Here is a 60,948-nt window from a genome sequence, read left to right as displayed (position 1 = left end):
TGTCCTCCCACAAACCGAAAATATTAAATATCTTGGTATATACTTCGACCGTTATTTAAAATGGGTCAGACATATAGAGTCGGTTAAAGGAAAGCTAAACAAGTTGATTTACTTTTTCAAAAACGTGAGAAATATACTAAACATATTTGATATAAAGAATATATACCTCGCAATAGCACAATCCATAATGGAATACGGCATTATTGCCTGGGGCTATGCCAGTAAAAATTACATAGACACACTGTATAAAGCTCAAAAAACCTTAATAAAAGTAATACTTAAAGTACCTATACTAACACCCGCTTCAACCATATTCAAAAAATTCCGAGTGTTGAAAATTCAAAAATTATATTCAAAACAAATACTAAGGACGGGTTGTTTCGGAGAATATGAACAATTCATCAAACTTCAACGTTCATTGACGGGTTCTGTGAATGTCCTATACAAGTTCTGTTATTATATCAGTATAGGCTAGTTGCTTGACAGAACTGAAATAAAAACAGAACTTGAAAAAATCTTACACAGAACTTGAAAATTAACTTTGATATTTGAAGAATTGTTCAAATTCTCCGAAACAACCCGTCCTTACTTTCCTTTACAAGAAACCTAAACACATTTAAAACTTGACAAATTTCTCGCAATACTAGAACAAGACATACACACCAACTACTTATAAGTACCAAAAACCAACACATCCTTTGGACGAAAACACTACAGATTCCAGGCTATAAAACTAGACAATTTACTTCCAACACAATATAAAACATCTAATCTTACAGAATACAAAAACACATATGGAACTGGCTACAATCCTTTTAATATTTAATTTTTTTATATTTCACATTTTTTGTTTTGTTATAAATATGGAAAAATCGATTTTATATTTTAATTTTTTATTGTTTCTCTGTGTAACTAACTCCACTGTATTGTTTTAGTATTATATAACTTTACAATTGAAAAAGTCCTCCACAACACAGGTGAACTCCTAGCGTTGAGGACAATATACTATACCTTTGTAATACAAATATATTTTTATAAAAAAATAAAAATACAGCGCACCTGAGGTTTTTACTAGCGCCAGGCACCGTTTGGCTCAGAGCCGGCCCTAGATACCAGTACCTACAACTGCAAATGGATTCAGTGTTGAACATTAAAATTTATCAAAACGTTATTTTATAATTACACCTCCCTCGACGGCACGATCTGTTTGGGATTCCCCGAATAAAACCCAAACAAAACAAAAAACACCCACAAATACAAAAACCAAACAAAGAACGCTCGAATATGAGTAAAATAATCAATGTTCTGTGGGTCAATGTGCTAACGTATGTAGGTACCTAAAATGCATTATACCTATCTACTTTCTTTGTATCGTAGGTGTTTATTTATATAATATCCGAATTGAAATGATAAGAATTCATAGAATAAAGGAGAAATAATAGAATTAGTTTGTGTTATTGTAAACACTAATATAATAAAATTATTAATAAATATAACCTTTAGAATCATTCTGATTCAACAGATAAGTTAATGCGGTTGGTTTCGTTTCGTATTACGTTTATTACTATATTATTGAGTTGTGGTTGCATTGACATTTTAGTTAAACGATGTTCATGTGACATTGTGTCACTGCATTATTGTTGTCTCGTTAATGTATGCGCATTGTGTGAGTCCGGTTTTACCTACCTTTTCATGTGGTACCCACACACGATGTGTTTATAATAGGTATAACACATTTGAATTTTCTCGAGGCGTCTTTGAGCGTACGCCTTCCTTACGTCATAATTTCCATCGCTTTTGTTGTTGTCGGTCTGCCTCTACGTTTGTTGCTAGTCCACTATAATTCTGTCAGGTCTCTGCGCTGGTCGATTCGGTGTTCATTTGTTAGTAGTCATTCGAAGAGGAAGCGTTGCGGTGTATGACCGTTTCGAAGCGCGCCTTCACACACAATAATATACGTCAATAATTTTATTTGTGAGCAGTTTGAAGGTGCTGTTTCAAAAGTCATCTAGAGTTCGATAAAGACAAGTGAAATATAATCAGAGCTCACAGCGCTCGCTGATAACAGCAGCAACGCGATAAGAGATAAGGATAGGTGTTCAGTGTAATGTGATCTTGTGTGTTAGTGTGCCAATAGGGAGGACACCCAGTGAAGGTACTCTGTGACACCCTGTGAAGTACTTGACATTTGACAAAGCAGGTGGGACTGAAGATGGCCACCTTGGGAAGAGAATCGCGAGACAGAATCAGTATATACAACTACCCCGAACATCTCAACCCCTTCAACGATGATGATAATGTGGGGAAGTTGCACTTCTACAACCCTGTTCCTGAGGTAAAGAAGAAGACCCGCAGCAACAGCTTCAGCTTGACTGGCTTCAAGGACTTGAGGAGTACTTGGTAATTATTATTCATTTACACCTGTTACGTAGGATTATTTTGCATCAGTAAGTACTACTCATAATGTGTTCTAGAATTATTTACCTCGAGATTATTCGATGGCGCTATTAAACATTGCTGAAATGTTTTCACACTAATTTATTTTGTTCTTGGAGTTTCGTAATATGAAAATTACTGCAGTTTACAAAACTGGTAAAAATCGAACGGAGTTGGCACAATTGCACAATCTCAATATCATCAAAGCCATATAGGTATATGTATATTAAATTTCATTTGAATAGCTTCCGCTAAGCGTCGAACTGTCAAAGTGGCGTTTTCGAGATTAGCGTTTCCTCGGTTTCGAATGATGAAAGTGCTCGTGCATTATCGCTGCTTGAACGGAAAACTCTGTAAATAATTATAATTACTGGACAAGTTTTAAATGTGATTCATCGGTTTGAATCGTTTATTTATTTATTGATTATAATTTGAAATATTAGTCTTCATTATTTGGTTTGCAATGTGTACACTAGGTCAATCGCCAGCCGCAGTGGTGGCTCGTGACTTTGGGTGTTCTAGAGTGCTAATATTATAAAAATTTAATTATTGATGTTGTTGTCGAAAATTAGATTTTTTGTATAGATAAACATTTTCAGGAAATCCGGCTAAACTGGAATTTCCTGAAAATCTTCAAACAAAAATCGAATTTTTGTTAAAAATTAAAAAATCGTTTTCAGCTACAACAACATCAATAATGCCATTTTTTATAATATTAGCACTCTAGAACACCCAAAAGTCACGAGCCGCCACTGCCGCTAGGACTAGGTTAGGTTAGGTTAGGTTAAGTTCTAAAGTGAACATTTGATGTCATAATATCTGCCCAAAGGGACAAATTTTATCGGTAAAATTTTTTCACATCGTCAATCAGTTGCAAAAAATACGATAATTGAATTTATAGTGAATAGTCCACCTATGCGTCTTAGGATTGTGCGACATTTACATGTCAGGTGTTATTATTATTATTAGGTTCAAGACCAGTTATTATTGTAGGTGAAGACAACTTTAATTGGAGCAATCCGCTCCAAGGCGCCAAGGCATAAAACCTTACACCTAGCAGTCCTAACACATCGCCCTTGAGAATATTATTCATAAAAACGGCGCTCCACAAATATACAAATCATAGGCGTCTCTTTGTTTTGACAAGGGGCGTCAAAATTTTTCTTTTCGCTCAGGGCAGGCCCAGCATGTACTGAGTACATATTTTATGTATTAGTAGATATATTTTTACAATACAAATATTTTCAAATATGCCAAAAGCTGCCGCCGCATCTAAAAATATAAAAAAAACATTATTTCAATTAAATAATTACGTGGAATACATTTTAATACAATTTTTATAATTAGTGTAAAATTCTATAAACTTGACTTGAAACGACTTTAGCTATGTTCAGTGACCAGATCTGAGTTTGGTTCTTACCCAACTTCACCGTACAATATTCCCCAAATGGGGTTGCCATCTTGGCTCTGCAGCAAAACATGAAACATTGACATCGTACATTATTAATTTATCTTTGCAGAAAAAAAACACTCTACAACGTTTCAAGTGGGTTTCAAAGATATCTATAAAAGCGAGCGTGCTGGACTTTGACTTAGTATATATAATTTAACCTATCGGAAAGCCAATGATTATACGATAAATATTGAAATATTGATGAATAAATAAGCTGAATAAATTAAGGTGGGTAAGAAGTAATTCGTCATATTAAAGCGAAGCTTAATGCTAAACAGGGATTTTCGATTATTCTTTATAACGAATTTGTTTACATTACGAATACCAAAAATGTGCTTTAGATAAATTGAAGTTTTTCCTATCGTTTCCCTTGATTAGAATACAAATTAAAAATTAATATACTCAGTATAAAATATAAATGTAAACTACTAAAAATCTATTTATTCAACAGAAATGTATGAACGCATAAATGAAAAAACTTTAAAAAATACAATATTATGGCTATAATTATTTATGACAGTCTGAAATTGTTTACAACTTCAATAAAAATCACTTATGCGCTTGGAATGGAGCGTTTCTTGTTTCCGTTTGCCCAGCGATTTTAATGCCTATTACCTATAATTGTGACGAAAGGCATACCAAGAATAAACACATTTTTGGCTTGTAGCTTCCTCTTAAGAGGAATGCATACAAAAATTATATTTGAATTTGAGGCCAACATACTTAACCAAACGGAACCATTTTCTTTTTAATCAGAATATATAGCAAATATCTAGTACGAATATTTATTATTTTGGGTTTTAAATTATAAAAATAATTAAATAAAGAATTCAATCATTTAAGATTTTAGAGGCAACTTTCACAGTTTTTTGTGACTTAATAGTAATTATTAAAAAATGATCTAACCCAATAATAATAGTAAAATACAAATTTAATGAAATATTAAATGAAAAAAAAAACTAAAATTAAAATTTTTAAATTTCTGTAAATTTATATTCCAAAGTAAATCTGTCGTTTGTAATTTAAATTTAAGCCAATCAAAATGCTTTTTCAGTGAGTGAATCACTATAGTAGGGTAGAGTATGTATTAGGATTGACGCTAAGAATCACAAATTGTTTTAAAAGTACAGAATTAACTTTAACATTATATAAATCAATTGTGCGAAGTATTCTGGAATACGCATCAACAATTTGGTCTCCTAATTCATGATTATAGGATTGAATCCATACAAAGGAAACTAATCCGTGTAATTGCTTATCGTGAAGGTTTATTTGGTCAATTTGGAACATATTATAATGACCGAATTTTGCACTATAAACTACACTCACAGCCAGACGTAAACTTTCTGGTGTAGGTACTGCTTCTACACAAAATTATACGTGCATCAGTTGATACACCAAACATTGTATCCCAAATTAACATCAATATACCATCAAGAAAATCAACAAGGAGGATGAAAGACATTTTCTATATCAAAGCCTACTACACAAATACAAGATATTTCTCCCCTGTACCGCGAACATTAAGAAATGATAACATTATACATGGCTCTAATAATGAAATAGACATTTTCAATGACCAATTTAAACACTTCAAAAAGTATTACCATTAATCATATCAAGCTATATTGTTATGAAGCCCTTTATTTAAAGAGAAGCAACATTGTACCTACATAATCAGTGTCTCACCAGTACAGGTGTGACAATAACAAATCGTTTATGAACATATTTGTATTTACCTTTTACCCATTCTTATTTGTCATTTACTTCTGCATATTTAACTTATTCATTTTGTTACTATTTTTGTAATTACTTTATTATTATTTAAACATCCATGTATGTACATTTTTGGGAACCATGTCTATTTTATGTACTTAAACAAAATAAAATATATAAAGTAATTTTTTAAATTTCATATTTAAATATATCTTAAATATATCATACATATATAAAATATATCGTGAAAATTCGATTTCTATAATGGCCTATATTCTAAATAGTCTGTGCGCTTAGCTCTTATTCACTGAAGTTTGATGGGTTTTTTACTATCATTTAGAGAATTTCTTCCGGAAGGTTTATATATATATATATATATTACATGGATATTATAGTTACTTGAAGTAGAGAAAAGTCAAGCAACGCCAGGTAGACGTCAGCTAGTATTCTATAACCTGATATACAAACAAATAAAGTGTATCATACACCTTATGATAAAAAAAATTAATAAGTATTTTGTATTAAAAATTCCGCGCAGTCGTTCCTCTTAAGGCGATGCCATACGTAGTAATGCAAAATCATGTGTTTTTGGTTTGAAAATTTGGTCGCCTAGAAATGTTTCAGGTGCTTTAATTAAATACTGCGAGTAGAATATATCTTGGCCTTTAAAATATTCAAGTATTTTTTAGATAAGTCTTTTTATAAGCCCAGAAAAAAATAATGTATAAGGACTATGAAAACTGCTTAAAGTTCAAAATCTCCTACTTACGAACCCATTTTCGGTTATTATTTTATTGTATAATGTGGCAAATTAAGTTATTTATAAAATGATTGAAAAAAAATAATATTTATGCCTGAACATCCACAAAATAAAATAAAAGGCACTTTTTGGTCATGTTTTTTTCTTACATAAATCAAAACAGGCGGAAGGGGTTAAGCGGGAATTTAAACCTTATCGCCATCTATGTAAGGGTTATTATTGATAGCGGCTCAATTTAAAATATTACACGACGTAGTGCATCGCCTTAACGCTTTAAAATAACGATCGTTCCGTTTCTTTTTGCAGTATTTGCACGCACGTTGTTTGCATAAAGCCAGTAGAAAGCGGCAATGACTTCATAATATTATTTTTACTAGCACACTTCGAAACATTGGCAAAAACTTGTGCCGTTTTTATAATATTATTGTAGATATGCGGATAAATCGTGCAATGACATCACCAAAATTTAAATAAAATCCTTATATACACATAATTATTTAAGAATTATGAAGACTGAATGCTGTAGAATTGAGATCCCTGAGGAGTGGTAAAACCGTGTATGATCGTGTGAGAATGTTTAGATGGTTTGGGCATATAGAGTGAATGCGTCAAGAAAGGAGTGTAAGTAGAATATATGACGCACATGTGAATGGTAGCTGAAGTTGGGGACTCCCGAGGAATCAGATACTTGAGTCGGGCCATGTCAGAATAATATAAGAGTATGTACGAATGTTAATGAGGAAAGGAGTGAATATTTAACCTTTATCGGTTGAATAGAGTGTTGGTACATTTTTCACAATATCGGCAAGGTGACAGCAACAAACCAGAAAACGTTTATGCCCACAAACATTCATATTTAATACGCTGAAGTATGCTGCTGTTGTTATAAGCCATGTACGTCCAACCTGTTGGTTCATACTGGTTTAGTAATTTATTGACATGCCTTTTTGAGAGAACAAACCTTTATACTTATATAAACTTATTTATTTTGACCGGACCGGTTTCACCTTGCACCAGACATCTTCAGACTGCTAAAATTTGTGAAAAAAATTGTAATGTAAGCAATCGACGTAAACAGAGTACTGTTAGACCCTGCGCGGAAAACTAAGTTCTATAGTACCTAAGGTAATGGTCTGCAGCGCAGTTCAGCGTGGAATTTTCTGCACAGGATCTTACAGCATTTGGTTCGATTGCTTCATTCGATTGCTTACCAACCCGTGGGACGACGGGCATAATATTTTGGATTATTTCTGATAGGAACGACTTACTTTAGGTTATTCCTTCGGTTGGACATATGATATATATGACAAATGGATTTTATTGAGTTGAGTTGACATCTATTGTTTTTTTAAATACACTGTATCTGTACAATATATCTGTATACAGGGTGTATCGGCACGTACCCGACAAACTTTAACCAGCTATTCCTTAGCACATTTGGAGTAAAAAATCTTATGTGCACTTTTCTGTTCGATAACGTTTTTTTTTAATAAAAAATTTACTATCATATTTTCACCACATGTCACCACTGTGTTATCCTTTGTCAAAGTTTGAAAACCCATCTGGCAAAATTTTATTCGAATTCCGTTGAATAATGTACGTGTGTACCTATATTGGCGCGCTTTTACAATCACAACGAAATGGCACGGCACCATTCGTCTCATTTTTAACTATTATTATTTAGTGTGTGCGAAAGAGCGAAGACGCTTTTCGACATACTTGCTTATAACAGCTGTTGAACACGAAACGCAATGCCAATGACAGTGATGGAGTGTGGAAATTTTTAATTTTTTGTTTTTAATTGAAAAAAAATGCTACCGGACAGCAAAGTGCCCATAACATTTTTTACTCCAAATGTGCTAAGGAATAGCTGGTTAAAGTTTGTCGGGTTAGTGCCGATACACCCTGTATATAAAATATCTCTTGTGGTCAGCGTTTTTTTTTTAAATTTGGTATTATCTGGTTTTACCAATGGTTACTAAATGCATTTTATAATATTATTATCCTGTATCTGGAATCTGCTTTCATCTGCTCTACTCTGGAACCCCATCCTTGACCCTCCTCACAACGTTGCCCAGCTGGGTGGCGATATACTTCCCCTGTCTTTATACCGTACAAACAGAGGCAATTTTGTAAGCAATCGCATAAAAAATATGTTTACAATATTATTTTCAACTTGCACCTACTGGCACGAATAAGCATATCGACCGACTGAAAACAAAAATAGTGGAATCAAGTTTTTTTTTTACCTTATCTGCAGAGATTATATAAAAATTTATATCTTCTGCTACTTAATTTAATCTTCAATGATTTAAATGTCTTTCCGAACCGCAAAATATAATCGCCCGGTGTTATCTTGTGCAAATGTTTAACTAATTCATGTTATTACTTGGCTGTTTATTTTAAATTACGTCATTCTTGGCAATCACAATCGTTGTGCATGAGTTGTTAGTGTAATAATAATTATTCAAGGAAATTCACATTATCCAACAGTTGCACTCAATCTAGGGAAACTTAATATTTACCTAAACAAGGCGAGGAAAATACCATTTAATTTGTTCAATTATCTGTGGCAATCATTTTTAACGGTTAGAAGGCAATAAACATTGGTTTTAAAACTTAATTTCTTTTGCCTGCTATTTTTATCTGTGATGCCTAAGCTTATTTTTAAGAGGAAGCTACAAGCCAAAAATGTGTATATTCTTGGTATACCTTATATCGTAGGTAATAGGCATTAAAATCGCTTGACAAAAGGAGTCTAGAAACATTCGATTTCAAGCGAAAAACTGTTTTTTTATTTATTTTGTAAATAATTTCAGAAAGAAAGCAAAAAAGTTAATCAAGTGAAACATTCACAGATAATCTTGTCTATAATACTGTATTTTTTAAAAGTTGTCTCCTTTGCGCGTTCATACATTTATATTGAAAAAAAATTTTTAGTAGTGTGCATTTATATTTTTTATTGAGTAATTTATTTTTTATTTGTATTCTACTCAAGCGAAGCGATAGAAAAAACTTCAATTTATCCAAAGCATACTTTTTGGTATTCATAATGTTCACAAATTCGTTGTAATGATTAATCAAAATAGTGAGTTGGCATTAAGCTTCGCCAGCGTTTTATCACATTTTCCCGTCCTACAGTTTGAGTTACATCTGTCCCACAGCTGGGAGTAGAACACAAGGATAACGCACAGATAATTTCGGGGAACTCCCAAAAATCATGGTCATGATTAATGTAGTTGCTTTTATGATCTTGATGCAATTGTTTAAAAAAGCATCAAGGGACTGTTTCCACTTTGCTTCAGTGTAGCCATACAGAAAAAAGTATGACAATAAAGTCATTGAGGTAAATGCATTATAAATAGGGTTAAGTTCGTAATTGTAAAGGAAAAACAACAGACTGAATTTAAGGCAGGCAGGAAAATATATTTTATCATTATTCTTAGGTTATCACTGTATGAATCGTATCTGGTTATCACTGGTGCAAGCTGGAAACTGCTGAATCTACATAACATTCGGAGTATTTTGTGATAATTTTTTTTTAATTTGAGATTTCGTTTTCGATTAAATGTAGTCCGAATTTGGTATTTTAAGGTCAAATTTTAAAAATTCGGTTGCTAGTGGTCAATATCAGATGTTTGCTATCTTTCAAAATGTGTTAAATCATAGACCCGGTTCCAAAAGTTTATTCTACCCTCAATGTTTTTTAATTAATCGAAATGCTCAGATCGAAAAAAATATTTCTTTGGGTTCTCTCTATGTGATGTGTTTTCACCAGTTTCAGTACTTTCCGGACACCGTGTATATTAGAGTATATTTTGTATTCTAATATTATTGATTCGTTACCTACGTATTTTCCCTTTTCAAATTTGTTCGTATAATCGTACCGCCATAGTCAAATGAAAGCTTATAAACAAAGGTTATTATTACATATCTTTGACCCTATTATAATTGACCTATTCGATCGATTTTATTACGCATTCAAGTAAACATTACTCATACTTCATAGTGATTAATAATATTAATATAAACTATTACACACGATGGTTTAGGGGGCAAATATTCCAAACATGGAAAAAATCAATTTTCTAGACTTGCGTTATTACTTGGTCTTCATACCTTGATTGCTTGACGAGGTTATTATACATTAACCTCGGAATTTCTGTGCATAATAAGGCAGATTAAAACACGCTAAGCGAATAAATTGATTGACTCATTATAAGGTGTAAACCAAGAGATTGGCTTAGAGAACGCACGGGGAGGAAGATGTGTTCGCCTCGAAAATACACATTACGAAATAATCCAATTTCCGAAATGCAAAGAATTATAATACTATCCTCGTTACTCGAAAACTAAATCGGTTCTTTTTTAAAAGAACAGAGGGCGCCACTTCCGTTTACAACAATCCTTAACTGTTCATTTATTATGATAATAATACTGTCAGATATCAATTAACCTTATCGATTGACAATAAATTTAGTGGTTTAATATTGGTGCTATTTTGACTCTTGTGCTTGAATGCAGGTGGAGGTTTTCTCTTTTACTCGCTTGATTCAAAACCACGCTTTATTTATATCAGATCGTACTTTTATTTTTAACATAATCCAATTTTTTGTTGCACAATCCACAAATGTTGTTATTTATATTTGAACACTATTATATTGAACACACAAAACTCTTTTGTTTTGTGGAATGGAATTTGAATATTAATTGAAAAATTATAGTGCAAACTTAATAGTGCATACCTATAAATAATATTATCAATTTTAACCAGATTTCATAAGAGTTCCATTCCAGTAGGTACGGTATTTTATGGGGCTGAGGAACGTATGGAAGTGAAGGAGATAAAGAAGAAGAAGGTTGAGGAGCACATAAGTCATTACGCCATTTCAAGCAACGTTTTGTTTCTTGTTAGTGGTATTTCACCAACGTGGAACTGATGCTGAGAGCATCTACGACTCTCAGTTTTTCTATGTTTTATGAATCTCTAGGGCTCGACTACAGATTGCCCGAGGTTACGTGAGTTTTCACCACGCCACTGTATCCAACCCTTTACACCCCTGTGTCTCCCATATTCTCAGTGTCATGTGTTTCATTACATGTTTTGTATGTTTGTTCAAAAAATCTGATAATTGAGTTTATCTATACAAGCACGCGGTGGAAAAACCTCAACATGTCGCGCTTGCAACGGTTTAGTACAGATTATTGAGATACGATGATCATGAGATGTACACGAACGGACTGGAAAAATAGTTGAAATCCGAATCTTCTGAAACCCCATTCATCAGTAAAGGATTATTTTAATATTTAGATAAAAGAAATAAGGGAGATGAGCCGTACACCATTATTAATACGAAACCGCGCGCACTAAAGTGTCGCCAACATCGTTTACCCATAGTACGGCAAATTGCATCTACGCCTAGCGGCGCTCCGCCTTTTTTTCTACCAAAGACCAACGCGTAACTTTCATTGGTTCCGCCGCTTTGATAATCCGTGCAATTTGGTCGTAGTTCAGCAACAGACGGCACGTTTTCATGCATATCTCCCTTTCTTTCTACTATCGACGGTGAACAATAAATCAGGATGTAAATAATTTTATTAAATCGCGTACTTATAAATAGTCAGCATTAGACATTGTTTAACTGGGATTCACCGACGCAAAACCTAGACGTTGTCTTACAATACGTTTATAATATCCTCTTTAGGTTCCTACGTCAGTAATTACATATTGTGTAATAATACTAATATGGAATAAAAAACATAATTCACAATGAGCCCACTTGCATAATAACAAAATTTCGTCAACCGAGTCATTTAATTTTTAAATTATTGACTGAGAATAGCATAGCTAAGTCATGTTTTAACTCGAGCATTTGGCATTTCGTCTGTCAGTAAATCTGTTTTTTAGGTTCCGGTTCCGATTTCAAGATAGTGGCCGCTTTAATCGAACAAAAAAACCATTTATTAATATAACTAGCAATTGGGTGAAATATTTATAGTACCTAGATTATATACTATTTTTATAAAAAAAATATTTAAACCCTGGTAAGACGGTTCAATTTACAAAACATAATTTTGCAAAAAACAAGTGTTGAGTCTAATAGATACTATTGTGTTGCTATTCTATTCAGTGTGGACGGCTATGTAACTTCAATTATTACTCTGACATAAGTACTCGTAAGTTGTTGCGAAAATAGAATCAGAGATGGCGCACGGCGAAAATTTACAACGGGTTAATGGTTAAGTAAAGGGGTTGACAGATTACGATATAAGTTCAAAGCGTTTTAGGTATATAACTCCATATTGCTCGCCATAGAATCCCATACAGACCTGTCACACCTGAAAAGATTATGTGTTATAAGTGTTGGCGTTGCAACGATATGCTGTGATCTGCTAGCCAGGCAATATTTGAAAATTATGCAACCCCCACTTTACGAATAATTTACGGAGCGCCGTAATTACGCGGCTGTCATCTGTTAAAGTGACAGATCCCATGCAAAGAAATGATATTCCACTACAGTCCCCCAATTGATCGGTCCCCCTCTCCTGAGGAAGATTATAGCGTAGAATACGTATATGCCAAGGCCAAATTATGCGCGCATAATATAGCGTAAAATTTATTTATTTATATATAATTTGTACATTTATTTATAACAATTACATGTAATATAGCCTAAGACGTTAGAATTGTACCATTTATGCAGTGTATATGCAATGCCAAAAATCTCGCAAATGCGCTATAGGACACAAAAAATAAATCTATTTTTTTATCTACTGCATTCAAAAAGCACGTAGCTCTCCCCACGGGTGAGTTCATAAATAAATTAGTGCGGCTTGCTCTATAAAATGTCTAAGGCTTAAAGATTCTTTTTTCAAATCTGAAATAATCATGTTTTATAAATTGCGTTATTTAAGTACCTACTTACAAATCTTAAAATTTCAGAGGAAAATTTGAATTTTATTTAAAATATGAGAAAGGTAGAAAAATAACAACTTTACTTTTCCCAGAACATAGTTTTTGGAGTACCTACCTATCGTATAAGAATTTTCCCACGTAAGCACATTATTTACCTTGTCTTGTATACCTACTAGTGTTAGTTAAACTCAAAGTGCACCTCTATCTAATATATTTTTTAATGTTCTTAGTAAATGTCGAACAGTTTATGATTAAACATATTGATATAGCTACTTCTGCCATTATTAATAATCTTTTACTAACTTTTTGTTTGTACGAAACGTGTATGTGAGGAATTGGTTAGCATTAACGTACACAGTATTTATTATTTACAGAATTTTGCCGTATTATTTTTGTGTGAACCCATAAAAAACCAAGTAAATAAGAAAGTCAGTAGGTAAAGGTATCGATATATATATTTATATTTATCTTTTTGAAGTCCACACGTGTTTTCTCGACGTCTGTTTCAGTGACTATATTTATGAATCGATGATTACACGAAACGAATTTTTAAAACACGTCGTTCAATAACAACATCCACAGTAACATGCGATTGAAAGAGTCCCAATATAACTGTATAATATATATATATTTTTTTTAATGTATATTTTATTTAGTTATAAGAGTTTACATCTTATACCTAATATATTATTTTCTATGACTACTACAATATTATTTACTTCTTACATACTAAAATTTAGATTTCACAACATTGAGACATAATCCACGAAAAACTGCAAGACTTTTAGCTTCCTTAACAATTACCGGGAGTTCATTGAACATTTTAAAACCTTTATAATAAATATTGTTTTGTGTTTCTGATAAGTGTGTTTTAGGAAGCCTAAAATCGTTGCAGTTTCTCGTAGGATATAAATGAACTGCACTATTAATTCTAACATTCTTTGACATATAGTCAGGTAACATTTTATTTTTTAGCTTATAAATAAACACTAAGGTATTATAAACTAATCGTTGCCACACACTTAAAATATTGAGTTGACGTTGCATGGTTTTTATTCTGGTGTACCTGCTACAACACAGTATTGACCTCATGCCTCTGTTCTGGATTACTTCCATTCTCTTAATTTGGGTTTTGTTACTTAGAAATATTACACTTGTACAATAATTTAGATGGGATGCTACAGTGGTATTGTAGACCAATATCCTTGTTTTAATGTCCAATTTTCCTTTTATCCTACTTAAGAAATTAACCTTTTTAACCCATTTTTTTATTTAAAATTTCAAAGTTAGTGTTAAATTTTAACTTGTTATCTATTATGATTCCCAGGTATTTAATTTATTTTACTTCTTCCATATTTTGATTGTCTATATTTAGGACAGTATGTACGTTTAGTTTTTTCCCTAATACCATAAATTTACTTTTAGTTACATTTAATTTCAATTTATTTATGTTTTACCACTTAGATAATTCATTAAGTTCATTTTGTATTTTTGACAACGCATCTTCAATATTATTTGCTATAATATATAAAAGTGTGTCATCTGCAAAAAGTTTGATGGAACAGTATTTTAAGCACTTCACTATATCATTAATATATAAAATAAATAGGAGCGGTCCCAAAACAGATCCTTGAGGAACTCCAATGTTGATTTCTTGTTCTTCAGAGATAGTATCTCCAATTTTGGTTTTTTGTTTTCTATTTTTTTAAGTAATCAATAAACCACTGCAATTCATTAGCACGGATTCCTATGTCCTTCAATTTCATTATTAGTCTTTCTCTGTCTATCGTTTCAAAAGCACGTCTAAAATCCAAGAACACTGCTATTGTGATTTTCTTCTGATCCATAGCTGTTTTCCATTCATTTATCACATAATTTATTGCTGTTTCACAGGAATATTTATTTCTAAACCCAGATTGTTCTTTTACTAGGATGTTATTTTTTTCTATAAATTTACTCATCTGTTCTTTCACAATGCATTCTAGTAATTGTTCATATTTAGGCAATCCATTTATTGGTTTGAAGTCTTCGAAATTTTTAGCATTTATTATTTTGGGCACTGGTGTTATTATGGAGGTTTTCCATGACTGCGGAAAAATTCCCTTAGTCAGAGATTCATTTATTAGTGCAACTAATCTGTCTCCTATAGCTGGCGGTGCATCTTTGATTATGCTTATAGTAATTCCATCCGGCGATGATTTTGGTTTCATTGTTTTAATGATTTTCATTAAATACTCATTGTCAATTTTATTAAACCTGAAAATATTTTTATTCTCTCTTTTTTTCCGATGATTGAGAAGAGGTATCTGCGACTAATGGAATACTCTTATTTATGTTTTCGACACTAAGTACAAAATTTGTGTTAAATTTTTGGGCTATTTTAAGTGTATCATCTTCAACTCCATCTGGAAACCGAACTTCCTTAATGTTTTCCCTCTGTTTGCCGCTTATAATTTCTTTAAGTGTAGTCCACATTTTTCTTGAGTCACTTTGAGAGGTAATTATTTCTTGCCTGATATACGAATTTTTGGTATGTTTTATTTCTGTACTGTACATGTTTCTAAGTTTCTTATAAGTTTCCCACCTTTCTTCAGTGAATTGTATTTTACAGGCTTTATAGGCTGTATCCCTTTGTTTTTGTAGAATATGTAGGGATTTCGTATACCATTTATTTGTATCTTTTAATATAATATTAGTTAAAGGCATTAGCTCATTTACTACTGTTTTCAGATGTCCTACTAGTTCATCGGCTTTTCCGTCTAAATTTCCTTGGGTATCGCAGATCCATTTTTTGTTTTGTAATGCTGTACACAATGTATCCTTATTATAGTTATTTTTTTTTCTACACGTTATATTTCGTATTCCCTGTGGCTTCGGACTTGTGGTCGTTTCAAATATTGTTAATATATTTTCGTGGTCAGATATTTTTGGAGTATCCATTATTATCACTATCCTCTCAGAAGCGTTAACAATATAGACATTGCAGATTGACAATAATTAAAGTGAATTAGGAAGTAAAACCAGATATTATTTAATTAACTTCTATTATCTTCATTATATTTAATAATATGTAAATTCACCTTCCCTCTCTCTATGATTATATGAAATAATTAACCAATAAAATACCCCTTGAAGGGTGAAAGGCAGAAATATATTTATTTTTTTAATAATTAAATGTGTCTTCGAAAGCATATTTTTTGTTTTTTAAGTTTATTGGAATAACTTTTTTTTTAATTGCCTTTGAAGGTTATACACACCAATGTAATAAGTCATTGAAGAATAAGATAATACTAACAAATCTAAACTAAACATGAAACAGAACAAGACACCGAAAAATAAAAATGTAACGATCTCAACATTCCCACATAAATAAAAATCGAATGTGTTAATCCGAGACACTACCTCGGTTACAAATATATTCGTTGGAACTTTGTAATCATTCAAAAAGATAGCAGCCAAAATATGGGAAAAATTAGTGGAAGATAATATTTTAAATTCTTCTTCTTCTTTCGTACGGAGGGGGGGAGGTTTAGAGGGGAACATCTAGGTTAGTGAGCGAGCTTAATGCCTCAGGCGTGGCCTCATCAATCCCGCCGGGGAATGAATGTATCGGGCGTTCTTTGACCACATGTTCGATGGTCTACGCCGCACCGCATTCACACATCGCCGACTCTTTAGGGCATCACCTGTGCCCAGAGATGTGCTTTATTTCAAATAAATCCATTTCAAATGGAAATGCAAAATGCAAAATAGGTATTTTCCATTTTGCATTTTAAATGCTTTTCTAAAAACCATTTTGCATTTTGCATTTTAAATGCTTTTCTCAATGCATTTTCCATTTAAAATGCTTTTTTGCAACATTCTTCCTACTATCTCCACTCATCTTTTTTTCATAAGCCCCAAATATCAGTCGGTCCTCAACCTCGCTACGAGAGATAATTTCCATTTGTCAAGTTGCTCCCCGGTAGGAGCCCTGGCAATTGAGTGATACGAGTACCATTACAAAAAATACTAATTATTATTTTTTTGATTTTTTATATATAGCACAAAGGGTAACAATTATTTTATAAGCAATAATTATATTAGCCTAAAACACTCATCCACATTAAAAAATTTCCTGATAAAAGATACATGACGCCAACTATAATAAAGCCAAACCAAAATAAAGTTGGTTGTTTTCAGGTGAAAAAATGTAACAAGCAGTAATTGTTGAATGAAACACTAGTATATATTGAATTATTTCGCGGATAAGAGATAAGCCACCATAGCTCAGTGGTCAGAGCTGTCGACCGGAAATCGAAAGGACACGGGTTCATGTCCCGTTGGCGTCATGTATCTTTTATCAGGAGATTTTTCAATGTGGATGAGTGTTTCAGGCTAATAATTATTGCTTATAAAATAATTGCTACAAAAAAAAACTGATTCAAATACTGAACATGGGGCCATGACGCTGTAATATTAAATGTTAGATAGCAGTTTCTATGTTTTTACGTTGGCAACATTAGTCCCGCGCAATTTTTTGTGGTTTCATAATCCGTAGTCGTGGTGTTTTTGGATTTACCATCATGTAATATGTTTGTTCTACATTGATGTCCATTATTAAATGACAAAATTGTTTAAAAATTCTATAATTATTTTGAATGTTTGACCTGAGAAACCATTTTGCATTTTGAAAATAGGTATTTTGCATTTTGCATTTGAAATGCTTTTCTAAAAACCATTTTGCATCTTGCATTTTCAAATGGAAAAGTTCTGACCCATTTCCATTTTGCATTTCAAATGGTTTTGGGTACCCATTTTGCACATCTCTGCCTGTGCCTCATACGGGCACAGCGGCTGTGGGAGGGCCTTATCATATTGATGGCGAACCAGAGTTTGCGAGGCAGTGAGAATGAAGGCTGTCTCTCAGTGAGATTTTTAATTCTGAATTTGAAATATGAGATCGATAAAAATGACGTCAAATAATTAGGTCCCAAAGACCGAGTTGGTTGAGACATTTTCCCGGTAAGACGGAGATCCTGGGTTCGATTCCCACTTGAGACCATTACATTTTTTGATTTTTCTTTGTCATATTAGGTTTAATGTATCATTTTGATTTAGTAGTTAAGTATTATCTTCTTCAATGCATATTTTTTGGATGAAAAATTACTACTTTATGCAGCAGTGTGAAATTAATTGACTTTAAGTTCAAAGTTGTTTTACTGCGCTGAGGAAGGCACGGTTGTTTCCGAAACTATGTGCAAATAAACTCACACATAATCTTGTTTACCTGTACAAAAGATATTTCTCCTAAGTAAGGTCAAGTTTATGAGGTTAAGAAAATGGTGTAATTATTTGTTAACGCTGTTTATTTTACATAACTTATACATTGTTACAAATTTTATACAGAATAAGAAAATTCGCATTTTCTCTAGCTGAAAACACTCCTGCTTGCACAATTGCAGTATACAATACTTTTACCTTCATTATTTTTACGTCGCGTGACTGAAAAAACATTGATTTTCAACACAGAAGTAGAGCAAGTTAACGTAACACAGTATATCTACATAATACATAAAACTAGTCAAATTACCTGGTGTTGCCGTGGTTTCACGCAATTTTTTTTTCTAAATCTCATGTGGACCTTCTCTTGAAGTCTTGTTTTGAAGTTTTATTTCGAGATTGATGAAATATTCAACACATAAAAATTCAAAATAAGAGAAGGTTCACTATCTACAAGAGATTTAGAAAAAACCACCTCCATCCCCTTTTCTCACCCTTTAAAGCAGAATTTTGAAACTACTTGATGAAATTTTGCACACTTGACATTCAAAAAAAGAGAAAAATTACTTTCTACATCTAACCTTGAAACACTAGGTATAAATAAAACGGGTGCGTGTCTTCATAGGAACTAATCACATTGGTAGTTTATATGATACGAAAAATAAAAGGAATTACGAATAATGAAACCGCTTTTTACATTATTTTCTTCTACATATGTATCAAATTGACTTACAACCAAGCCTAAAATTTTATTTATTTTTCTTTGGAAATTCTAACCCAATTGCGGATATAATACACGCTGGTGTCCGGGGGTAAAGTCAGTTAAATGCACTCACGTCGGGATGTGATTCTTCGTGATGGTAGAAGTACAAAATATAAATCACTTCTTTTTCGAAACGAAATAAAATTCAACTTTTTCACCCGAAAACTAATTAAAACGTTGGAATTTAGATAAAAGTTATCCTAGCTTTTTTACTTGTACTATCTTGTAGACGTGTCGAAGTTAGTGAACTTTTCCCCCACATCTTGTACGTATGATTTTCCTCATATTCTGTTTTGAGCGAGGAACTGTCGTTTTATCTTCGCTTATTTTGAGTTTATTATTTTATCACTGCTGTGGTCTTCCTGCCCCATATGGTCATTCTCTAATATACTAACAGACCAACAATATATTTTTAAATTTTATACATACTAGTTGAATCACCCGGAATTGTGGCTTTATAAAGTGCGAAGGGCTGGTTTTGATCCAGACAGTGATCTACTTTTTGTTTTGAAGGTCAAGTAAGTGTGCAAAAATTTCATCAATCTCGGAATAAAAATATGGTTTGTATGAAAAATTCAATATCATTTTTTTAAAGCTTATTCTAGCTGAAGTGTCCAGCGTTGTCCGGGATTTAATCTGCTTTAAGTGATGAGAAAATGGGGATCTGGTTGTTTTTAAAATCTCATTTACACTGTAACTTTTCTCTCGTTTTGAAGGTTAGTTGTGCAAAATTTCATCGATCTCTGAATAAAACTGTAAAATTGTATTAAAAAAAACAAACCTAGAAACACTATTATTTATATATAGGTTTACATAGGTAGAAGATAAGAACTGTATAATACAAGAAGAAACATGAGTAGAATATAATACGAGTATATAAGCCCTGACATGAATAAGAAGAGATATTGCTTCATGATTCATAATTCATAACGAGGAGAAAATTCCAATGCTTCAGACAATTGATGCTAACTTTTGCAATGTATTTATTGATATCTCTAAATAGTATAAAACAAAGTTACTATCCCGTTAGTCTGTTTGTGGGCTTAGTTCTTCTAAATACGCAACAGATTTTAATAGGGTTTTCACTATCATTTAGAGAATTTCTTACGGAAGGATTATACAGGGTTTTCCAATAAGAGGTGTTATTTTGATATTCAATCGTAAAATATCAATGGTTTCGTTGCTTGTGTGGCACGTAGCGCCATCTTGTTGAAAGTAAACGTTGTCCAGATCAATACCATCCAATTCCAGCCATAAAAAATGATTAATCATCTCTCGATAGCGCAATCCATTCACCGTAACTGTTGCTCCAGCCTCATTTTGAAAAAATAAGGTCCAATGACTCCGCAGGACCATAAACCGCACCAAACAGTCGCATTTTGAGGAAAGAGAGGTTTTTCAACAATAACTCTTGGGTTTTCCGAGCCCCAAATGCGACAATTTTGCTTGTTGACGAAGCCACTGAGGAGGAAATGGGCCTCATCACTTAAGATGATTTGCATTTGATTCACTCAAGTGAATTTTAATAATTTCAATGCGTTGTTGAAGCGTGTATCGTTCGATTTTTATTAATGGCGTAGTTTCTACTTGTCAAATGTCAAAAAATGACAGCTTTAAAAGTAACATCTACCGAAATAGCAGGCTATTCAAAATAACACCTGTTATTGGAAAACCCTGTATATGTGTAATATATGCATATTATCTTAATAGAGAGTAGACAGAAGTCGAGGAACGCAGGGAACACGTCAGCTAGTTATAATTTATTATTTATTGTTCATATCACCAAATCTCAAATTTTGATTTTCAAATATGTGGCCTAAAAAATATAATATTTAGATGCTTATTTAATGCGACTTGCCAATATACTCGGAAAACCAAAGCAATATTTTTTACTCACAAGAAAAAAACAAGATTTCAATTTGTGATAAAGTACATATTATACTATTTCAGTATGCTCGACAAATGAAGGCAAACGGCGATAAATATAATAAAAAAAGTCATTAGAATTATTGTAAAAAACGAAATGATTTTTATTTTTATTTTACACACAAATTTAATAAGCACATTTTTTATGCGAGTGCATGTTTATGTACTCATCATGTCATAAACATCAAAGACTTCATAGCTCTGCTTCTAGCATAGCTTATACACGGTTTTCGGAAACTCAGAGTATAATCGGTAAATGATGAATCTACGTCACACAGAAAACCCAAAAAATAATCAATTTAAGCATTTCGATATTTATATATCGTTTTACTTTTTTTGGGATAAAAATAAATTTTGAAGGCTGGTCTACGCTTGGACACATTTTAAAAGACATTAAACAGCTGATATTAACCCCTAGCAACCGATTTTTTTTTATTTGAAAGAAAAAATTCTAACTTCGGACTCGATTTACTCAAAATCGACTCTAAATTTGATGTATAGGGTTTTCCAATAAGAGGTGTTATTTTGAATATTAATTAAGGAATCAATGATTTTTTATGGCCGGAATTGGATGGTATTGATCTGGACAACGTTTACTTTCAACTAGACGGCGCTACGTGCCACACAAATAACGAAACCATTGATCTTTTACGGGAAAAGTTTTCGGACCGTGTTATCTCTCGAAGAGGTGATCACAATTGGCCACCGAGATCTTGTGATTTAACACCTTGCGACTTCTTCCTTTGGGGCCACGTGAAAGAGAAGATCTACGCCAACAGCCCAGCGTCGATTCCACACCTCAAAGATGGAATTCGTGAGGCTATCGAGGACATAAGGCAGCCACTTTGCGATTTGGCTATGGAAAATTTCATGAAAAGGATATGGTCCTGTAGGCGTGGTATTGGAAAACCCTGTAGATTCACAAGTATTCTGCTTGTACTATGATTTCCGGACACTGTGTATTATAAATAATAATATGCCTTCATTCCATTTACTGTAATACAGGAGACATGTAAGTACCTACCTAAATACTTAACAATGGCTTCTTGTGATTTCGTTTCATCACATATCACATGTGCAAACATGTGTTAAGAAGTCAATAATTATGCTTTAGCGATTAACAGCACTAATACAATAAGTAAGTGTGATTGTATTGTGTGATGCATGTACATAATGGTATATGTATGTATATCAACAGCTACAACTGCCCATGAATATTGTATACCGATGACGCCATTTACCGAAAATAGAGTATTACTTCAGATTTTGCCTTGCGGGTGATCAACCATATGGGACTCTATAAATGTGATTTCATTACTGGCAACATAAATAGTAATCCGAATGATTTAATATTTCCTTTTTATGATCTGATGGCTGATGATCTATTTGTTTATGAACAAGTTGTCTGGTTCATAATGATTCAAGTTTTGTTGAACCGTTGTATGAAAAACAGGAAAGATCCCACGTTCAAATTTAAACTGAACCGATTTCGTTCATAACGACGACTTTAAGTTGAGTTGTCGGTTAGTTCATCCGATTTTGAAGGACATAAGAAATAACATGTTATTGAAAAGGCTTAAAACCGTTGTTTTTGGATTAGAAAGGGCATTTAACAAATAAATTAATTAGGCAGCCAAAACTCTTCGAGAGATGATTTGTGCTAATCCATTTTAAACAACACCATGCAGGTACAGGGTGCATCAAAATAGACAGTGCAGTTTTGAAGGGCCGGTACATTCCGTGTGGTGGGGGTATGAATCTGGTAGGGGTCTCTAGTTTTGGGAGGGTCGTGTCGTTTTCAGTCGTTCCATGGTTTGGTCCGGATAACAATGTTTCTCACACATTGGAAGAACTCAAAGGTGGAATTTGGGAGGAAATCTCCTCTATACCCGTCAAGATATTCCGAAATGGGGCCGAAATCACATTCATCAGAAATCGCTTTCATCAATGTATCGCTGCTGGGGGCCATCATATTTCTGATTTCATCTTCAGGACTTGATGTATAAAACAGCATGATGTAGCAAATAAAATAAAACAAATATCTGTAAGTTGCGCCGTTTTTTTTTAATAGCCCTTCAAAACTGTACTGTCTGACAACGTAATGCTACGTATACATACGCGAGCCGAACTACCGAGCTGATCCTCAACTTATGGAAAAGGAACAGAGCTACCGCAAATGGCGCGAAACGCCGCTTGCAGTTGCTTCGTTTCTTTCCCGTAATTTGTGGCTCGGTTCGCGTTTCATATTTGGAGGAATTAATGAACTTTACTATTTGCCGATCTGTGCATATATGGTTCTTATCGACGTTTCGTTTTTAATATCCACTGGAATCAATTCCGCAGTATCTGTTTCTAATCAAATATTATTATTTAATGCACTGTCGCGTGGCTTCATAGCTTTATATCGATCAGTTTTTTATTCCAGATCTAAAAGTCTGAACATTTTGTTTTCCGGCTCGTTTTATGTTGAGGTCACTCTTAATTTTAAAAAGGAACACTCCTCCTATTTATAAATACACGAAATCGAAAAATAATTGCATTCAAGCCGTAGCAAGTCGTTCGCTTTTATATTCGAATGGTGACTCGCACAATGACGTCGATTGTCGATCAACCTTTTTTAAAGGGAGTTCCTATTTACCAATTTTCTTTTCAACAGACAGTTGATGTTGATCAACTTAAATCGATTTATAACCCAACTTAAATGGCTTCCTTTATGAAACCATTTTCCAAATCCTTATGTATTTGTATTAGTTCTGACCAATGCCTAAAATAGTTAGGAGTTTTTCAATAAGTTCACTGTTCAATAATGGTATCCTTTTTATTTGCGTTAAGGCGATGCACTACGTCGTGTAATATTTTAAATTGAGCCGCTATCAATAATAACCCTTACGTAGATGGCGATAAGGTTTAAATTCCCGCTTAACACCATCAGCCTGTTTTGATTTATGAAAGAAAAAAACATGGCCAAAAAGTGCCTTTTATTTTATTTTGTGGATGTTCAGGCATAAATATTGATTTTTTTTTCGATCATTTTATAAATAACTTAATTTGCCACATTATACAATAAAATAATAACCGAAAATGGGTTCGTAAGTAGGAGATTTTGAACCCAACGATTAGATACCTCTACATTTAAAATGAGGCAAGTTATAATTTGTTGCAAGTTTGCAAGATTTTTCCGAGAATAAATTGCCTAACTTTTATTGCAGATAAAAAATGATCGCCTTACGTCAATAATTTAGATTTCCAATCCATCGCAACAAATAACTCTTTTATTTTAGTCATATACATACACTATTCTGACTCACAAAGTGTTGTAATTTTTACCCCCATCCGTTGAAAATTACAATAATATAACATGTATTGTTATTACAATGTCTAATATTCTCTAAAAGAAGTCTACGTAACCTAGTTCTCAGTGTGCACCTGCTTGTCGCATAAAATAGTTATCGCATTTACCAAAAATGCTCACTTTTTTAACAGTTTATAAAAAGTAGAACACCGCAATTAAAACGCCTGCGTAATATAAATCGATTAATTATTCATACTGCTACAAAATACAAAACCAGCGATACACACTTATAAACAATACTACAGCGAAATTTTAATTTTGGAAGCCCTTATCAAGACCTCACGGCGCACAGTGGACGGAATGAAGAAAAAACACGAATTAATTGTTTGATGGCTAAATATTAGTGCAATATTTTTTTTAATCTTATTAATGAATTATAACTATTTTTAAGTAAAAATATTAATTTATTATTATAAATGGCTTTTTCTCCATTTCGTCATTAATTGTAGTGAAAAATTCTTAATGTTTTTGTAAAATGTAGGGCTCAAAATGTTAGAACCTGCCGCTATGTGGTATTTTTGTGTTACGTAATTAATTAAAAACTATTTTGATTTCACAGAAGTGGCATTTAATATACCCCGTTTTTTTTATGCCTCGAATAATTCTCTCCGGAGGATGCATATAGGCCTTCCTGAAAATAACAAAATTGTTCAAGGAAGGACAAAAGATTATCACAATTTATATATGAAATTAAAGGTGAGACTTTAGTCTACAATACTTATATATTCATAAATGGGAACAAACGATGTTTTGTTTCTAAATGCTAATTGAAATATGCATTTTAACAGCAAAAAAATTCAAAAATAGTGTAAAATTAGATGTTAGTTCAAATCTCACACACATGATATATTGATATATAGTTTTGTAAATTAAATTAAGAATACCTTGAGGAATGTCAGCCATAAGAAACTTTTGTAAATATATCCAAAAGTCACTTATTACACAACCGTCTCTGCTCACGCGTAGGAATGAACTGAAAAACGCGTTGCCGAACATCCAACTTACGACACACTTTGCAGCGTTGCCAAACTTCCATCAAGCCCTATTGACATATTTAAATTAACACATAAAATGCAGAAACTATTGTACTACACTAAAAAAAATATAAATATTAAAAAAATTAACGTATGCAAAAACCACTTAATTCGCGTTTTTTTTCCATTCCGTCCAAAGTGCGGCGTATGCCATATTTTCTTATAAAATTATATTCTCTATCAATAAAATACGTTTTTTTGCATTGAAAACCTTTGGCAATAAACGTTATCAAACAAACCGACATAAATATAACCTATCCAATCTAGATAACTTATTTGTAATGATATTATGATATATTACACACTTTACGAATACACATTGCATATCCATACAAATATTATATGTCGTTATATTATCTGAAATAATCACGAAGTCCGTTGTTGTCTCTGAAGGAATGATTACCACTATTAAATTTATCAGTTTGAAAATTGAATCATTTCCAAATCCAAAACTTTATAGAGTAGTGATGGACATACTCGAAACAACCGATTCAAACAATCGAATTAACCGTTCGGTCACTGACCACAAAGCCGGATTTTACTCTAAAGAAAAAAACATCACAAAACGTTCACAGTTTTTACAGGAAAAACAAATGAATATTTTAGACTATCTCAAAAATTAGATTTCGATTAATCGGCATTGATATTTTATATACTCGTACCATACCATTCTACCATACCAGTCTGTCATAGTCTGTCAATAATTTGAATTTAAGATTTGAAATATGTCGGTAGGTCGGTATTTCTCGTTGCCCATCACTAATTTACAGAAGCGGAATGTTAAGTGTACCTAAAATACTTTAACAGAGTTACGCTTGGTCTTAAATTATTTATCGCTCAAGTACCTAGTAATCACAATCAGACTCCGAAACGTTAAACAAACCATTAAATAGTTGGCAAATGACGCATCAAGAAGCATTATTGATTATTCAGGCGTGCGTTGAAGTAGGTACCAACACGTTTCGAAGTTATAAATTCGGAAATATGCATAATTTGTTGAGTCATTTTCGAATCTGGTTTCGATCATAATCATAACTTTGCGTGACCTCAACGAGATGACGAGTGCAGTTTCTAAACACTTAACTTCATTGCAAGAAAAATCCAGGTGGGTACCTACCTTTTTAATTCAATTTTCCTTGCCTACATAGTATGCGGTCTACCGGCACTTCATCAGCATAAAAAACAATAAACATAAAAGTTTTTATCACCCAGTTTTAAATTAGATATTAGATTAGAAACCTACTGAAATTTTTAGTGTCATATGCAAAGGAATCGAATCAATTTGTCAGTATCGCACAGTCTATTACTTGAAACATTCAGCTTTCTGCTTGTGTTCTAATATAGGCACAGATTATGAAAATTGCACTTCGTTTCAACATTATATAACTGTTTACGTCGGAAGAGATGATAAAAATAGGTCATTAGATTCTTTGTTTGAGTTATTTAAATAATTTTTGCATATTTAGATTGAAACTAAACCTTTCGCGAACGTAACTCCATATATACTGAAACGGAATAAGATTGTTTTAAAAGGGTATTTTTTAACTTTGATTTAATAAAAATGGAACTTTAATGCATCTTTACCATCTCTCGCAACGTCAAGAGGAAGCTACAAGCCAAAAATGTGTATATTCTTTGTATACCTTATGTCGTAGGTAGTAGGCATTACAATCGCTTGACAAACGGAGTATAGAAACGTTCGATTTCAAGCAAAAAACTGTTTTTTTTTTATTTATTTTGTAAAAAATTTATAAGAAAGCAAAAAAGTTAATCAAGTGAAACTGTCACAAATAATCTTAGCTATAATACTGTATTTTTTAAAGTTGTTTCCTCTATGCGTTCATACATTTCTATTGAAAAAATATTTATTTTAGTAGTTTGCATTTATATTTTTTATTGAGTAATTTATTATTTTATTTGTATTCTACTCAAGCGAAGCGATAGGAAAACCTTCAATTTATCTAAAACATATTTTTTACACCAATTCGTTGTAAAGATTAATCAAAATAGTGATTTGGCATTAAGCTTCGCCTTAGTAGTAGTTTCTTGTAGTAATTAAGTTGAAACTAAGTAGGTATAGTTTCCATAATCTGTACCTATTAAAAGTGCGGCGGTTAGGTAAATATTTACCCTTCCAAGATATTAGTGAAAGATATAGGAGTGCCTACTTATATTCCAGAATATCTTCCAAGATATCTTATATTTTTTAATAAACTTTAAATAATAATACCATGAGGGTAGGGCACAGATAGGTAGGTACATATGTCTACTTCTTGAAATTTGTTAAACATTTATCTATCAAGGTATAATCTTGTGTAAGCACCATAATTATTTGCCAGGAACACTTTGCAATCTTTTAGCAAGATAACTGGAAATATTCTTTCGTGTCCACACTTGTGCGGGCATAATATTTGACTAGAGTGACTCTTGGTCATTGATTTCAATAATTATGTATCTAGCAGAGCCGGAACGAGAGTTGGGCAACCCGAGTGATAGCTCTGGCGCCATATAAAGGGCGACAAAATCAATTTGCGAAAAGGTTGCATGCTAATATATCTCTAAATAGTATAAAATAAGGTCGCTGTTCGTGTCTCTCTATTTTTGCGCTTAGTTCTTCTAATCTACGCAACGGATTTTGATAGGGTTTTCACTATCATTTAGAAAATTTCTTTCAATGTAATCAATTTGTCAGTATTACACTAATTCTTAAAGACCAGTCTATTACTTGAAACATTCAGCTTTCTGCCTATTTATTTATTTATTCCTTTAGATTTACACACAGTACAATATGATACAAGATATAATTAAAATATTTTTAGTGATTATAGATTATTGTACAGGTCGAAAACTGGTCGAAATTATTGGTTCCTAACTAGGCAAATTGCCCGTTCCAAGGAACCCAAAAATATGTGAAAGTAAGTGTGTGATTTGTCTATGTCTATAATATATCTCATTAATGCATTAATTTGTGATGTTTAATCGTTACAATCTTATGATAGAATCGAACTTGAGCGGTTGTGTATGTTTCAATTGTGTATGAGCAATAATTAGAATAATGGAAGATATATATAGTGTGTGATTAGTCTATGTCTATTTATTATGTGACGTTTTTTAACATTTTTTCAGATTCTCCTCTGCCCAGTCCAATCAACCATTTAGTTATTATTGGGCCTATGTATGAAATATTACAAGTTTTATGTTTAATTCAGGGGGGATTTTGTTGTACAGTTTAGGTCCCAAGTATGTGTGTGTCCCAAGTATGTTATGTTCTAAGGGTAAAAATGAACCATGAATACGGCATCAGTATGGTGATTGTGTACGATAGAGAAGAACTAATTGGTTTAAAAAACACTCGTGTGGCATTAAAACCTTTAGCGGCTGCAAAAATTAACTTCTACAATCTAAATCGCAACCCTGCTAAGAAAATAAGATTTAGAGGTTGCCGGGGAGGACGAAATCGCAAAAATAAATCAATAAAAATTAGTGCAGTAACCCACAATCCTGAACATGAGAAGACAGATGAAATAAAAACTTCAATAAGAGGCGTATCCATACAGCGCCATGCAAATTTACAAACCCGGCGACTCGCAGTGGCAAATTGGAATGCACGCTCAGTGAACAACAAGGTGGATGATGTTCACGATATTATTAGCCAGAAGAAACTGAACATCCTATCGATTACTGAGACGAGGCATGAAAACTATGACTCCACCTCCATAAAAAAGTTGCGAGCTCTTGGCTATACGGTCGTAGAACAGGCAAGACGAAAATCGCCGGACGACCCCAGAAACAATAACATCTCATTTGTGAATCATGGAGGGGTGGCGATCATCGGTCGTCAAGGACTGCGTATATCCAAAATCAATATTGGAGATTACCAAACTTTTGAATCTCTGGGATGTTGTATTTCTTCAATGGGGGCGTCTTTCACACTAATCACTATCTACCGACCGGGGTCGAGGATCATCACTGCGGATTTTTATAACGAATTTGCGCAACTTTTAGGGCGGGTAAATGCCCTACCTGGTGCCCTCATTATAACCGGGGACTTTAATATCAGAATAGATAGGAAAACTGACATTAACACAATAAATTTTTTTGATGTCTTAGAGTGCTACGGATGTAGGCAATGGGTAGATATTCCGACTCATGACGCAGGCGGAATACTTGATATTTTTGTATCTAGGAATACTGACCCACCGCTAATAACCGAAGTAATAGACGTGGGTCTCTCAGATCACAGACTTGTGCATACCGAGGTAGACTTTAATCCTTCCAAACCTGTCTACAAAACGAAGACGACCAGAGCGTGGCGAAAGTTTGACTTTGCCCTCTTTGAGGAAGAACTGAAGACTTCCATTCTTGCAAAATACGACATAAATAGTAATGTAAATTCGACATCTGGCCTAGTAGAAGTCTATAATGATGTTTTAACTACACTAATAAACAAACATGCCCCCTTTTCGACCAAAACCTGTGCTATTCGCAAGTCTGATTCCTGGTTTGACGCAGAATGCCGGGAAAAGAATAGGGCTATGCGCCGACTTGAGAGGACATACAGGAGCGGAAAACTAGCCAGCCAAAGGGAAGCGTGGGTTAGTGGGCAAACTGAATATAAGGAAACAATTCGGAGAAAAAGAGCCGATTACTGGATTACGAAGATTGAGAGTGAAGATTCGGACCCCCAGCGACTTTGGAATTCGCTTAAAACTGTCAGAGGTGAGTCTGAAAACTCAACCACGGCAGCGCTCAGTCCGAAAGATTTTTCCGACTTTTTCCAAGAAAAAATCGACAATATTCGGGCCACAACAGCATCTGCACCTCCACCTACGTTCACCACCTACAACGGCGAATCTATTTATTATATTTATTATCCTTTACTGAGTTCACACACACTACATCGGAAGAAGTCACCAAAATTGTGTCCAGTTCACTAAACAAACAATGTGATTTAGACCCAATCCCAACGTGGCTTCTGAAAAAGTGTCTGAAACATATAGTACCATTCCTAGTTTACTTATATAACAAAACTTTTGACTTAGGCGAGGTACCACAACTGCTTAAGAAGGCCCTTGTCTCACCAATTCTAAAGAAACCCCAACTAGATTCTGGGGATTTAAGTAATTATCGTCCTGTGTCAAATCTACCGTTCATCTCAAAAATCCTAGAAAAAATTGTGATCAGGCAGATAACCACCCATCTGGCGAAAAATGAACTGCTGTCAAAGTACCAATCAGCTTATACGAGGTACCATTCTACAGAGACTGGATTACTGCGCGTGTTGTCAGATTTGATGCTTGCAAATGAGTCAGGTAAGCTAACTTTGCTATCACTATTAGATCTGAGTGCAGCATTTGACACCATCGACCACAATTTCCTGATCGACAGACTGGAAAAAACTTTTGGACTGGGTGGTGAAATTATTGAGTGGATAAAATCATACCTCTGTGGCCGAACCCAATCTGTACAAGCGGGCGTCAAAAACTCTCCCTACGTGACCCTGACTTCTGGAGTCCCCCAGGGTTCAGTCTTGGGGCCCCTACTTTTCATTCTGTTCATCAACGATGTTGCCAAAATTATAGATTCATTCGGACTTCTTTCCCATTGCTATGCTGACGATCAGCAAATCTATTTCTACTGTGCACCGAATGAGAAAGACAAATTAAAAGATATTACTGTTAAATGCATTGGTGCCATAACAGGGTGGATGTCTTCGAACAAACTTAGACTAAATCCATCCAAAACAGAATTTCTCTGGACAGCAACAAAAAAGCGCCAGTCAATGTTAGACAAAACTCCTCTCATTACTTCTGGCTGCAACATCATCCCTAAAAATGGCATTAAACTCCTAGGTGTTCATCTAGATGAAGATCTCTCACTGAAATCCCAAATTAACAAAACAGTAAGCGCAGGTTTCTTTCACCTGCGTCAAATCAAATCTATAAAAAGAAATATTCCGGCTAGCGCCACAAAGATGTTAGTAAACTCCTTCGTTGTATCACGACTCGACTATTGCAATGGCATATACGCAAGTCTCCCTAAAATATACACTGACAGACTTCAGTCAGTTTTCAATGCTGCAGCAAGGCTGATAACTGGTGTTCCCAAATATTCCCACATTTCACAACATTTGCGGAACCTTCATTGGCTTAAGTGCCCTGAGAGAATCCAATTCAAACTCTGCAGGATGGTTTTTAAAGCCGTACATGATATGGCGCCACCCTACTTGTCGGAACTCTGCATTCCAAACGATGTTAATGTTAGGCAAGCAACGCTTCGATCAGCATCTTCAACAGCCATAGGTAGACTTTCAGTACCTATGCGCAATCACAATACCAATTTTGGAGACCGAGCTTTTGCAGTAGCAGGCCCAACAGCTTGGAACAAACTCCCTTCATATTTGCGAAAGATCGACAGCTCATCTGAGTTCAGAGCAAAACTAAAGACTCACCTTTTCAACTTGTCGTATCCAGAATGATGACCTTTTCTTATTGTTTTATTCATCAGTAGTATTTCATTGCTCAGTCCAGGGGATTTTCTATTTGACTTTTTTTTTCACCGTTATTAACCGTTTATTACGCGTAAACAATTTTTTGTTAAATATTTTATAACTGACACCACGCGCAGAAATCATAACAATCGGTATTTGTAAATATAAATTAAATATGTATGTTAGTCGTAAATCTCTAGTTTAAGTCGTAGTTGTAAGTCGTTTTGTAGCGGTATTGTGTAAAAATGCACCACTTGGTCATAAAAATATGTATAGCTTAAGTTATTAGTTAAAAGTCTTAGTTGTAAATCACTCGACATTAGTCTTAGTTATAAGTCTCTCTGTATCTATGAAACTTAGTAATAAACCAAAAGTAATTAAGTCTAAGTGATCAATGCATAAATTAAGTTGTTAAGCGCCCTTGAGGTGATTTTCTCACGAAAACGGCGCTATATAAATAATCCAATCATCATCATGCATATTATATTTAAATAAAGTAGAGAAACGTCAATGTTTTGGAATTAAGTCGTAAAATATAATTTCAGGCGATTGCACTGCTAACGCTGCCCAAACCTTATGAGATACCTACATCAAAATAATGTACCACGGAATTGTATACCTTTCAAAGACCTACAGAAAAGTAGCCTATAGTCTATAACTCTATAGTATATGTCGCTACTATCGCCCAAGGTCAACCCCAAGCAACGCCAGGTACACGTTAGGTATAATTAAATTATTTATAAGAAATGTGTATTTCGAAATCATAATTTAATTGTTTTAAAGTAAAATTGTCAGCTTGTAGAGAGATCGCGTTTTCAAATTAATGCCCCAGGTGCTTGAACTCTTGAACCTTGCCTTTTTTATTATATATGAGTGCCAAAGTGCTGTTCCTACATACTATGTGCAGATGACACACTTTTACACTTAGAAAGTACACACAGAAAGTAATACTGAACAAGCAATGTCTAAAATGCAGACAGAATTTCATGAAATAACTAAATGGTTAAATATAAATAAACTGAAAATAAATGTAAGTAAAAGTAAATTCATGGTGTTAGATAAAAAAAAACTAAACATACGTATGACCTAAATTTTTTTTGGATAAAATCAAAACTTGATCTCAAAGCAAGGAAATCAGTCTACATCACATGTTTAGCATACCATCTGAATTATTCCACAAGTTTATTTTTTTAGCAACAAAACAAAGTTAAAAGAGAAAGAATAAATCAGAACAGAGGAACGCGATCTATATTGTATAACTATTATTTGTATATGTGCTTTAGCAGGACAGTACACGAAGATTATAATAATCCAACACCAACTAAATAATATAGTTCACTAGTTCAATGTGTGGCAACGTTTAGTCCATAATATTCTTCCTAACTTCGTATTTATTTTAAAGTAAAAAATTAAATATTATCCGATTATACTCTAAAAAGGTGTTAGTTAGTATTAGTAGAGTTGTTCGTGGCTACCCTACGAGAAGATTTTATGTGTAAATTCGAAACTATTATAATTTTTTTCTGATAAAACTGAACCTACACGAGTCAAATCTACAAATGTACAAAGAAATCAGTCAAAATTAATTTTTATCTTTATTACAGATCATAGATAAATAAATATTTATTTATTATCTTTATATATGCGAGATAATAATGCTAATATTGAAGATTGCTAACACAAACAAAGAACATCTAACAAAAACTTAGGTTCGTGAATTTAAAAAAAAAAAACAGATTTTTTATATTTGCTTTGCAATTCCTACGTATTGTAGCTGACGCAAGTCATATTCGAAATAAATTAGATCATATTTTTTATTTGCCATAAATTATAAATAAGTACAAATTTGACGAGTCAATATTGATATCTTCGCCCACGTTGAAATATTGAACACTTTGATAAGAAAATTGTTAACTAAAAATGGAAAGAATAAATAACATCCCACTTTATAAATCAAGGTTAGAAATCGTTTAATTTGTACCATTATTGCGGGCACAGGTAGAAAACGAATATCACTAAAATTACCAAAATAGAGTTTTTGACGGATCACTTCTCAACAGTACGATACTGGGTAAATTCTAGATTATTTATAGTTTTTGTTGCCTCCGTGAATTTTTTTCAATTAAATAAACTTTATATGGCAACGTGGTGCTATAAATAGTAGATTTTTGGCACCCCTTGCAATATGCAAATCAATCATATCCTTTAACTTATGCAGATTATTTTTTTAAGGAAGCTTGTTCTATATATCCTCCCCCACACTCTCAAATCGCACTCCCCCGCCAGCCATTCCTCTTTCAGAATCTGGTATTGCATTATTATTTTTTATTGTTTCTAAATTCCAAGGTAGGTCCGAGGTAGGTACGATGTTGGATACTTGCGGTCCCACGTATCTCTGGTTATGAATATAAATGATGCAGACAATTCTTCCCACCGTTCTTTTTAATTGGACAATGAACTTGTAGAAATTAACTGTACACTGAGTGTGGATAATTGGATAGCGTGAAAACAAATTAATGTTGGAATTGCTGTACTAAAATCGTCAGATTCGATACAAGATTCTTGTAGTTTCTCTTACACTTGATTCATTTTGAAAAATTAGGATCAATAGTTTAGATTTGGAACAAGACAGATAGATTTTTTATGTATCAATCATTTGTTAATTTTATATCATTTGTTATTTATATAATTTATAATCATTTGTTAATTTAAACAGTGTTCATACTAATATAATATACAGAAGACGAAAACAAAACCAGACCAATTATTAATGTTCAGAAATAGGTTGATTTATAAATATATAACTAAGTACGAATGAAGACTAAAATAAATAAAAAACAGAACTAAATAAAAATTATAAAAAATATTTATTTTTTACATTAAATCCACACAGGGCACTGAGGAAAATAATTTCACTCTGGGCCTATTTTATCTTTGGGGATACTGTGAAGAGGGAAAATTAAGTAGAAACAATGAAACTACATATAACAAATGTATAGGTAATAAAGGGATTTCCAATAAGATGTGTTATTTTGATATGCAATCGTAAAAGATCAATGGTTTCGTTGCTTGTGTGGCACGTAGCGCCGTCTTATTGAAAGTAAACGTTGTCCGGATCAATACCATCCAATTCCAGCCATAAAAATTATTAATCATCTCTCGATAGCGCAATCCATTCACCGTAACTGTTGCTCCAGCCTCATTTTCGAAAAAGTAAGGTCCAATGACTCCGCCGGACCATAAACCGCACCAAACAGTCACACGTTGAGGATAGAGAGGCTTTTCAACAATAACTATTGGGTTTTCCGAGCCCCAGATGCGTCAATTTTGCTTGTTGACGAAGCCACCGAGGTGGAAATGGGCCTCATCACTCAAGATGGTTTGCACTTGATTCACTCAAGTGAATTTTAATAATTTCAATGCGTTGTTGAAGCGTGTATCGTTCCATTTTTATGAATGGCGTAGTTTCTACTTGTCAAATGTCAAAAAATGACAGCTTCAAAAGTAACATCTACCGAAATATTCAAAATAACACCTCTTATTGGAAAACTCTGTAGTAATACGGAGGGAGTTTTCAAAATGACTACTCCATTTTTGATGGCCTGTCTGCGTCAATTCGCTTCTTTCTCTCAGAGTTTTTTTTACCGAAATGTTTAATATTGCAGCTATGCTTGTTGTCACCAGAATAACTTCATTTAATGTCATTATTTATTATCATCGACAGATAATATGTCATTATACACATATGTCATTATTATCGACACCGTGAGTATTTGGGGAGATACATAGATTTTACGATTTATACAAAAAAATGAATGACTCCGTATTAATATTATCCAAAGAGAAAATGAATCCGAAATGTATTGTGTCTAATTTTTCCATCGTGACTTGGCACTGGCACAATGATTTCCGCGAATTTCCAGAGTGTACTCATTTCACTCCATGTGACCTTTATTACGCTGTAAATAAACCCAACACATATTAACCTTTTTGCATCTTCTCCTTGTCCAGCGTCCAAAACATTTCCGACTAGGTAGGCCAAAAATAACACGAATCTAATCAGTGTCCTTTGTTCTTTGTTTAAAAAATACTAAATAGGTACCCATTGGAGATGCACATATTGGGATTTCCTTGAACATTGTATTGTTTGTTCAGTTTGTCAAACATCTGTTAAATAGTGTTCATAGTTTGAGACATAATCGTAACTAGGTACATTAGTATAAGTAATACTGACGAATACGCCACTTTTGGAGTCGATTTGTTGTATTACTTCAATAAAGTAGTAAATCGAGTCCGAAGTTGGAATTTTTAAGATCAAATTTATTGACAACATTTTGGAGGAGATGTGATATGACACAATGTATATATACATCTTTTAGTCTGGGACACGATATGACATAACCAGAGATGTGCAAAATGGGTACCCAAAACCATTTGAAATGCAAAATGGAAATGGGTCAAAACTTTACCATTTGAAAATGCAAAATGGTTTTTCGAAAGGCATTTCAAATGCAAAATGCAAAATACCTATTTTCAAAATGCAAAATGGTTTCTCATGTCAAACAATTAAAATTATTATAGAATTTTTAAACAATTTTGTCATTTAATAATGGACATCAATGTAGAACAAACATATTACATGATGGTAAATCCAAAAACACCACGACTACAGACAAACCACAAAATATTTGCGCAGGACTAATGTTGCCAACGTAAAAACATAGAAACTGCTATCTAACATTTAATATTACAGCGTCATGGCCCCATGTTAAGTATTTGAATCAGTATTTTTTGTAATGGTATCACTCAATTGCCAGGGCTCCTACCAGGGAGCAACTTGACAAATGTAAATTATCTCTCATAGCGAGGTTGAGGACCGACTGATATTTGGGGCTTATGAAAAAAAGATGAGTGGAGATAGTAGGAAGAATGTTGCCAAAAAGCATTTAAAATGGAAAATGCATTGAGAAAAGCATTTAAAATGCAAAATGGTTTTTAGAAAAGCATTTAAAATGCAAAATGGAAAATGCCCATTTTGCATTTCCATTTGAAATGGATTTATTTGAAATAAAGCACATCTCTGGACATAACGGACTGAGAAGTCAAGTTTTATATTGCAGTAGTATGTAGCCTGTCTGTGGCCTTTTGTGATAACGGGAAAACTACTATACTTGATAGTGTCATATCCAAAGATGATCATTATTTATTAGTGATTTTTATCGACCTCACAAAACAAATATGTCCTGTCCATGTGACAAAACACAATCATGAACCTCTGTTTTCCGGCATTTTCCGACAAGTCTCCGCTAAGGTGTTAGAGAAACCTTAGCTTGTGTAGTAGTGTATACTGGATAGATCAAAAAATTCTTTCATTTAATAACAATTTTGGTTTTTATTAGAAAGCTGAAGAATGTCACAAAAAAATAATGAAAAGAGCACAGTAAAATTGAATTGCGAGCCTAAATTGAAACGGAATTGATAAACGTCGGTACGCCTCTGTATCTTTGGGCATTTGCGGGGTAAGAGAGGACTGTGGGCGGGCATTCCAAGCTTGTTCTCGGTGTTAAACCGTTTTACAGAGAACATGAAAAATAAATAGCTCAAAAACTGTTGCGATTCTATCGGTGTGCACAAATACGTCAATTCAAAGTGTCCTCTTTAATAATTTGTCTACCTATGCATCAAATGTCTATTAAAAGCAGGTAAAAATATCTCCCCCTCACTGACATCTAGTTTTGGTACTCCTCCCACAAAGATTATTTATAAATTCATTTAATTCAGTTTTCAAAATTGACTATTGTTTTCTGAATATAATTGCATTTCGTTCGCGGATTTATCGAATATATCGATGACGCCCTTATGTGGCTTAATGTGTTTGATTTATTAGCTATATACTAAAGTTACTATGTGCCTTACATAATTCACTGTTATCAAGAGAACACATTTTTTATCAAAGGCTGGTAGGTATGCATATATCTAGAACTGATAAAAACATTACCATTAACAATATTCTACACTTAAGAAGCATACTCTGTACTAATTAAACGATAGCTACATTTAAAAAGCAGTGTAGGTGCCAGCCAGCCTATATTATTTAACCTTTTTATGAACTATAAGTTTTTTATCGAGTCTGATAATCAATATTGTATCGAGATTGGATTACAAACTAAATAGGTGTGTGCTTATTTTATTAGTTTGGAGTGTGATAAAATGGGGCTACTTGCGAAACCATTTTATGTGAGAATACTTTGGTGTTGCTAGTTTTAAGTAATTACCTATTTTTAACGATAATATAACTAACTTAACATCACGCCGTTTCTCCGCAGGGGTGGGCAGAGAGGACGGAACGCTAAACAACTTTGTCTTGGAACACAATCCTTGCTTCATTCACATTCTTATACATACCCTGCTGTTATTCTGACTTGACATGACCCAACTCAGTAGTTCATTTGATTGTGTCACGTCTTTCTCGAGCGTCCCTGACTCCATCTACCATTCACAACAAAAACACATAAAAGCATAAATAATTTAGTAATAATATAAGCAGCTATGCTTAGTAATGACAATGACCAATTTAGATGATAAGGTTGAAATGTATATGTATATAATATTGTAGCGCGCGGTATTTGGTCCGATGCACGGATCCGAATACTTTCTCCCTCACACCCATAGCGCCGTCTCGCTCGGCAACTTTCAGCTCACCACCCGTACAGGAAGACACCCCATTGGCCGAGCTACCCTCACCCCTCCGTCATCGGCCGGCACTACCCTATAAGGGTATATAACACCGTGCAAGCCTATATAGAGTCAGAGTATCCATTCTCCTGGTTAAACTAAGCAACAGAATCCTAGTGGTCATTGCCCAGTTAAACCCTCCCCAGTACCGAGTCGAGAGAACCCCCGGGTCCTCCTTGGGAATTCAAGTAACAGCTCCCTCGGGGACATTACTTGTCCGGAAAACCTCAACCCAACTAAAAGACCATGGGTCCTCTGTTGAGGTTATTACGCTAAGTGTTTAGTGGGAACGTTAGTGATCATTGTTTAAACTCTAAATGACTTTACTTTGTGCTACAACTTACCTGTACTCTGTTTTTTACTATAAGCTGTGAACCCTGTATGTAAGAGAAATAAACTGACCAACGCTGAAAGACTATTTTCTTACAAACACCCTGACACAATATATAAATATTTAAATATTGAAGACAATATTAGTGATTTTTAAACGAAAATCTGAAACAGAAAAATCAGAAAAGGAAACGGTCACATCTGGGACTCGAACCCAGGACCCTTGTCTTTCCATAAATGCGGGAAGGTTGAATCTTGCGATCATACATAAAGATAGTTGCCAATAAAAATGTGCGGTGAAAAAATGAAGACAATGTTGGTAGTTCTTATTCGAAGTATGATACAGTTAAAAGTGACCGAGTAGGATAGGGTCCCATTAGCGCAGTTGGTAGAGCATTGTCCCGGAAAGACAAGGGTCCTGGGTTCGAGTCCCAGATGTGACCGTTTCCTTTTCTGATTTTTCTGTTTCAGATTTTCGTTTAAAAATCACTAATATTGTCTTCAATATTTAAATATTACAATTTGAGGTTTTACTCAATAAAGTTATTCCGAAAAAAAAAAAAAAAAAAAAATATATTAATATAAATATTTAATTTCTTCTCTTTTGGACCCAGAGCCATATTACCACTCTACCACGGATTGTAAAATTACTGTTCTCACCGTGATGTTATTGTCATAAAAGGTATATTATTATATTCGATGTGGAGACGTTGGATGCCGCAGATATCATTTTTGATTGGTATGTCAATAGGCTATTAGTCCAATGATGCATTTTGCTTTGTTCGAATGATTATCTGCACAGACCAGTTCAGAGTGGCTCAGCCTCCCGATATTGTGTTTCAATTGAATAAACTAAGTCAAACATGCAACATCTCTGGGCACCTTTATAGACTAATTGGTCACTATTATGAGAAGAAAGCCATTTCGAGTCATTCAATGGAGTCATTGTAAGCTTGACAAAGGAGATCCCAATTTACACAACAATAATAAATTATCTCTTCTGTCAACAACGTAAGCTAACCGGCTAGATTTTTAGGTGTGCAACGAATGCAATGATTAACGAGGAGCTATGGAAAATACTCTGTATTAGAAATTGCATATAGGATGGTGGAGGGGACCCCGGAGGAAGTTCTTGAGTCGGTCCATGTCAAGAATCAGAATAACAAAAGGGTATGTGTTAGACGATGTAGGAATATGAATGAAGAAAGGAGTATGTGAAAGACAAACTTGTTTAGCAGTCCGTCTTCTCTACCTACCCAACTACTGGAGAAAAGTTGTGATGGGTAGTTAGTTATAAATTGTTCCTAATTAAAATTCATGTGAAATCGGCGATGGATATTCCTTCCTATTTAAGTGTAATGGTCGATGTTGAGCTAAACACTCCATTATAAATGTTAATTTAGATTTTTTTTTCTTTTTTTCAGGAGTTTTAAATCGTTCACCAAAAAAGGGCGCAGAGAACTGAAGGCCAAAGCTGAAGAGAAGAGTTCAAGCAGTGCTAACAATAGCCCAATTGTGTACAGAAAAACTATCAATAGTAAGTTTTATTTAAGAATTGAAATTCTAAGCAATTTAAATTTTAAATTTTTTTTAATTTTAAATATAATATTATGTATTTTTAATTAAATGCATAATTTTTCTCATTAAATGTATTATGTAGTTTATATTTCATATTATAAAATGAAGGCCTCAGCACGGGTAAGCCACCCAGTGAGGCCAACATTACTGGAAAACCTGAATTGTAAAAAATATTGTACCTAATAAAAAAAAAATGTTCTAAAACACTACTAATAATCGATTGAATCGTAATGCATTTTCTAATGTAACTTTATATTTCCTTTCCAGGCAATGTCTCTAATGTGCAGACTTTGACCAGGGAATCCACCGGAGGACAGGCTCCTACCAATCGATATGTTTACGCAGGATCAATCACTCCTCTGCCACGAAGTCGAGCCAATGAGAGAGGGACCCTCGGCCATGCAACACCCGACTATCGTCTATCTCCTGCAAACCAGTCACGGTAAGTCTCATACTTAATATTTAGACTAAACTTCTTGTTGCATTTAAAAGACAACCCGTCCAGAAAAGGTTTTCTATATATATTTAGAGACCAGATAATGTATTTCCTCCTTTCTGATATTATAGTCTTAAGAAATTAACAGTCAGAATGACTCTGTGGTCAGAATAATATATAATATTGTATACGTAGGTAAATTATCTGGTGACTTTCCGATAACACTAAACCAGTTCACCACCACCGTTCCCTATTCAGGTTTAGTTCGTTTACATCCTCAATATTCAGTGGCAGCGAACCTGTTAACGTTTCTCTACAGTTAAGGATAACTTTCTATGTTTAAGTATCGTTCACAGAGAAATGAAACATCAGTCGGTAATTACAATGTTGTATTTAATAAACACATTTCAATGGCTACCATATTCTAGAAATGAGGCAATGCAAGATGTTGCAATCTTATATAGAAGCGGCGAATATGGCAGCCTCTGTGATCAAGGGGTAAAGCTCTTGACTAGCAATTCGAAGGTCACGGGTTCAAATCCCGGTGAGCGCATGTAAATTTTATTTGACGAATTTGTGTTATTTGACGATTTATTAATTTAAATTAATATATATGATACTTGCGGCACGTTCCAGAGTGGAAGATACTCTCAGTATCGCCCTCGTGTAAGACCACCATTCAGAATTGAAAATTTGCTTGAAATGGCTTTAGCAGTGACTGGTGACTAGATCTAAATAGCCAGGTACTCCCCACTCTTCCCCCTCTACCTTCAGCCCCACAACATACCCCAATTGAGGATGCCGTAGTCTCACTGGCTCCAGACGGTTGGGAGCAATCGGGTCTCTTGATATAAAAATGCCAATAAAGTCATAGTTAAGTAAAAGTAATAGCATAGCAACAATGGAAGAAATTCCACAGCCAAAAAGGCTTCACTCTGATTTTTTTTTTTTTTTTTATAGTAAAGACCTCACAAGAGTCCCAACTGCTCCCGTCTGGAGCCAGTGAGACTATGGCATCCCCAATTGGGGGATGTTGTGAGGCTGAAGGTAAGTGGGGAAGGGAAAGAGGAAGGTGGGGAAGTACCTGGCTATTCAGATCTAGTCACTAAACACGGCTAAAGCCATTTGGAGCAACGTTTCAATTCTGAATGGTGGTCTTACACCAGGGCGATACTGGTAGTATCTTCTACTCTGGAACGTGCCGCAAATATACTATATATTATTTTAATTAATTAATTGTGAAATAACACAAATTAATCAAATAAAATTTATTTGCGCACGCCGGGTTCGAACCCGCGACCTTCGGAATGGCAGTCCAATGCGTTACCACTGGACTATGCCGGCCGTCAATGAACCTGCAAGACGTAGGCATCCTAGCAGGCCAAAACTTAGGTGGAGGGATGGTCGGTAGCTGTTGACAAATGCGCATTGCTCCCACCCGGGTATTGTGTATTAAATTCCTTGACTTGCTGAGCCCTCCATCACTGCACAAGCAACATCCTCCGCTTTTAATGATTTTTAAATATTGTCAGGTTATTTGTAACTAGGGAATGTTTGATTTTCTTTTCTAAAAAAAGGAACTGGGAAAGCAAGAGACTGGCAGGATTGGAGACATTTCCTGAAGATAGTCAAGATTTTCTAAGGGTTGTAGCACCGATGATGTGTATTATACACAACTGGAATGATACAAGATTTTCTAAGGGTCGTAGCACCGATGATGTGTATTATACACAACTGGAATGATACAAGATTTTCTAAGGGTTGTAGCACCGATGATGTGTATTATACACAACTGGAATGATACAAGATTTTCTAAGGGTTGTAGCACCGATGATGTGTATTATACACAACTGGAATGATACAAGATTTTCTAAGGGTTGTAGCACCGATGATGTGTATTATACACAACTGGAATGATACAAGATTTTCTAAGGGTTGTAGCACCGATGATGTGTATTATACACAACTGGAATGATAATAATTGTTTTTAAATATTTCCAGGAGAACGAGTGCACCCGGAGGGTCCCAACCACTCCCTAGTCTAAATGAATTGAATGTGTCTCACCACCAAAGCGGGTCCCAGAGCAGTCTGCAAAGCACTCTGACCCTGGAAAACAGCTCGGGCTCTATCCGGGCCTCCTCCAGGAAGAAGAAAAGAGCCCCGCCGCCCCCACCACGGATCGAGACTATCCCTGACACACCACAGATTGTTGTGAGTTACAGTGTACATATTATATCTCTAAATAGTATTAAACAAAGTCACCATCTGGGTATGTCTGTTTGTGCGCTTAGTTCTTATAAATACGGATTTTGATAGGGTTTTCACTATAATTTAGAGATTTTTTTCAGAAAGGTTTATACATATATATATAATGCATGCATATTATATTTATAGAAAGTAGTGAAAAATAAATATTTGGTAATCAAGTCGTAAAAAAATATTTCAAGCACCTACATTGCTAACGCTGGCTAAACCTTACGAGATAATTTACATCAGAATAATGATGACTTTAAAAGGCCTCACAACCTCAAAAAACTTTACCCTAAACCATTTCAAAGTCCCCGAGAAACGCATAGTACATGTCAGCTAGTTATATTATATTTAATTATTGAAGACAATATTAGCGATTTCTAAACGCAAAACTGAAACAGAAAAATCAGAAAAGGATACGGTCACATCTAGGACCCGAACCCAGGACCCTTGTCTTTCCGGGACACTTGTCCTAGATGTGACCGTATCCTTTTTTGATTTTTCTGTTTCAGTTTTTCGTTTAGAAATCGCTAATATTGTCTTCAATAAATAAATATTACAATTTGAGGTTTTACTCAATAAAGTTATTCCGAAAAATAAATAGTTATATTATAATTTATTTTCAGATTATGCATAATCTCCTCATATTTCTTCAACTTATCTTTGTTTGCTGAAACTTAATATACCTAGAGATATTCGAGTGGATATTTTAGTATTCACTGATGGGAAACCACAACATACAATTGAAACATTGCTTTAGACATATTAACCAAATTATTCCAACCTTCCTGGATACCACAAAATTCCGCCAAATGTTGAGAGTTCCAGGCAAGGAACCCATTAAGCATCTAGGATGCTGCAGCCGAGATTTGGAGAAGCCAATGCTTGCCGCTAGTGTAGCAGCCACATACATTAGGTAGTCAGAGTGGCTGCCCGCAACCATGGCTGCTCGCAAAATCGAGGTGCATCGAATGGCTCCTGCAGCTGACAATCTTTGGCTGCCTAGTACGTTAGCTTGAATACGTTTTCATACAAATATGAAGATTGTATTGCAGTCCGCATCCTGCAACCTGACTACGGGAGCCGGGGTCTAGTGCGTTCCTAGCCTCATAGTCCTAATAGCTCCTTGTGCATAACCTACTCATTTCAGCAACGGACCCGCACGATCATATTAGTCAAGGTCTGAAAGGGATATCAGATAAATTAACATAATATAAATCGGATTTCAAAAGCAGCCTCAATATTTTCAAATAGCAATATCTTATCTCAAAGTTGTTATTATCTTATCAATTAAATAAATCTCATATAATTCAAGAGTAGAATTCACACAGATATGAAAAAAATGTGTTTGTGATTTGATTACCCTGTCTGGATATTTTTCTGTTTTTGATTGGAGTTTATTTTCGTTTTTCACAGGTGACAGATACCACCCAAACTACAACTTTGTGCGAACTCCCCCGCTCAGACGACATCGATATAGACGACCCTTCTTTTAATATTGAATTGAAAATAGTAGAAAACATTGAGGAACATACCTGCAAAGAAAAAGAGCCTGCTATTAAAGAAGTGGATGAAAAGACATCAGTCGAAATAACAAATATCGTCAGTCCAGAAGACATTTCAACAGAAAATACTGTAGAAATGGACTCAGTTACTAAAATAACGGTTGAAGAACCCGTTGTTCTGAAGGTAGATGATGATTGTGAAATTACAAGTATGGGAAGTAAAGAAGACACCGTCAGTCATGAGGATGATTCAGATGCTGAAATACTATATAAAGACGAGATAAAAGATTCCACAGCGGATGACATTAAATTTGTTCTACAAACTATTACGTTAGAAGAAAAACCTATCGATGTATTTAACAAGGTAGATATTGTGCAATACAAAAAACAACAAAGTTTGGATGTTCCGGAACCAACCGAGAATTCTGAAGATGATAAGGATGATGAAGATAATTTGACAAACAATAGTGTAAATGTTGAAGAAAAGATCATAACAAATTCAGATTCAGAAATTCAAACTGTTAAATGTAAGGTTATTGATAGTCAGAAGAAATACACTGTCAACAATAATCTTGCTGCTCGGACCGAATTTTTCGAGGAGTTTTTCGAAGCCGCAAAAGATGAAGTAACAGTTAGGGAAAAAGTTGTGGAAAATAATAACAAATTCATTTACGAACGACGTACCGTCTCCGACATGAAAATGATATTCGACAACCCAAATACAACACAATGGACAACTTCTCCAGTTTATGCCCTCAACTCTCCAAACCCAATCCCCAAACCGAGAAGGCTTCGAATTGGATCTAAGAATTCCAGTACTAATGAATTAGATAACCAAACTGAATCCCCCACTGTCGAAAAGGAAGATACGTTAACCTTGAAGTTGTAAACTAAATAAGTTTTAAGTACATTAACTGTTGCTATATTACATTATTAGCAGTGGTGACTGCTGACATGTTTCATTCTAGGGTTATGATTGAAAAAATAATGTACATACTTTACATGGGGTGGTAAAAGATAGTCTGCAACAATTGTGACTATTTCAATTCGGCCCTCGAAAACCAAAAAGTCACCAGCATCACTGATTATAGTCATTATCAAATAACTTTTTTCTATTCTGTGATTAATTTAAGTTTATGATTATTGCAATGCAATGTATGACGAAGATAAATTATTTGTAAATTTTATGTATTCTACTTAAATTATATTGATTGTAATACAAGTAAGAGACTATAAAATATTTGTGACATAAACAACTGAAGAGGTTTTTATTTCACCATAATAATTTCCATGTCAAAAATTTCCAGACAAGACAATAAAATTGGCTTTTAATTTCAATTTAGTTATGATTAAAACAACAACATTTCATCAGGCAACAAATCTCTTATATTTTTATACGTATTAATCATTTTCACGCTAAATCACCGAATATTTGCAATCCTTTTTCTCTTGTAATCAATAAATCTGGGTAAATTTGTGACCACAGTGCTAACAATTGCCGAATGGTCTCCTAAGGTCTTCTTTTGCTGCCGTACCTGAAATTTAAAAATGAATTGTTCGGTTATTTGTGGAAAACATAAACAACTAAAGAAACATCGATTCAACTATACGTGCTACCCACAGACATAGGAATTAATAGACGAGAAGTTAATGGCGAGGGGTAAAATCAACTGTTGAAGAACGAAGGGGGTAAAGCTGACTGTGATTCGTCAATAAATCAATCTGACAGTATATAGGCATCTCGCATTTTAATATCACCATTTAGTTCTTAAAAGTAAAATCTGCTTTTGAATGAATAGACATTTTTACATGGGAGCGCAAATTACTCGCCACGTTATGAACAAATTTGCGAAGTCCAAATTCGGCAAAAAAATTCGGTTCTATTTTCAGAGTCGAATATGTCGTTTAAGTATTTAGTTAAGACACTTTTATAAATGTTCATAATTTACTTCCCAGCAACCAACCAGCTTTGTGTTTCGCGTCCAGACGTTTCTCGATGTGATAGTATATGTTTCTACAACTGATCCATATTATACGATGTGAATATGCTTAAAATAAAGTAAAATAATGCTTATATATGGAATGTAATACGACAATTGGGTTTATTCTCTTTTTCACATCTATTTTTACAAGTTTTCATAGCACAAGTCAACATTTTGAGTGTTATTTCGTAAAATGAACCGATGATGCCTCGACCATAGTTCGCACAAGAATGATGACGTCACGTTTTCAAATTTCACTTGAGGCCATAAGCGAGCACAAACGGCTCCAATGGAACCGGTATGGGGAGTGGGGAATAATACGCTTTTAATCACTTAGGGCAGGTCTACTAATATTCATATGTCTATGGTGCTACCGATGTTCTGCATCAGATATCTAAGGAACCTCACTGTGGAACTTTAAAAAATGAAATGGTACAAAGGGTCTATAATTTTATTATAATAGCTAGTGCAGGTCTGTAAAATCACGGGATAGTCATAGAGGCGCTGTTGCATACTAATATCTCGTTGAAAGTAGTTCTGGGCGTTGAAGATGCGTTGGAGATTTCCAACTGTTGAAAATTACCATTGACATTTACATTATTTTATTATAGCCCGATATTTAACATTTTCCATGGAACTGTTTTTTATGTTATAGTGCTCCAAATTTAGTGAAGCCTCCTCATTCTGCATCTCTTATTATTATTTCATAGATATACCTAGCAGGTAGGTACTACCTAAACACATTATTAAAATAGGTCTAAATATTTCGAGGCTTCTGATTTTTTTCACCGTTATTCGTAAGAATATAATATCCAAAGTAGAAATAAATTAAGGTGTTTTAAAAATAATTATATGCACCAATATGGAAACCTCTAAAATAAAATGTTTATGGAGTAAACCTAATATTTTTCGTCATATTATTTACTGAAAAAACATATTCCTTTACTAACACTAACTATTAACTAGTAACCAACTTATAGGGGCCGTTCAAGTATTATGTAAGCACTATGGGGGGGCAGGGGGGTCTTTGCTTTGCTTATTTTTGATGACATGGGGAGGTGGGGGGGTCGAGATAGTGATTACGTCAGCACTGCTCAGCAGTAGTTATTTTTTTTTTACACATTGGCAACCCACACATTGTCTATGTTTGAAAACCGAATACATATTCGGGGATTCCCACAAATAATTAATATGTTTAGGTACTCGCTTAAAAAACAGAATACATTAACAGAAAAATGCATATAGGAATCTAAAAATTAATCTTGATATAATTATCCTCACTGAGTGCTGGATAAAGGATAAATATTCACCCTTACATATTAATAATTACACCTCATATGCAACCAATTTGAATTACACAAAAAATGATGGTGTGATAGTGTACATTAAAGATGACACTAAAACTGAAGTCAATGAAATAAAATTCCCAAATGCAAACTGTTTGAAAATCAAAGTGGGTGATGAAACCACTATATTAGCTCTGTATCGATCACCAGCTACAACTAATATTAATCAGTTTCTTGAAACGCTTTCTAATGAACTCAATCTTCTAAAAAACAAAAAAAATGTCTTCCTCATCGGAGATATAAATATTGACATACTAGAAAACGGTCATCCAAATAGAACTGATTATCTGCAAACACTGGCCGCCCACGGACTTGAAAGTTTGATAAATAAACCTACGCGTGTTACAAATGACAGCAAATCTTGCATCGACCACATATTCAGTAAGACTGTTAAACCAACCAACTCTATCATATTCACCTCTACTATAACCGACCACTATACAACAATTTTATCTATTAGAAAAAAGAAAATACAAAGATCGCAGCCCTACCCAATTATCGTACAGAAGACAGAAACCATATGGAATGAAGTAAAACAACAATTACTAAATACAAACTGGATAAACCTACTGGAGAACCTTGATACAAATAGTACCTGGAGTAAATTCATTGAATATATAACTCATACCATCATGTCAAATACCAAATCAATAGAAAAAAAGATTTCACATAAAAATCAACATCTTAAACCATGGATAACCCAAAGCGTTATAAATTGCATTAGAAAAAGAGATGAACTACACAGGAAAGTTATTTTAAATCCTTGTGATATTTTTATACAACGATATTATAAAAGATACAGAAATATTTGCAAAAATGTTGTACGCAATGTCAAAGAAAATTATTATAAGAAAAAAATAGACGAATGTAACAATGACCCACGCAAATTATGGAAGATCATTAATGAAATTACAAGTGCAAAATCATCCCATAACAAAAGCATAGATGAACTAACAATTGAAAATACCCAAATCTCTTTCGAAAAGCATCCGGACAAAATTCTCGAATACGTAAACGAATTTTTTACAAATATAGGGTCAAAATTGGCAAAGAAAATCAGACATCCAAAAACTAGCATTTTACCAGAAGAAAAGGAAAGTATGAACCAGATAGATAAATTAAAGTTAACTAATGTAACCAATACTGAAATCAGAAACGCAATTGTATCCCTCAATGATAATAAATCATCGGGAAATGATATAATCTCAAATAAAACAATAAAACAACTCCAAAATGAACTGACCTTCCCTTTGACATACTTGGTCAATCTGTCTATATCTACAAATGTATTCCCCTCATGCCTTAAAAAAGCAACAGTTATACCTATACATAAAAGTGGTAACAAAAAGTATATATATAACTACCGACCCATAAGTCTCTTAAGCTCCTTTTCAAAAATCTTGGAAACTGTAATGAAGAAGCAAATTGTTCTTTTTCTTGAACAAAACAAATTATTATCACCATCCCAATATGGCTTTAGGGAAAATCTAAGCACCAATGATGCCATAGAAAATCTAACAAGCATAGCCATAAAAAACATAGATGAAGGGAAAAAGTGTTTGGCTTTATTCATAGATCTTCAAAAAGCTTTTGACACAATAGACCATAAAATATTACTAACTAAGCTAAAAAAAATAGGAATGGCCGAAACAACAATGAACTTATTAGAGTCATATATAACAGGGCGAGAACAACAAGTACAAATTGGCAAACAAAAGAGCAAACTACTATCTTTAAACTATGGCGTCCCTCAAGGAAGTGTACTGGGACCGATCCTATTCATTATCTATATCAACGATTTAACTAACCTTACCATTAAAGGAAACATAATCAGTTTTGCTGATGATACTGTTTTATTATTTCAAGAAGAAAATTGGACGGATACATTTAATGAGGCTGAAAAGGGGCTTAGTGCACTTCAAAATTGGCTTAAAATCAACTCGCTTACCCTTAATATAAGCAAAACAAAATATATAACATTTTCAATAAACGCAAGGAGCCAACCAATAAAATCACTAGAACTAAAACTACACGAATGCCATGGAAATAATATACAATGTTACTGCCCCGTCATCGAAAAAACACAAAACATAAAATATCTCGGAGTAATAATCGACGAAAATCTTAGATGGGACCTACACATCAAAGGTATTACGGAAAAACTCACAAGCCTTATATATTTCTTTAAAAATCTAAGAAACGTATTAAATAAAAAGGATATGAAAAAGGTCTACTACGCATTATGTCATTCTCGAATTGAATATGGAATCATAGGATGGGGATCTGCTACACATACGTACCTACACAACCTGAATACGATTCAAAAAGGAATCATAAAGACCATATTGAAAGTACCAATTAGAACGCCTTCAATTGAAATATTCAATTCCTTTGACGTACCAAATGTACAGCAAATATATGCCAAAAATATATTATTGAAGCTCTTCAAAAATAACAAATCCTCTACTAGACTGTGTATGCATAACACTAGATCGAACAAAAATGATATAAAAAATATTCCAAGTTATAAAACCACATTCGGACAAAGAAACTATACATACTTTGCAACAAAACTCCATAACATCCTTCCCCAAGACATAAAACTAATAAAAAATCCTAATGAATACAAATCATTAATAAAAACATGGCTGAAAGAGGTCAATGAAAAAACCCTAATGAAAACACTAAAAACGATATAGAAGACACTAAAAACGACATAGAAGACACTAAAAACGACATAGAAGACACTAAAAACGACATAGAAGACAAATAAACCATATTTAAATAACTTTAGTCCGCCTCGGCACAGGACCCCCTAGTGAGGAGGACTAAGAAATACAATATTTTATACTTAATTTCACCATTATATTTTGTATGTAACAATTATTTTATATAGTCGCTAAAATAAAAAAATAAAATAAAAAAAAGGTACCAATTTTTACGTAAGCATGGGAGGGGGGGGGGGGGTAAGAGCTTTGCTTACTTTTGGTGACAAGGGGGAAGAGGGGGTAAATAATTGTAATAAATCTGCTTACGTAATACTTGAACGGCCCCTAAAACAATAATAATAAAGTAATAGCCATTAGCCGGCGTTGAAAATATTAGTATTGACGAATTATTTGAACCAACTGTTAAAAATTTTGCTTGCCACTGATAGATTTGCTCGGTGCTCAATGCTGCCTATCGACCATATTGGGTAGGAAAATTTAAAAAAAATGTCTTATAGGAAGGTACATGACGAAAATACCATTCCAAATTTCGTATCACATCGTTCACAAAGTGAAAACTGTTAACCTTTTTTATTTATTAGGCGCCAATATAATAACAATAGGTACGTAGCCAGTTGAATCGTTGATTGCGTTGAATAGGCATTATAATATTATAACTGTTGATGCAAATTCTTTTCAATAAATTTGGGCGTTGAAGGAACATAGCTATTATTTTCAATGGCTAGTGATATTTTGACGCAGTACTATTCGAAATGTGTTCCACAAAAACAGTGGAACCAATTTTTTCGATCAGTTCATTGAACAAGAGTTACAGACAGAGGCACAACCGAAAATAATAATTGAAAATTAATTAAATTAGTATTCTTAAAATGACATATTGCATTGTAATATAATAAAGAACTCCACGGGTACTTACTTTACTCTTGAATGTTGGTTTGATAGAGTTCAGTTTGGTGATAAGCTCAGCTTGTTTGGCCAAAGCGTCGGTCTCGTCTTCAGAAAACAGGTCCATGATGGTGTCAATGACCTCTGCCAGCAGCCAACACTCGGTCTCCTTGAACATGCGGTCGAGCAGGAACTCTGTGATGGTCACCAGGATGGGCAACGAAATGCTGTCAGCGCCCTTGACGAGGATGAAGCCAACAGTGCCTATCATCCTCGTGAGGTTGGCCCTTATGTCCGGGAAGGTGCAGTTTTGAATTCCTTCTAGTAGAAACTGAAAAAGAAAATGTATGTGTCGGAAAAATGTATGAAATGCATTTAGGACGGGTTGTTTCACAGAAATTCAAATGTGACATTATCATCAAATGGCTATTCAGCAGAATTTAGTATTTTTGACAGTTGAAAGGTCCCCGTTAAATGCCAATTCTATGTCCTTTTCAGCTTTGGAACAAATTACGATCAGCAGAAGAGGACAACTACCATGTTTTTAAGCTTGACAGCTTATTACAATTTGATAGAAAGCTAAAACGCACCTAGAATCGGGGACCTTTCAAATGTCAAAAATACAAAATGACCATTTGATGACTTTGTCACATGTGAATTTATGTGAAACAACTGGGCCTTGACTCATTCCCTTATTTTCTTTGCATAGATAAATAGGTAATTTATAAATTGGTTACAGAAAGCAATATGTAATTGTCTTACGTGAAAATAAGGACACTGCAAAATGGTTTCCATTATTAAAATAAAGTAATTTCTCTGTACCTGAATATCTTGCAGAGACAGTTCTTTAATTAGTGCATTATTCATTTGTGAACCGGTGGTCTCCTGAAGGTCATTCTTAAGCCGATCCAGCGATGCCCTCATCACAGCACTGGCAGATTCCATTATCTCTTCACCATTGTAAGGATCTTGTTCCTTGAATATCCGCTTTCCCGTGTCAATCCATATCTTGTACAGTCCTTCCGGGCCTCCCAAAATTTCCAGTTGTAGATTTGAGATGAGGTTGTTCATACAGAGTAAAGATCTTGCTTGCAGTGTACATAACCTATAAATATGTACAAAGATTATTCTTTAGTCAGAATTTGTTGTTTGTATTATAAAACAGATTCCCGTTAAATTCTGCGAAATATGTTTCGGGCCTGATTAAAAATATGTACATATCAGAAAAAATGTTTATATGTATTAAATAATATTGTCATCATGCTCACAAATCTTATAACATCCAATTTGAGTTCCTGTTAAGTTTATACTTTGTATGTGACAGTTTTAAATCAATTTGTTTGACTTTAAGACCTACAATTATTGGTATGTTTTTTATAGATAGCGTTATTTGCTTAAAGACCCAGAATTTTTTGTAGACAATTTGGAAACTATTCCAAAATTCATACAAATTCAATGAAAAGTTTACCTAGTGTCGCTCTGCTCGTGTGAGCACCTCCACATACCGTAATGGATTTTATGCCCGCAACTCGTCGCTCTAGTTCGTTTTTATCCAACAGACCAAAACGTAAATTGGGAGAAATAGCGCTTCAAAGTTTTTTTTTACGAAAAACGCATATACAATAAAATAAGCTCATTCTAAGCTTACTAAAATGATTTAAAGTGATAGAAATTATTATTTTTAAGTAAAATTCGTTCCAAATGTTTAGAATTACGCAGAAAACACATTTTTAATTTGAATGTCGGACAAAGTGTTGGATAAACACGCTCGGAATGTTGTTTAATTTTGGTGGACTTAAGACAAATTGCGTATTGAAAACACATTAAATTTATTTTTTTTTCACTTGTATCTTATATCTTGTATTTTTATCGTATATTTTTTCACTTGTATCGTATGAAACAAAATTCTTACGCGAAGAGAATGAAAACAAAAACATTAGAATCTCTTCTCTGGAAACCCGTCTAGCAGACCTGGAACAAGAAAAGCTCTCTGACAGTTTAGAGATGGCGGGCGTGGATTTGCGGCCGGGAGAACCACCTGTTGAAGCGGTACTTCGGATAGCTAGCTCCCTAGGAATGCCCCTGCTACAACAGGACCTACGACTGGTGACCAAGACACAGGACCGGAGACAGAACACCCCCGACAAACTTCGTGTCCACAGCCTAAAAACTAGGGATTCTATTTTATCTTTAAAAAACGCGGCAAAGACATTAAATTCAAACTCACCAATCTACATAAGTGAAGTAACATCACCATATTACAAAGAATTACTTTGGAAAACTAATAAATCGGCAAAAGACAAACATTTTCAATTGGTATGGTTTAAAGCCGGCAAATTACTCGTCCGTAAAGGACCGGGACAAAAAATTCCACAAATTAAATATGAAAATGACTTAAAAAAAATGGTATAACTAATATAGGTCACTCAGACCTCATTAGAACACTATACGAATTTGCATAATCATCATGGCTGAACTACTCTCTATTAACCTAAATAGTGCACACCAACATCATATAACCAACGACACCAAGCATTGTGATTCTATTTTTAACACTCCAGACTCTCTTACACTACTTAACCAAAACATAAGATCCCTTAATCAAAACTATAACAAACTCGACGTACTTTTATACAACTTTAAAACAGAATTCAAAATTATAACACTAACTGAATGTTGGATGTCAACCAACTTTACAAAAAATCAACTATACTACATGTCACACATTAAAAAATAAAAATCAAAATGATGGTATTGTAGTATACATACATGATAGTCTTAACGCCTTGGTTTCAGAAATTGACTTGATAAATACCAACTGTTTACAAATAATCATCGACTCAGATACGTGTATTCTTGTCCTATACAGATTACCATCCATACATAATATTGCACCATTTATAACGGCTCTAGATTCTCATCTAAAAAAACTCACTTCGTACAAAAATATTAAATATTTCAAAAAAAATATCACAGCCTGGATCAAAAATCAAGATATTTTATTTTTTCAAAACATAATAACTCCAAACCAAACATAACTAAACCATAAAAAGTGTATAATAAATAAACACGGTTTTCGAGATTTTACCAACTATACTCACACTTACAATACAAATATATGCACTTACATATATGTTAATATATTTTCTTTCCATATTTATTATGAATATTCAATTTACAAAAACCAGTAAAATTTTTTGAATATTCAAATTACAAAAACCAAAAAAAAAAAATTAAAATTAAAACTTATAAAAAATAAAAAACTTTCTTCTACAACACATAAATACTTGTCACACCTATACATAACCACGTAAACACCTCAGCACAGGTTCTCCTAGTGAGGTGTTCACGAAACATACAATATTACTCACATACAGTTTCACCTTCTCAAACCTACCTTACACACAACATACTCTAGTTATAAGTTTGAAATATATCATGTACAAATATAAATAATTATGTGAACAAAATATTATAAAGAAATAAATAAAAAAAATAAAAATAAAAAAAATGATTTCTGTGAACAACTGCATACTTAACTCTATTTCGCCAAAAATTGTCTGTTGGACAAAAACGAACTAGAGCGACGAACTACTACTAATGTCTCCCTTCTGCGATCGTTCTTAGAACTCGGCTAAACATTTATATTTTTTATGGTTTAAAACCAAATTGATTTAGAACTGTCACATAAAAAGTATAAACTTAATAGGAACTGAAATTGAATGTTATAAGATTTGTGAGCATGATGATAATATTATTTAACATAAACATTTTTACTGAAATTTATTTTTATTGTTGTGATTCAAGTTTTATGGGAAGGAACTAATGGTAAATCAAACCAACTGATTTCAACTATTATAAGATTTTAAAAGTAGGTACCGCATATAAATATCTTGTCCAGTTGGAGAATCTTCAAAGATTTTTAGAACATTTTCTGCAGGGAGAATGGTTTTGGCCATGATTTTAGAAACAATATTGTTACTGGCAATACATTCTGTTACTTCAACTGGTAACTTTTCAATGGAGTACGAAACATCTGTCCCATTTCCATTAGCTGTGCAACTTGTGGAATTTTCTTCATCTTCCATGTCGGAATCCATATCGGAAGTGCTTTCTGTTTCCATCTCGTCATCTGGATCTGGAAAGTTTTAGGAAACATATATTACTCAATGAAACAAAATGACCGAAAATAAGAGAACCATTATACTTTGAAATCAAATGTGTGTGTTATTCTGTGCCTTGGTCAGTAACATATTGTTATCAATCAGAGATGTGCTTTATTTCAAATAAATCCATTTCAAATGGAAATGCAAAATGGGTATTTTCCATTTTGCATTTTAAATGCTTTTCTCAATGCATTTTCCATTTTAAATTCTTTTTTGCAACATTCTTCCAACTATCTCCACTCATCTTTTTTTCATAAGCCCCAAATATCAGTCGGTCCTCAACCTCGCTATGAGAGATAATTTCCATTTGTCAAGTTGCTCCCTGGTAGGAGCCCTGGCAATTGAGTGATACCATTGCAAAAAATACTGATTCAAATAGGTCCTGAACATAGGACCATGACGCTTTAATATTAAATGTTAGATAGCAGTTTCTATGTTTTTACGTTGGCAACATTAGTCCCGCGCAAATTTTTTGTGGTTTCATAATCTGTAGTCGTGGTGTTTTTGGATTTACCATCATGTAATATGTTTGTTCTACAAAAAACTGTTTAAAAATTCTAAAATTATTTTAATTGTTTGACCTGAGAAACCATTTTGCATTTTCAATGCATTTTGAAAATAGGTATTTTGCATTTTGCATTTGAAATGCTTTACTAAAACCCATTTTGCATTTTGCATTTTCAAATGGAAAAATTTTGACCCATTTCCATTTTGCATTTCAAATGGTTTTGGGTACCCATTTTGCACATCTCTGTAATCAATACATAATATTAAAAGTGAAACAAGAGCATGCAAATTGTTCATAAGTGAAAAATGGAGTGGTCAAGAAAATTTCCAATGAAAAGGGATAGCACCCAACTAAGTTCTTTGTTTTGAATAACATAACTATAAAGCAGAAATCTGTTATTTTTTAAGCAGTAAAAACCCTCAAGTACTGTGGTGTTGTGGAAAATGACATCATATTATTTGTTACACACATAGAGCTATGCAATTAGTTACACATTGATCGGTTTCCATATTGTTAGTTAGAGCGATGGAGATCAATTGGAGGTAAAAAAGTGGAATCTAGTTCTTCACTTCATGTCTCATCTAAATACATATACATAAATGGTACCACAAATATTTTCTGCGATTTTGTTTTTCATATAATATAGTTGGCGAAAAAATGCATAGAGAATAAATATCATTGCGAGAATTTAAGTAAACTCAATATGTATGTTTAACTAATAATGAAATTGCATTTGAAATAATAACCTCTCAGTGATATGCCATGAATTTTTTTCCAACCAAACTTTCTAACAAAAAACTCTTTTTGAAAATTTTTTTTTTGGTGCGGAAAATTACAATCATCTGAAGTAACTTAATGGAACATTGCCGCCACCTGCTTTATTATTTTATCATATTTTGCAAAATAACTGATGAATGAGAAAATAAGAAGAATTGTTACCTTCACTAGAACACAAATTAGTGATAATTTCAACAGCTATTTGCTGAGCATCTATCAAATGCTTGACATTTCCCACTTCGTTTTCGATGCTTTGATTTTTCTTATGAGTAGCGGGTTTGGCTTCAGGGTCGACCAAAGGTAAAACGCTGGAGAGCTGATTGCAGTTCTGTCTCAGATCCACAGAAAGAGTGGCATTGATTGTAGCCATCAATTTATGGACAACGTCGGAGGGCAAAGCCGTTATATTGTTAGATTGAATGTTCAAAATGATTCCAGCGGATAATATTCGCAGCAGAAGGATTATTGAAGTTTCATCTTGACGGTTGAATATATTCCTTATTGATTCTTCGCCGAATGTGCGAATGTCACTGATTGCTTTCGGATTGTCTTCGGATATAACAAATAAACAGTGAAGTATGGCGGCGACCATTTCGTCGCCGAATGCCTCGATATCTAAACATCTTGTTAGAATTGAAATGATGTTTGAATTGTTGAAGTATTTAACGGCAATTCCTTGAAACAATAAGAAAAGTTAATATTTAATAATATAAACACATGACGTAAATAATAAATAATATGTATTTAAATCTTATAAATATTTTACCTGAACTCTCACATAGGTTCCATAGCAAATTGACACAGTGTAAAAATGTATCGGCATCTTCATCTAGTTTGCCAGCATTTGTTTTCTTTGGTGCCCAATTATCAGCATACTAGAATCAATAAGTTAATAAATCATTCAAATTATTCTTCCATGTATCACTCTTATTGGTACATTAGTATACAGTAGGAGAGGCGTCGCCAGCGTCCGAGCTAGAGGGGGGCAGCTTAAATTTTTTATAGAGATTACAGGGAATGAAAAGTAGTCAGAATAAACTAGAAACATTTACATACAAGCTGACGTGTACCCGGCGTTGCACGGGGTTATGAACCGGGCTGTTTTAAGCCGTTAAGGGACGCAAAATACTTTTTTGCATTTGGTCAAATAAAAAATTAAAAGTATTACGAATACCGCACTTTAGCACCAATTCCTCAATAATATTGGAGCCCTGTGAAACTACGACACACTTAACTGGAGTAAGTGGCGAGAGCGAGGGGAGTGGAAAATTACTTACAACTCACAAAGACACGGGAAAGTGTCGAGTGAAAACTTTTCAACGGTATCCCCTTGGGGTAGGTATGTGGTGTGGGTGACGGGTGTGGAATATGAATTATTATATTCACATACATACAGAAATAGCGCCACAGGCGAAATTTTTCTATGGTGTTTCCCAATTGGGATAGTTATGTGGTGTAAGTGATAGGAGTGGAATATGAATAATAACATTCACAAAGACACAGAAAAAGTGAAAAAATATCTAGGTCGAAGTGCAAACCAATTTTTATTTTATGGAGAGTCAGTATGCCAACAATATTTAGGCACAAATTATTTAGTATTTTCTTAAATGGAAATATTTAGTACTGTTCAAAACAGAAACCCTTAAAATAACAAATTGACAAATGCGTCAAATACCCATACAGGCGAAAGCGACTTCAAGCCACTGGTAGCTAAGTCCTCCATCAATTCACAAGCAACATTTTCCACTTACACAAAAAAGTGAAAAAAAATTTTTCCCAATTCTCTGTCCTTAGAAATGTGTATCATTTTAACCATTTCACCGACCGATGTAGGGGCCCTATGGAAAATTTGGTATATTATTATCCAAATCCTGTGTATGTACCATTTTCACAGCATCCCCAAAAATTTCATATTCTGTCTGACCTAAGGAACTTATTTCTCATCAGGGCCTCCGGTGTGGAGTTGATATTAAAAAATAAAATAAAAATCAGTTTTTTAGGCCGGGACCTCTCTGGCCTAAGCAGAAGTCCGGCCCTGACATAGACAACGCGTTACGTCTGTATGTGGCAATAAACTTTTTTTATAAAAAATTACAGATTTGTAGTCTAGGCGCCAGTTACAAACGTCCTTTTTTGATTTATTTTTTTGTTCGGCAAATCCTTCCCCCTCACCCTGCCGACGCCGATGTATGGTAGTAAGGAATGATCTTAAGTAAAATATAATTTATAAAAATAAAATAATGTATCTTGTTTCTTGAAAAGAATGGCAGCCCTTCAGTTTTGACAGAAATTAATGCACTGTTAAGACATTATATTATTATTATTGTAAATAATAGGAAGCAGTTGACAAATAATGTTCGATACCGTGCAGTAAACGTTTTGAACAAGTTAAAATAATATCTAATAATCTTCTGTAATATTTATGAAAAAACTGGTTTACCTTCCTGAAGAATTCAATTAGAGGTGTCATAATATCCTGCCCCACTAAATATTCGCAGGCATCTAGGCCCAGGGCAGAAAAGTTCCTCAGCGTTCCAGAAGTAACATTCCTGACTGTTGGAGTATCATCAACCAGCAAGGGAGCCGCGATACGAACAACTGACTGTTCTACCAAAACATTTTCATATTCTTTGTTCTCCAGTAACATGGCCAGCGTTTGCAGACCGCATAGCTTATCCTCTTGATTCGGCGACTAAAATATTAGAAAAACAATGTTATTTGGTGATAAATACTGTAAGTACTATAAGCCAAGGCAGACATAAATATGATTTCTAACCTGCAACTGTTCTTTCGCGGCTTGTATAGATAACTCATTTGGAGTGATTTCAGATTCGATCACTTCATCTTCAGTAGGCTCGTTTGGATCAGCGATAGGATTATTTTTCTTCGGCCTGTTCCTGTTCTTCTTTATTTTACCCATGTTAATCTTTGCTTTAAATTTCGAATCCCGAAACGCACGTGCGATTTTCCAGAAACTTTACGCAACTGTCAAAATATTTCTATGGAATAACTGTCAAACACATGTTAAAATCTAACTTAGAAGAGAAACGTTACAACACGCAATTGTAATCTTTTTGTAAGTTGTCATTAATGCTGTTTTTGTATACAACAAGACATTTAAAAACAAAATCGTTACGCAGGCATAGATTACAATTCACTCCAAGCGCTAGGTAGAGAGGATAGACGAAATAATTGTTATAATATCTTTCTCCTCACTCCGTGAGTGGTTTATTTTTGCTCACTCTTGATATGCTTCCTCGCTTCATTCGTATTAAATCATACTATTTTGTTATTCCTTCTATCGACTTGACCAAGACTTGCTGGTGCATGAGATGTAAATGGGGGTCCACATTTTTGGGAGTGTCATTTTTTTGTGGTTTCAAATGCAATAGTTGTATAACAGTGACGTGATATCTTTAGAAATTCAGGTAAATTTCTAGGGAAATCTCTAATATTGTAGTGAAAATCTCGAAACATTCAAATTTTCTGGCGAAAATTGACATTAATTATTTCAAAATTCCCTACGCACCCCCACCCCCCATGGATTTGAAATTATGGGGGGGAATTAGTGGAATCACAAATATTGTGGGGATCCAGTACTAAGCAATCGAG

The 60,948-nt window shown here is 33.9% G+C and overlaps 2 protein-coding genes across 2 annotated transcripts; one reads left to right on the top strand and one right to left on the bottom strand.

The window, feature by feature from the left end:
- Positions 1-1,656: 1,656 nt before the first annotated feature.
- On the top strand, positions 1,657-46,183 carry LOC149425150 (uncharacterized). The gene is made up of 5 exons (XM_089650984.1): positions 1,657-2,400; positions 40,598-40,710; positions 41,019-41,193; positions 43,189-43,399; positions 44,855-46,183. The coding sequence occupies exons 1-5, from the start codon at positions 2,213-2,215 to the stop codon at positions 45,830-45,832; spliced, it is 1,665 nt and encodes a 554-aa protein (XP_089507110.1). The 5' UTR covers positions 1,657-2,212; the 3' UTR covers positions 45,833-46,183.
- A 133-nt stretch (positions 46,184-46,316) lies between these two features.
- On the bottom strand, positions 46,317-60,316 carry LOC149425149 (HEAT repeat-containing protein 3). Its single transcript, XM_089650983.1, has 8 exons — positions 60,113-60,316; positions 59,777-60,028; positions 58,103-58,211; positions 57,499-58,011; positions 55,765-56,023; positions 52,708-52,990; positions 51,917-52,216; positions 46,317-46,478 (listed from the first exon to the last, which is right to left on the bottom strand). The coding sequence occupies exons 1-8, from the start codon at positions 60,254-60,256 to the stop codon at positions 46,365-46,367; spliced, it is 1,974 nt and encodes a 657-aa protein (XP_089507109.1). The 5' UTR covers positions 60,257-60,316; the 3' UTR covers positions 46,317-46,364.
- Between the last annotated feature and the right edge of the window lie 632 nt (positions 60,317-60,948).

The sequence above is a fragment of the Hesperophylax consimilis genome, chromosome 3, assembly GCF_061612785.1.
Source record: "Hesperophylax consimilis isolate HC1 chromosome 3, BYU_Hcon_1.0, whole genome shotgun sequence".
NCBI classification, from domain to species: domain Eukaryota; kingdom Metazoa; phylum Arthropoda; class Insecta; order Trichoptera; family Limnephilidae; genus Hesperophylax; species Hesperophylax consimilis.
The sequence above is the reverse complement of the archived record's forward strand: the minus strand, read 5'-3'. Positions and strand labels throughout refer to the sequence as shown.

What these genes read in the sequence shown, in the direction of transcription:
- LOC149425149 (XM_089650983.1), bottom strand. Translation starts at nt 60,256, where the DNA reads ATGGGTAAAATAAAGAAGAACAGGAACAGGCCGAAGAAAAATAATCCT. An exon ending in TAATTGAATTCTTCAGGAAG is followed by an intron (nt 58,212 to 59,776) that starts GTAAACCAGTTT and finishes TATTGATTCTAG; the next exon opens with TATGCTGATAATTGGGCACC. An exon ending in TGTCTCTGCAAGATATTCAG is followed by an intron (nt 52,217 to 52,707) that starts GTACAGAGAAAT and finishes TTTCTTTTTCAG; the next exon opens with TTTCTACTAGAAGGAATTCA.
- LOC149425150 (XM_089650984.1), top strand. Translation starts at nt 2,213, where the DNA reads ATGGCCACCTTGGGAAGAGAATCGCGAGACAGAATCAGTATATACAAC. An exon ending in AAGGACTTGAGGAGTACTTG is followed by an intron (nt 2,401 to 40,597) that starts GTAATTATTATT and finishes TCTTTTTTTCAG; the next exon opens with GAGTTTTAAATCGTTCACCA. An exon ending in TCTCCTGCAAACCAGTCACG is followed by an intron (nt 41,194 to 43,188) that starts GTAAGTCTCATA and finishes AAATATTTCCAG; the next exon opens with GAGAACGAGTGCACCCGGAG.